Raw genomic sequence first — 55,451 nt, 5'->3', positions numbered from 1 at the left:
GTGAACAAGAACAACAACAGTTGTGGTGCAGGAGGTGTAAGGTGAAAGAAGGATAATTTATACATTTAAAAAGAAAGAAAACTTAGAGGTGTAAGAAGAAAGCATCTTTTTTACTTCATATTTACATTGAATAATAACTTAACAAGTATTTTAAAAATACAACTTATTTAGAGGATGTGGGTTTGGACTTGCACAGTATTGATTTATGGCTTTTTCTTTATGCATCCCCATCATTACTAATCGTAGTCATATAATATAAAAAGGCTAAAATATCATCCTTATTACATCATCTTCTTGTCAGTGGAGTTTCATGACCATTATGGAGAGCTTTGGTTTTCCGCAATTTTTTTATATGTATAAAAATTACTATATAAATAAAAGTATTTTTTTAGTTATAGTATATTTGATTCCTCATATTTATATATACTTATGCACATTTATATATACTTATGCACGAGGATTTACATCCATATATTTCTTAAAAATGAGAACCTAGCAGATCAAAATATAGTTATAATTAAAAGGGCGTTATAGTTCAAAGATAAAAAATATAGTAAATCTTATAAATAAAATTTTTGAATCCAAAAACAATTTTTTGAAAATCCAAAAATATAGTAACTTGTTATAGATTGTATTTCATACATGTCAGAGCTTTTTTCATACATTCTATTACAGAAAACTTGTTTTTGGAAATCATGTTCAAAAAAATTAAAAAGAATTGTTCAGAAAAATTTTCAAATAAGGTAATCTGAAAGTCACCTTTAGAAATAATGGGAGTTGAAGAAAGAAAAAGCCTTAATTTATTCACAAATGATTAGGTTAAGATCACTTAAAGTGTTGATTTGTATAATAATAGACTGATTTAGCCTAGATCTGTTTATCCTATTTATTTTCCAGAAAGCATCTACTAAAATATATGAGGAGTGGTTATAAATCTCTTTGGAATCATAATCTCATATCTTTACAAGAGAATAACTAAAGAATATATACATATGTTGATGTAACATGCAAAATGTGAATCCATTCTTCCCACTAACATAGTTGTTATGACTCATTCAAGAGAAATTATACGAAAATATAATAAAGTTTGAATTTTATGAGACGGATTCAAGAGTTAGTTCAAGAAGTTTAAAACATTCCTATTTTCCTTTGTAGACATTATTTTAGTAGTTGGTGGGTGATGTTACGAAGGACATCCAAGATCACCTAACTTCTACCCAAATCACGATATTCCAGCGTTGTTGTAATTCATCATCAATGAACTAAAAAAAAAAAAGAATTTTGATGCCTTGATTACTTGTTTCATACCTGTGGTTTCCTCTGGGTAAATATCTTTTCACAGTTTGAAGTAGAAGATTTGCAAAATCAAAAGGATAATGTCAATTCAATGTTAAAGCAGGCATAATGATGTTGTCCTCCACTTGTCTACCCTTCATCTGTTTCAACCATAGACTTGGTTCTAATTTATATGCCATCTTTTACATCTCAACATCTTTTATGCTGCCACAAAGCCTACACTTTTGACAAAGAAGCCATCACTAATTAATTCAACATCATCCACCTAATTCATCATCAACAGGACCAAAGCCAAGCCTACTCCACATTATTTGGTAATTTTTAAGGTACTACTACGTACATATACGATTCGTGCCCTGTCTCGTCCTACATTAAATCTAACAAAACAAAGGAACATTAGTATTCAACATGTGAAACTTCATTAATTGCTTTGTCCTCTCTGATTTATATGCCAACATAAACAACGGGATTCATGATTAAAATATTACTCCTTCAACAGTTTTCTGATAAAGATCTATGGATTTCAAAAGGACAAAGAACATTGAATTATCATGTATATATTGGCCTCCATTGAAGCCTATGAGTACAATACAAAACAAGGGATCTAACTGGAAAACTTAGTGTAGCAAATAGCTAAATTTGATGAATGGAAAGTGAGTATGATAAGTGCAATACAGAGGGCAAATCGTATATTTGAAAGATATAGTGTATGATTTATTGAGATATTGCTGATTAATAATTGAGAGGAGCATGAGGAAGGGTGAGTGAAATGTCATGCTCCATTAATTAAAGAAAGAAATCCAATAAAAGAATGGATTGGTAAATGAGAAGGTGACAAAGTTCCAACATGAAGCAATAGCTTAGGGTGCACCTTCACGTTCTCATTACAATATAGGAGCTCCCATGTGATTACCGTACGACTAATTCATTTTGTCTTTTTCTCGACACTCTTTCAAAATTACTTTTGTTTGCTTATGTCTCGTCACACGTGTGACCATATGCTTTATCAGTTTATGCTACGCAAATCAAGCGCATTATTTATTATGACATTTTATCAATATCTAATAAATCTCGCTAGCTAGGTTTAAGCAGTTTTCCGACACCATAAAGACCATTTAGATTCATACATATTTATTTACATCTGTGAATGTTGTTTTCCTCTACCACCTTCTTACCATTACAATGGCTATAATCACTAAATGAAGAAATAATGATAAAAAGAGCTTGTCATGGGAGTAACATTACAGAACAGTGTAGTGCACAGAAAAAACAAAAGTAAATCCGCATACAACAGTACAACAACATCATTATAAAACGTTAATAGCAGCAGCAAGGGTGGATCAAACAAACACAGACCAGGTAGCTCTCTCTCTCTCTCTTTTGTAACGAAATGGCAGAGAAACTTGACCTCGACAACCTTAAGGTACTGAAAGTTTTAGGCAAAGGGGCCATGGGCACTGTGTTTCTCGTGCAACACAACTCCGGCCACGTGGCTCTCAAAGTGGTCGACAAATCATCATCCCTCCACGACGGTGCTCGCCGCGCCCACTGGGAAATCACTGTTCTCTCTCGCTTATCCCACCCCTTCCTCCCCACCCTACTGGGTTCCTTTGAGTCCAACAACTTAATGGGCTGGGCCGTCCCCTACTGCCCTGGCGGCGACCTCAACCACCTCCGCTATCGCCAAACGGATCACATATTCTCCCCCGCCGTCGTCCGCTTCTACCTCGCCGAGATTCTCTGCGCTCTCCACCACCTTCACTCCATGCACATCGTGTACCGCGACCTCAAACCCGAAAACGTCCTCATTCAACAATCCGGCCACGTCACTCTCACCGACTTCGACCTCTCCCGAACTCTCTCTCCCACCAAAACCAACACCTCCTCTCCCTCCAACTCCCACATTCCTGACACCGCCCCGCGCAAGCCCCGCCGCAACTTCCGCTGGGCCCCACTCACGAAGACCCCCAAGTCCGCCCGAGTCACCCCCGCAGCTCGCCGCGCCGCGCCAAGCTTCGAGCGCTCGAACTCGTTCGTGGGCACCGAGGAGTACATCGCGCCGGAGGTCCTCCGAGGCGAGGGGCACGGCTTCGCCGTTGACTGGTGGGCCCTCGGCGTCCTCGCCCACGAGATGGTGTACGGAACCACGCCGTTCAAGGGGAGGAATCGCAAGGAAACGTTTCGCAACGTGTTGTTGAAGACGCCCGAGTTTGTCGGGAAGAAAACAGCGTTGACGGACCTAATATCTCGGTTGCTAGAAAAGGACCCTTCCAAGCGTTTGGGTTATGTTCGCGGCGCCACCGAGATCAAGGAGCACGAGTTCTTCAGAGGGGTTAAATGGGACCTACTAACGGAGGTTGTGCGGCCGCCGTTTATTCCTTCAAGAGAAGAGGTTACGAAGCCTTTCGCCGATGGACTTGACGTAAGGGGATACTTTCAGAGTCTGAAATCTCCACCGTCTTTGCCCCCCTCGCCGTTACGGTCACCGTCGTGTGAGTTTCAGAAAAACGTTTCTTTACCGGAATTCTGACGCATGTGTGGGAGGTGGTAGACCTAGCTACCTATTCTTTTTAACTCTTTAAATTTCTGTCTATATTGGGGAATGAATAACGGTGTAGAACGCAAAGTAACGGAGTTACTCAGAATTTACTGCTATCATATGCTTTTGTATAGTTGGATACTACATATACAATTGTAAGATATTGTTGTTTATATGTCAAATATTTTTTGTTTCAGATGCATGAACATCCGTTCCCATCTACTATGTTATTCTTCTAAAAGTGTAAGAGTAAGATTTTAAATATTCTTCTATCCTATTTAATTAAAATATATAATAAAATCTATTTATTATATTTCTAATATATTTCTCATTACAACAATAACATATTTAATATAATTATTTTATTATACAAGATGAGATTACAACACTATATAAAAATATTTGTGCGCCACAAAAGAACTCCCTCTTTTAGTACTAATATTTAATTTGCTTATAACATTTCATTTTCTTAGTTTTGAGTCTCAAATATGGGTGAAGATGTATACATGTCCATGTTAAGTCTAAATTTTTGCAAATAAACTTAGTCTCAACATCAAATAAACTAAATTTTTGCAAACAATAAATCAATAATAGAAAACTATACCAAAATAATATACAAAATTTTTAAATACATTAAAATAGGTGAAAAAAAGAATGCATAACTTAAGAATATGCTTTAAGGAATGTGAATAATACCATAGATAACATTGAAATTATGGGTAGCAACGATATGAGTAGTTAATGTAACATAAATAATCAAACATAAACAAATATTTAAGGTTTAAGTGAGACGAAAAGAGAAAAACAAACGGAGGAGAAAGAAAATGAGAATGAAAAAAATTAAAAAAGAAAAAGTTTTTTATTCATGTATAAACTATTATTTTAACTTAACCATAGTATATTCTTTAAAAATAATTTCAAAAATTGTCACCCTATATATAGATTACATTCTTTTTATATTTGTAGTCTATTAATGTAGTAATTTTATATATATTCAGGGAAAATTATACTTTGAGATCCATAATTTTTTTTTCTTTCCATTTTACAACTCCTTTCAATAATAAAATATTATATCTAACTAATATAAATAAATATAAATAAAATTATGAAAGAGAACTATTAGAATTGTTAAATAGGAGTGTGAAAAAAAGGAAAGTGTTGGTCCATATTTAATTCTTTGAAAAGTGCAGCATCATATTCCTTTTTCTTTTGTAAAGAAAAATGCTCCCAAGAACTATGCTCTATAAACAATACTTTAATATTTATTCCTCAAATATTCGATAAGTTTGTGTTATTGATATCTCACATGTGATTAAGATGAAATTGGCATCTAGTTTCTAATTTGCAGATATTGATATATTTGTTTTCACTGGATACTTCTATTATATATATATATATATATATATATATATATATATATATATATATATATATATATATATATATATATATACACATATAAACACACACACGTGTTAAATTTACTTTACACTAGCTGAGAATCACTAAAATAATAAAATTTTAGGAAAACATATAATTTTAAAAAGAATGATTAAAAATTATAAAAAAACATGTGGTACTTACATTTAATTCAAAATAATTATGCAATTATCTTTAAACAGATAGGTTGTTAACTATGTATTCTATTAAGTTGGAAAAAAATTATTTAGTAAAGGATAAAATTATCTAATTAAAAAATGTATAATTATAATAGTATATAGATTATTTTAAAAAAAAGGTATGATTATGTAATAAAAAATAATAATTTGTTAAAAAAAAGCGTATACGATAATATTGAAAAATCCAAATAAGTTTTTCAACATGCACATTACACATTACATTGGGTTGGATCGATCTTACTGAAATATTCAATGATAATCACGTCATAAGGGAAAGAAATTGACATAAAAGTAAAAAGAATTTCTTACACAATAACCTTCGAGTTGCATCGAGTACGAATGATTGAAAATCGCATGTGTTGTTAAAAAATGTATCGTTTTTTGTTATTTTAGGTCGTGTTTGCTGAGTTTAAGTGTTGTGACAATCCTCCAATTTTAGTATTTAGTTTATATTGTATTGAGTAGAATCTTTAAGGTACATTGTGGCATTATGGCTTATTGATATAAACATTGTTGGAGTAGGGAAAGTACTAAAGGCATCTCTCTTTTGTGAAGAAAAGGTGTTGTAGGACCAATTGCTATTCTAAGTGGGAAAAACCATCTTATTCAAAGACAAATTATGAGGATAATTAATAACACTGTTTATCTCGTGAAGAGTGGCCATTTTCTTATCAAGTAAAGTCTTTACACGTAATCAATTTCTCAAGTTATTATTCTTCACCTTGTTCTCTTCTCATCATGCAATTCTCTTATTTTACGGTTTTCTGTCTTAAAACTATGCAGAAATAGATGTGCAAGCTGGTATTCTCATATTATATAATAATTTATAAATGTGTGATCAGCATAACTGCCTTACCCCTAAAAAACCTTTTTCATATATCTTTCAAGTATTTCTTAGCAGTTTTATTTAATGTAAAAAGTCAATAGAAGCATGCATATGGAACAGAAAGCTAAGAAAATATTAAACAAAGAACAAGAATAACTAATGTGATGACAAATTTGCACATGCATGTCAATGTGCCGATTTTCACCTTGACTTGTGAGGGTAAAGATGAGAGTTATTTCTAGTAGTTTCATATAGTCTATGAGTTGAGTTGAAGTTTAAGCGTATTTAAGTTGAAGTTTAAGACATTTTAAATATTTTAGAGTGATTTTTTCTACCCTTTTCAAATTTTGTTTTGTATCTCCAAAATTTTAATATTATCTTTTTTATTAACAATTAATAACTTTTTGAAAATCGTTAAGAGTTTCATGAATTTTGAAAACAGTTAAAACTTTAATTAGTTTTCGAAAGCCGACAAAGTTTTAACCGGTCTATTAAGACTTCATCAACTTTCGAAAATCGATTAAAATATTCATAATTTTTAAAATTTGTAAAATTTTTAATTAGTTTTTTAAGACAATTAGTTGTTAATCAAATAAATAATAAAATTTTTGAAGTATAGGACAAAAATTGAGAAGTACAAGAAGAATCACTTAATATTTTATCCTCTTTCTATCTTTTGGTACATTTTTTAAACACATAACGATAAGAAAGTTTCAATTTTTAAAATACACAGTACCTTTTATGTATGGTAATCCTAAGTATGTATTGATGAACTTAAAATTAGACTCATCCTTTCGTCATAGAACTGGAAGAGTGAAAGGATAAAATGGTATTTAAAATGTGATAGAAAGATAGGTAAAATAAAGAAATTCATGGACATTGTTATATTTTGGGGAGAAAAAAATTGTGGAATCATTTGAATGAGAACCGTTAAATCATGGTTTAAAAAATGAGATTTTTACGAGATTCTCTCCGATCTGCACACCAAATGAAAAAAGGGATGGTGAGTAATTGGTATATGAGAGAGAAAATGGTAATGTTACTTCACTCAACTCAACTGTGGAGTGTGCTGAGAATGTAGTGGTGTGTGTTGAAAACAGAGTAAGATTAGGAATAGGTTCCCTAATAGAATAGCACTGACACGAAGTAGAGTTTCTTGTGTCGGTCAATTTTGGCTTCATGTAAGGTAGAAAGTTGGTTAGAATTAGAAAACAAAACACTTTCTTTCTTCTTTAACCTATGTACCTATTTGTCTTGTACCTCTGTCTCACTGAAATTTAAGGTAGTTTTTTGCACTTTGGTCACTGCAATACTTTCATCACCATAGCAAGTAGCAACTGTAACAAATGGTGACTTATGAATAATGCTTGAGGTGACTTGGTTTGCATCTCACAGCTTTCAAGTCTTCTCTCTTGTATTGTATTGTCCTTAGTTGACATGACTCCTTATTATGTCTTCTTTTGTGCTTGTACCTTAATATAATATTACATAATTGAAGGGATGAGTTGCCGAAAGCTCTTTGTATAATTATAACTAGCAAGAATTTGGTCCAAGCTTTTCTAGAGGAAACGTTACCTTTAACTTTAAGTAATATATTAACATGTTGTTTTCACAATTTGTGCTTTTGTGGTCAAAACAAAAATAAAGGATCACAAATTAATTTTTCCATTATATTATTTCATTTGGCTCAATTTTTATTAAAAATCTTTCCATTGATTCAATTTGTCTTAATAGATATCTTAAAAGCTTGTTTTTCTCTCATGTTCTTGTTTCATTTTATTTTGGAAAAATCAGATATTCTTTTTTTTTTACACATTTTTGTATTATTTTTCGGTTATTATATTCAATATTAACAAAGTTTATTAAAGTATATTTTCTCTTATATAAACTTTCATTACATATTTTTCTTTTGTGCGCTTTCTCAAATGATATATTGTATTTCATAAAATAAAAACATCAATTTCATTAAATAAATGGTTTATGAGGTACAAATTTAATTATTTATACACCTTTAATAATTTTATATATTACTTATTTTTTCACACCAAAGTATCTTATTTTTATAATTTTAATTGTTGAACTATGTAAATCCTTAAAATGAGTGTTCTTTTGATATTCGATCCTTAATAATATCACGTTTATTTCTTCTTTTTTGTAAAAATAATTATTTAATTGATAATTAAAGCAGTAAGGTGTAAATAAAAATACGAGTATAGTTATATTCTTTATTCAATAAAGATGAAGACATAACAGAAATTACATTTCTAAGATATATCACGTAAACGAAAGTAACTTTTTATTTCAAATATAACGTTACAAGAAAATAATTAAAATAATTAATGATTATATTAACTAAAACTTATCTGTATCTAAAATAATTTCTATTTAATGAAATTTTATAATTAGTTTTTAATATTAGTTAACAAACTTTTAGCTATTTACAATTATAGATTTTAAATTAATAATATTAAAAACGAATTTAACTAAAACTAATTTAGATTCTGATTCAAAAATCAATTATAAATTTGTATTAATAATAAAAATTATTTTAGATACTAATAATTTTAGTTTAAAAAATTGTATATAATATTATTTGCATTCTGGATTTATAATTATTTCAAATTATATAATCTAAAATATAAAATTATATATTTTTTGGTTTCAGACTATGAATATGGTTATACATTCAGAATTTAAAATGTAAAACGAAAAATTAAGGATATAATTGGTATTTTAAAAATTATGGAGGTACATTGAAGAAAATATAAAAGTGCAGAAGCAATGACCAACATTTAAGTGGTCCAAAAAGCCTTCTTCTGGGTCAATGAATTTAGGCTTCAGAGTCGCTGGTGAGTCTAGCTAGTAAAAATTAGCAATATTATAATATTTTAAATGTTCATTCTAACCAATCTCGGTGTATTTCCCTTGGTTAATTAATCAATAATATAATAATAATAATAATAATAATTTCATAATTGACTATATTATTTGAGATGCATTTCACTTAATCAAACATGATACTTATATTTTAATTAACTATATTATTCGACCCAATTTGAGATTCAAACATTACATTACACCAATAATATTTCATAACTTAAAAAAAATATTATACCTTTTAAAAGTTTATGAGTAGTAATTATGAATCTTCTTTAAAGTCCAAATAAAAATAAATAAATAAACAAAAAATATTTTTATTATAATCATCTGATTAACTTAAATTATCCATTATCTTTAACACTGATCAATTAAACTATTAGTGACTTATATGATAGTAGACCGTTAATTTTCATCCACACCTAAAACACTATTTTAAATAACAATAATAATAATATAAAAATTTCTTATAACAATATAAATAAATTCTTGAACATTTTCATGCATGTCATCATTCGAAGTTCACATCTCAGTCTAGTATTTTTTTTTAGATGGTAGATTTGGTATCTATGTTTTTCTTGCACTCTACTCACTCTTTTTTAATTACTATTTTTTAAATAAATTTTCCTTCTCCGTCAACCATTCTCTTCTCCCTACCAACACATCATTTTCTTATTTATTAAGTACCCACCAAAGAATAATATCCCAACCCATATAAAAGGGTTTTAAACATCTAATGATACGATTCATTCAAATTCATAACCATAAAAATATAACTTTTAGGATGATATCTGTCTATCTATATCTAATACAACCGATATAAAATTCACGATTTTTAATAATATTTTAGGTTAAAACATTATCTGTGTCTCAAAATTTATAACATTATTAGTTTCTTAAATAAGAAAATCCTAGTGAAGCTATCAAGGGTGCAATTTGCAATCACCTCAAAATTTAAAAAAAGAAAAAAAAACGTAAAACCTAAGTTATAATACTGACATATGTGTGTATAAGCTAACATGTCAAAAACACAAATAGGGTTAGGAATTTATTTGAAACCGTACATATTTATTATGATTTTTTATTTTATTTTTTTACATTCTAGAGATTAATAAAATAGCAATTCGCTTACCAAAATTATATTGTATATGCTAAATTTAAACAGATAAAATAGCATAAGATCAACATATATAATGAAGTGTGTTTTTAATGTATTTGAGCCTATTCTCCTCCAAAAATTCAATAAATTGTGTATTTAAATGATTGCTCATTTTTGTTATTCAAAAACTTTTATTATGGATTTGCATGTCGAGAAACCTGTTTTGAGCAGATTCTTTCTGCGTTTCCATAAATTTTTTTCTCATAACCCTCATAATTTTTTGTATTTTAAAATCTAGAATGAAAGTTTTATATTTTAAAGTATATAATTTGAAATATATTTTTTATTTTATATTTTGAAATATACAATCAAAAATACTATTTTTGATATTTTGAAATATAAAAATTGTATTTCAAATAATATAATTCAGAATACTACAAAAATTATATTTTAAATTATACAATTTAAATATATTTATATTTTGAATACTAAAATATAAAATATATTTATTATTTTTTTATTCTGAAATAGAAAAATCATATTCCATATTATATATTTTAGAATGCAAAAAAATAAGATTACAGTTCGATATTATGAAGATGCTACAAGAAATAGCCTATCTTTTGATGATCTACTTTTCAAATATTCTATTGAACTTATTGGATTGAACTTGCTTCAGAGTTCAATTCTAAACAGGGTGTTTCACGCACCTCCAACCTTTTCATCCTGCACTCCAAATTTCCATAAATACCCTCTAATTAATAGAAGTAGTTATGCATTAAAATTGATTTGTTGAGAATTTCTATGTGTATTAAATGCTTAAAAAGTTGAATATAATGTTTCAAAGACTTATATCCTATTTCATCCATGTTGAGTGTTTGCACCCATGCATCCCATTTCCTTTGGAGTTCTTGTGTTGAGTGTTCTCCTCGTTCTTTCGTTGAGTTTTGAAAGATTCTTTGAAGTAGGTTGGCAGTTTGGAAGTGTTGGAGACAGTTTAGACATGGAGGTTCGAGGTAACGGGAGGCGGTGGGAGCTTGAATGCCCAAATGTTTACATCGAATGTCCACATTCGAAGAAGAGTAAAATTTTAAAAATATAAATTGAATCTGGAAATTCGAAAATCATAACATTATCCTATGTAAAACAGATCAGATATCAACATCCGATGTTATAATTTTTGGATGTCAAAATCCGATAAAAAGAGAATTAGATGTTGAGATCCGATATTCTCTTTCAATTTCTCACGCGTTCAATGAAATTTGCACATGGATTAATTAAGGGTTAAATATGTTTTTAGTCTCTAATCTATCAATCGAATTTGTTTTTAGTCTCTCTTTCAAAGTAAGGTACATTTTAGTCCTGCTCCTTCAGGAAACCTTAATTTTTCGTCCTTCAAAACTAACGCCGTTAAAAAGAAGCTGAGCTGACTAACGGTGAAGTGCCACGTCATTTTTTTTTCTGACACTGAGTTAATATGTCCCCCACCGTTCGGTCACCATCACCATTCAGTCCTATAATCGTTCGGCCATTACCAATATCGTTCGGTCACCATCATCATTCAGTCATCATAATCATTTGGCCATTAACAATATCGTTCGGTCATTACTGTACGGTGAGGAACAAATTGACTCTGTTAGAAAAAAAATGAAATGACACTCCACCGTCAGTCAACTCAACTTTTTTTTAATGTTGTTGGTTTTTGAGCACGAAAAATTATGGTTTCCTGAAGGAGAAGAACTAAAATGTACCTTAATTTGAAAGAATGATTAAAAACAAATTTGATAGACTAGAGACTAAAAGAATATTTAACCCATTAATTAACTTTGCTTTTTTGTATTACTTGCTTCTTCTTTTTTATGATCCCAATTGATATTCTTAAAATAACATTAATTATGTTTATTATTATTCATTTATAAGTAGGATTCATAAATTAACATTAATTTTTATTTTTTATTTTGATTTGTGGTTTTGCTGGGAATGTGTAACATTAAAAGAGTTAAATTTATAATAAATGAAATGAAACCAGCATTTATGTTAATTTAATTTTTATAATTATTTAATTTTGCTAATATAAAAATGTATTTTAAATGTTTATTTTTTATACTAAAAAATGCATTTTTATAATTATTTAATTTATTTTTAAGTTTTTTAGATTGTTTATAAATGTTGTATTTATTGTATTAGTTTATGATTTTTTAATTTTATTATAAATGTTTAATTTATTCTATTAGTTTTTTATTTTGTTAAAATTTTTGTATAAAATAAATGGTATGACTTTTTTTAAAAAAATTGGTATTTAAAATTCACATGAAAATTTGAAATAATTTTTTTATGTAGTTTTAAGTCATTATGTTGGTTGTTTTTAAGTTTATTAAATTATTTATAAATGTATAAATAATTATATTAGTTGATGATTTGATAATTTAATTATAATTATTGAATTTATTGTATTAGTTTTTTATTTTGTTTTTTTAATGATGTAAAAAACTATTTTGGTGTTTTAATTTTTCAAGTTTATTACATTATTTTATTGATTTTAAAATTTAATATAAATGTTTAATTTATTCTATTAGTTTTTCATTTTCTTAAAAAAATTATGAAAAAATGATATGACTTTTTTTAATTTATTAAAATAAAATTGGTTTGTGAAATTGATATGAAAATTTTAAATGATTTTTTTGGTTGTTTTAAATAAATACTAAATATTAAACAAATCAAACATTAAATTCTATTAAATTATAAAAAATTTAAATAAATATTAAATAATTAGAAACAATTAATTTTAATTAAAAATAAATTTAATTAATTAAAATATTTATATAATTATAAAATAATAATATTTCAATAAAAAAAGTAACAAAATATATCAAAATTAGAAAAAATTAAAAAACTATAAATCAATGTAATTAAAATAAAAATGAAAAAACTAGAAAACAAAAAAAAATTAAAACAAAAAAATTTAATCAAAATATAAATTATTAATTAATTAAAATAAATATATGTGTATCAATTCACATAAAATCTAAAAAAAGCGAACTTTGGATGTGGTGAAGAACCAAAACTGTATTTGGAGAAATCAAAGAAAGTAAAAAAAAAAAAGAGAAATTGAGATTGGAAAAAAAAACAACAGTTTTTAGAGAAAGAGAAAGTTGTTAAAAGGTGAAAGTTGTAAAAAAAATATGGTAAAAAATTCTTCTCTTTTCTATTAAAAATTAATAACATTTTAATTGCTTTTAATTAGGGGTAAAATCGTGTTTTTTTTTTAAATATTTAGAAGTGCAAGATGAAGTGCTTGGGCTTCTAAACAATATTAAAAATTTATAAGTCTTTTGCCTTATTCATAGTTCTTTAAAAATAAATGTCCATATTGATTTAAATACATTTTATTATTCAAAAATTTCGTAACTTAACTCACAAATAATTGATTTAAATATATATTTTTATTATAATTTATTTTATATATTTATTATTTACTCGTCTATTATTTTATAACAATATCATAAAAAAATTTACTATTTCACAAATAAAATATTATTATAAAAATACAAATTAAAAATCATAAAATTTACATGACAAAAAAATAAATTAAATATTTAAATTATTCAAATATTATTTAACAATACTTTAGTCTTTAAAAATATCTATTTGTCACTCCACTTGATTATATGCAATAAAAAATTACAAAAAGTAGTAAAAAAGAAGAAGAATGAATTGTTATTAGGAAGTTATGAGTTAACTCAATATGACTAGCCCATAATTTAAGGGAATTAAATTCACTTTACCCACATTAAAAAAAGTATATTTTTCTAACCTATAGGGGTTGACTTTTGAATTTAAATCCCTTACCCTTCTATTTAAAATTAGTTACTTTTTTATTTAAGAAATATTTAATTTTTAGATATTATTATTACCTTTCCTCAAAGGGATAGAACGGCTTCAGTTGGCTTTTGTTACCACTTTGCAGTGCGGTTTTGCTGCGGATTTCCGTGATTACTAGCTTTATCATCCAACTCTGACACTTGCAAGCCAAAGGTAACGGTCACTTCATCACTTCACGTCAAAGGTTTATCAGAAGCCTTCTAATATTTTTCATAATAAACAGTTTTGATCAAAATTCTGCAACCTTTTGCTTTAACTTACAAGTTTTCGAATGAATCCACTTTGACACAGATGGCCATGCTTAACGCTTCAATTAAGACTGCTGTTACGAAAATTATACGGGCAAAACAAAAAAAGAAAGAAATTTTGAATTTTGACCACAAACTATTATGCCCTTTGTGCTTTTATTTACCAGATGGTGATTTCTAGCGATACTATTACTATACAAGTGTTTGAAATTTTATCTGAAAAACCAGTTTCTTAAACACGGTTCATGGAGATTATTTAGCTTGCTTTTATTTGTGTAGACCCACTGATATGTCTCTCTGCTGCTTTAAGCGGTTGATGTTTGACACTCCGTTACTCAGCTCACCCAAGTTCTTAATTCACGTGTTCCACCGAAACTGATGTCTGTTGGGTAATGCTAACTCTTCCATGCTTCATGTTTTTAATTTGTTCCCGTATTTTTGCCGAGTTTAAGGTTCATGTTGATTTGGATTTTCCAGGAGGATGATGGCTTTTGTGTTTGCTTTTATTGCAATTGTGCTGTGGGGTTGCGCTGAGTGTAAAGAGTGCACAAACAATAATGCTCAATCACATACTTACCGTTACCAGATATTGACATCCACGAATGAATCTTGGAACATAATCTCGCATTATAAATTGGCTCCAAAGGATGACCATGACCATGACCATGACCACGTTTTGGCTGATTTGCTACCAAGGAAGTTGTTGAAAGAGGAACACCAACATGATTGGGATGTGATCTTGAGAAAAACTGAGAAAGTGAGTGTCTTGAAGCCACCACATCAACGCCAAGATTTTCTGAGAGAAGCGTCTCTGCATGATGTGAGATTGCATGAGGGTTCAATCCATGGTCGGGCTCAACAGACAAACTTAGAGTATCTGTTGATGTTGGATGTGGACAGGTTACTCTGGAGCTTTAGGAAGACTGCTGGTCTTCCAACTCCTGGAACACCATATGGAGGATGGGAAGATCCAAAAATAGAGCTTCGAGGTCATTTTGTTGGTTAGTTTAATTTCATTCATCATCTGGTTTTTTATCATCACAATTACAATTTTTCACATCTAGTGAAATTATTAGGTAGTCTGAGATAATCATATTAATATCTGCATAATATATGGTTAAGTTTGATTATTTGTTAGTCATAAATTGAAAAATTCAAGTATCCATCAAGTGGAAATTGGTCAGGACCACGGTTATGTGGTGGTCTTGCATTTAAGTTATGGAATTAATCTTTGGTTTTAAGTCACTAAGTCTAAGAATCAAACTCAAATATTCCTTCACAAACACGTATGTTTCTCAACCAAGTCACACTCATTGAATTTGATCGTCTGCTTACTAATTCTAACTTGTAGTAAGGTTCATTTTTCATTCCTAGCTCCTTGCGTTTCTTCATCAAGAGTTCTTAACTGCTAGGAATGAGAAGAAAGGGCTATGAAAAACGATTGAAAGCTTAATAACACAGCATAAGACTGTTATTGATGTAATCACAACTGCTTGAACTTAACTCTAATCGATTTTTTTTTCACTCACAGATTAAAAAATGTATGAAAGTGTTTACTTGTAAATAGCTGACATATGACTGCAACTTTCAGCCTTTGCAATTAATTTTTCATGGTTAACTATAATTCCTTTCTTGTAATATTTTCAAGGGCACTACTTGAGTGCATCAGCTTTAATGTGGGCCAGCACACATAATGATATCTTGAAGAAGAAAATGACAGCCATTGTTGCCAATCTCTCAATCTGTCAAGAGAAAATTGGTACAGGGTATCTCTCTGCATTTCCATCTGAATTTTTTGACCGATTTGAAGCTACTGAGCATGTTTGGGCTCCCTATTACACCATTCACAAGGTACCCTCAAAAGGTGACTGATAATTTGATTGTGCAACTACATTCAGCCTTAAAATTATGGCATTTCAACTCAGACATATTTGGATAGATTTCTGTATTTACAAGAACAGAAAAGAAGAAGAAAAATGAAGGAAAATTTCCTATAAATTAGCATTACTTCATATATATATATATAGGTATTCTTTTGTTTAACATATCCAGAAACTAATTTTAATTCAGTTTTTTTTTTCTCAAAAATGTATTTCGGCAGATATTGGCTGGCCTTCTGGATCAACATTCTATAGCTAAAAATCCTCAAGCTCTAAATATGGTGAAATGGATGGTAGATTACTTTTTCAACAGAGTACAGAATGTTATAACAAAATTTAGTATAAGTAGACACTATCAATCACTGAATGAGGAAACTGGAGGCATGAATGATGTCCTGTACAAACTATACAGCATAACGGTACGTTAATTTGGTCCATTTCGTTTCTTTAACATTACTTTTGTTGACTCCTAGGCATATTTGATGTAAGTATGCCCTTTACCTAACGGATAAATTTCTCATCCAAAATAGAGAGATCATTCTGATATCATACTCTATTTTCAGTTCTTACTTTGTTTCAGTTTTTTTTACTAAGTGTTAGCTTCTTGTTCATGCTACCTAGTTATGCTGTAAACTTACATGCCTTGTCAATGCAGGGAGATCAAAGGCATCTACTGTTAGCTCACCTGTTTGACAAGCCATGCTTTTTAGGTTTGCTTGCAGTGAAGGTAGTAATAATATTTTTTTTTCATTATGATATAATTACCACCAAGTTCATACTGTAAAAAATTTCGTTATGTAGCTTCTGCTGGTTGAAAAAAAGTGATTTTTATAAATTCAAAAACCCCTTTATGATTGGTTTCGTGTATCAAACAAATTCTTTAAAACGATTTTGTTTGTTTTTTTAAAAAACTGAACCATATATAAGAATGGAACGGATAATCGAACTGCACTAGACAAACAAACTGAACTGAATCACTTTAAACTTAGGGGCCTTTATTTCTAGTTTAAATGTTGTATTTAATCTTTTTCAAGGCATGTGAATTCTGAAGTTCTATGATGTAGGCTAATGATATAGCTAATTTTCATGCTAACACGCATATCCCAGTGGTTGTTGGATCTCAAATGCGGTATGAAGTCACTGGTGATCCACTCTATAAGGTAAATATGTGTGCTGTAGATTACTGATACTGAAATTTGTTATTATTATTTTGAATTCTAATTCAGATTCTTGGTTTTTGGTGTTAGGAAATAGGAACATTCTTTATGGATATTGTTAACTCTTCTCATACTTATGCGACTGGAGGGACATCAGTCGATGAATTCTGGTATCAAGATTTCAGCATTTTAGTTTTAGTTGTTTTTCATATGCACTTCAGTTATCCATTAAACAACTGTATCTATAAAAGCAATAATTCTGGTTCTTCTTGCTAATATGTATTCACAGATTTTATTGTTACTACTATTTCTAAAAATTTGCTTTGCTTCGATTTTTCTTCATAGGAGTGATCCAAAGAGAATTGGAGACACCCTAGAATCAACCGACAATGAGGAATCATGCACAACTTACAATATGTTGAAGGTACAGCCAATCTTCATCAATCATCATGTGGGAAGCTGAAAATGAATATAAAAAATGGTAGATTTATTATCACATGATGTGTTACATTAGTATGTATTTGTGGATTTATGTGCTTATATGAGTGTACGTAAACAATTTCCTAGGAAGTTTTTATGTTGTCCTCTCTAAGTACAAGGGAAACAAACAATTTTTCAGGTTTCACGACACCTGTTCAGATGGACCAAAAAGGTATCATATGCAGATTATTATGAGCGTGCCTTAACAAATGGTGTATTAAGCATTCAAAGAGGAACAGAACCTGGAGTGATGATATACATGCTTCCTCAAGGTCGCGGGGTTTCCAAGGCTAAAACTAGCCTTGGTTGGGGAACGAAGTTTGACAGTTTCTGGTGCTGCTATGGAACAGGTGAGCCTGTGTTCATCATATACTTCTCAAGTTGCATCATCAAAGTTTCAAACTAAACTACACCATATCATTTCTATACTTCTCGATACACTTTTTGTTTAAATTTGTTTCCCTGTTTATTAGGAATTGAATCATTCTCAAAGCTGGGAGATTCCATCTATTTTGAAGAGGGAGGGAAAAATCCTACTCTTTACATTATCCAGTACATATCAAGCTTCTTCAATTGGAAGTTTGGGCAAATTATTGTTAATCAGACAGTTGTTCCAGCTGTTTCATGGGATCCTTTCCTACGAGTGACATTTACATTTTCTCTAGCTAAGGTGCTTGTTACATTTGTTCTGCATCTCATGTAGCAAACATTCACCTTAGATGCATTAGAGTAAACACTGTAATAGTTAACCTGAATTTATTTGGTATGTAATTAATCAGGAGAAAGGAATACTTGTCACTTTTTCACATGTTTGAGCCTTCTTCAAAAGAAACCAACGAGTTACCAGGTGTATAACCCCTGTCTTAGTCTTCTAAAACGTATCTACTTATGCAGAAAACTGGTGCTTTGTCTACACTTAACTTCAGACTACCAACTTGGACACATAAGGATGGTGCAAAGGGTGTTTTGAATAATGAGTCTTTATCTCTGCCAACCCCAGGTGTGAATGTCTGTTTAGAACCAAAAGTTAAGATTTCACTGTAGTTACATACATTGATACATAGTAAGAAAAAAAAATTAACACTTGTAACTTCCTGGAAATGTAGGAAAATTTTTGTCCATTACCAGAAAATGGAATGCTGGTGACAAGCTAAGCCTTCAATTTCCCATTACCCTAAGAACCGAGGCCATAAAAGGTAGCTTGAGTAGATATTGATTCCATTTGTGGTAAATGTTAATTACCATTGCTCTTCTGTCAAAGTGTGCATAATATATCTGATGGAAAAAAATAATCATGTGTTTCACATTACTGATATAGTGTTTTGAATCAAATACAGATGACAGGTCTCAATATGCCTCTATTCAAGCAATTCTATATGGTCCTTATCTTCTTGCTGGTCACACCACTGGTGATTGGGACATCAAAGCTGCACCAAATGCATCTATAGAAGACTGGATCACTCCAATTCCAGCCAGCTACAACAGTCACTTATTCTATTTTTCCCAAGCCTTTGCCAACTCAACTTATGTTTTCACAAACTCCAAGCATCCATTAGCAATGCAAAAATTACCTGTGCCTGGAACTGATTTGGCTCTTCATGCAACTTTTAGAGTTATCCAAGGAAAATCTTCCACAAATTTCACCACATTGACAGATGCTATTGGTAAAACAATAATGCTAGAACCGTTTGATCATCCAGGAATGCGAGTGATTCACCAAGGAAGGGAACATCCTCTTACAGTAGTAGGCTCTTCCTCTGGTGGCTCCTCTTGTGTTTTTGTTGTGGTTCCAGGATTGGATGGACAAAAGGAAACCATATCTTTGGAATCCAAAAGCCATGATGGTTGCTTTGTGCATAGTGGTTTGCATTCTGGTAGAGGAGTGAAACTCAGTTGCAATTCTTCTTCTGATGCTACATTTAAACAATCAGCAAGTTTTATTGCCAAAAGAGGAATAAGCAAATATGATCCTATCAGCTTTGTGGCCAAAGGAGTAAACAAGAATTTTCTTCTGGAGCCGTTATTGGCCTTCAGAGATGAGTCTTATACGGCCTATTTCAACATTAAAGGTTGACGTAAGGTTTTAGGCCATATAGGAGTTGAAATAAGGCAGTGTAATTTTCATCTGTTAAGTTTACCGAATAGTTATGGACATATATGGTTATGGCACTCATAAAATGGGAGAATGGTATAAGGTTATTATTATTTAACAACATCAGAATAAGACATTTGTAAAATATAGTAGTCTCGATAAATAAATAGAATAATCAAAGTGTTTTTAATGTAGTCACTGGTATTTGTTAATTTACATAGCATATATACGTTCTTTTGAAAAGTGTGCATATTTTGCAATTCTGCAATCTGTCAAAGGTTGTTTTGATAAGTATCACTAGGTGTTGTTGCCACATGTCATCGACAGTGATTTTTAGTTCTATAATTCTACCATAACTTTTAACAAAATTTACATTTACTAAATATTTAACTAGTGGTTTCGGGTGTGAGGTCAAAGTCAACGGTCCAGTATCTTATAAGTTATTTAGTTGTTTGAATACCTGTTCTCACTTTCTACACTTTATGTCAAAGTGAATAAAAATTCAGTAGATAAATAATTAATGTATATTAAATACAATCACTAATCTTTTAAACTCAAACTATTATTTATAAATTTGGGAATGATTTTTTATTAGTCACATGACCCAATTGATAGTAATTATATTTTGTCTTAAATTGATCAATATTAAAATTAATATTTTTTACAAGTTTACAGTCCAATTTTTTAATTATAATTAGACAGTCACGAAGATGACTCACAATTGTGTTTATCCCATGATCAATCGTTTAGTTAAGTTAATCGAATGGTCATATAGTACACTAATATTTTCAAATACTCGTATAAAATATCAACATTTTATATCTTATAAATGTAGTATTTTTTTATAGAATGTCAATAAACATCAGCAATTAGTTACTGTTGAATTTGTACCCTCAGAATTTTCACTTTTGTAGAGCCTAACCCAATAGTTTTTAACGCTTTCACGAGTCATCTGAATTGAATTGGGTTTTTTTGTATAATTTTGACTTCTATATATGACATGGTTCAGGTTGCAGCAAGTGGCGTAATATGAAACAAAAACAAGTTTCAGAGAGTACAAAATAGTCTTGACCCGAAGGAATTGTACTTACAAGTCCAATAAAAAACAAAAAGGCTGTCACTGAGAAACGTGGATCATTAATTTTATGTTCAAAATTTTCGAATTCAAGCCTTTATGAACATAATTACATTATTATTTTCTCCAGTACGATTTAGGTTCGATCAAATTAAGGTATTGTGCTTCAGAAAAAAAAAAGCCTGTCTAAATTTCAGGACCTGAGATTTCAAATTAGGTTTTGAAAATTTTTCTTCTGCTATTTTTTATTTACATTATTAGAATTAAGATACCTCGGTGTTTGGGAATTCTGATATAAACTGTTCTAAGAAAATGTTTAATGAATTAAAAGAGTTAAGGAATCAGTACAATAATGTAAAATTTGGAATATTTAATTTAAAAGAAACAATTAAAATTAATAATATTTTGTTAAATATCATATTGGAGCTGCATTGAAAATTGGGATCATCCTAAAATAGAAAAAAGAAATTTTGGGTTTTTAACCACTACCCTAAACTTAAAGACATGTGAAGTGATTTTTAAAAACTTATTATTTAAAGTTATTTCCTTTTCATGTCTCACCATTTTAACATGGAAAGAAGTTTAAGAAGTGATACCACTACTCTCTCTTTTCAACTTATTATTAATTTCAAAGTAAATAATAAAATGAGCTATAGCATATTATTTATCAAATTTAGTTAAATAAACTTACTGTTTTAAAAGTTAAAATAAAATAATTTTATTAATAAACTAAAATTAGTCAAATATATCCGTTAATATGTAAAAAGTCTTGTCTTAGTGTTTTAAAAACAATATTATCATTTATATAAAAATAATTTTAACTTACAAATTTCTTTTATTTTATTTTGTTTTCTAAAACCCCATATAAGTATATTTACTCAAAATAATTTATGGTGACGTGTTTGTTGCACATTAGAAACTAAATGAAAATAGTAACAGTAATAAGGTTATGAACAACACGATTGATCACTTTTAATGTTATTGTGATTAAGCTTACCACTCTTTTCTTCTTGTTTAGCTTCATCAAATAATTGGATCTTAAGATAAGTGAAAATCAACAATGTTTTTCTTTCATGGTAATTTATAAAAAGAAAAATCTATATGAAGCTGATCTCTTTACTACTAAAAATTAGAGGTAGCCAGAAATCCTTCAAACACAAATACACTTTGGATTTTTTGCAAAAGATTAGAATGTTAGATTATACTCTTATGCTAACATGTTCACTATTTTATTTCTATTAATATTAAAAAAGATTCTAATTAAGTTAACACATTTGTTTAATTGATGTTCTAAGTTAATTATATCTATTAGTTACGCATTTATGAATCAAAATTATAGTAATATATATTTTTTTATAAATTTATGTGTAGTTTTATGGAGTATCATTATATCGCCTTCACAAAATGAATCACAAAGTAATTATTTGATATTTATTTTACTTTTTATAATCCTAAATATACAAAATATAAGTTATTCCCCAGCAGCTTTCAGTGTCAGATTCAGCTCCTTGAAATTGAATGCTGCATCCAGCTATTATCCCTACGTGTGGTGTTTTACGTCTCTCACTCTCAGCCATTCGTTTGGTCCCTACATTCAGTCCAACATTAATGATTTCTTAATTGCATTTCAGATCCCTTCCTCACCAATTTTATATTCTTTTCAGTTCATAAATAACCTTAGATTAACAAAACTTTCAACAATTATTCTTCCCAACAACTACTAACCTTGTACTAATCAAATCTTCACCAAACTATTCTTCTTAATTAATACTTCCAGATTAATAAAACTCACTCTCACATTAAATTCTAGTCTTCACAATCAATGTTTCAAGATATCTAGCAGTACTAATTTTCATAAAAAAGAAAGATATGGTATACCAATATTACTTTCACTTTCCTTTTGTTTTTTTTTCCTTTTTTTTTAACAGTTGTATCTGAGATTTTCTTTTTATGGAAAATGTTGTTTATATATCAATTCATACAATAATACTCCTTTTTTTTATAATTTATATTACATGTCCTGCCGGTGGAGATTTAAACACAAAAATAATGTTTCAAGAACAATTCTGTATAATTTTTATCTTACGTTTAAAATTTAAAATAAAATTAATTATTTTTAATTGTATTTGTTCGTAAGAAAATGGGGAGCTGTGAAGTTTTAAGGAGTATCAACATAAAGAGTAGTAACAGTGAAATATAATTTAAAAAAAAATATTCAATGATTGAAGCTGTAAGGGTGTTAACTAATAAGGCAACAAGCAAATGATTGAAGCCAATTTCTCCATTGCAACCTCAAAGCCACGTTGCGTTTCAATGCATGTATCCGACATAGCTTTTCATCGGTGGGATCTCCCCCATAAAAGATGGTCATAAATTTTGTATTAAAAGCTATCGTAACATAAAAGGTAAATAAATCATTTAATACAAAATATATTAATCTTAATTCATTAAAATACTATAAATAAGATATTATTTATAAGATACACATTATTTATTATTTATTAATTATTGTATATATTATGCATATATATAATGTGTTATATAATGTGTTGGAAGTCCACATCAATTAGAAATAAGGTCAAATTATAATATATATATAAGTGAGGTGTAAACCTCATCTTAAAAGCTGATTTTGTGAGTTTAAATTAAGTTTAAAAATCACAACATATATAATATATGGTTGACTTGAATGTTGAAATATCATTTCGGACAAGTAAAGATTAAGTCTCTATGTGTATATAATAATGTATTGTTCATTAGGAAAGAAAAGAAAGTGTCTTGATTGTTTGTTTCAAACGAAATGCACTCAAATTATATAATATTTTTAATTATATTAATTATATTTTTATTGAATAGAACATAATTTTGTTGAATCTTTTAAATTTGTTAGCATGAAAGAGGATCTTTCGCTGTTAGTCCCTTCCATATTACCTTTTCATCAAATCAAATCAACCCAATCCAATGATAACAACAATGAAGAAATGATTGCAACGAAAGCGAAGAATAGAACGAACGACGTAAAACATTGTTTATTATATCATCACAAGTTGATACAAAATTCATGCAATAAGGACGTGCGCGGAGGGAAGAAAACTCGCATTTTATTTAGCGTAGCGCCAAACATAAATATATTACTCAAAAACAGAACAAATACACGATCATTCTGAGTTAAGTAATGCACGTACACACAAATCTAATTTCCTATTGCAAATTACAGATATATAGTTTGGGAGAGTGAGTTTGTAATAAGTAATAAAAACAGTAGTTATTGATTGATTAATTAATTAATTAATTGTACAATATTGTTGGAGGAAGATTAGCAAGGTTTGAGTGGCTTCCCGCAGAGGCAATCGTTGTAGACAAACGACGACGCTTCGAGATGATCGAAGGGAGATCCAAGGGGAATCTTGCCACAGAGATGGTTATGACTCAAATCCAAATGTCCAATGTACGAAGCAGAGGAAATGGATTTGGGTATGGCCCCTTTAAGATTATTGTAGGACAGATCGAGAGCAGTGAAATAAGACCTTGGCCCAAACGCGTCGGGTATGTTACCTTGCAAAGCGTTTCGGCTCAAGTTTAGGTCACTGATCCCGGAACTAAACAGGCTCAAGGGAATGGGCCCAGAAAGTTTATTGAAGTCCAAATTCAGCGTCGATAGCACCGCCATTTTACCCAGTACCTGTGGAATCAGCCCAGAAAGTTGGTTCCGAGACAGATCCAGATCTGCCAGACGGTAAATGAGTGAAACCGAGCCCGGGATGGGCCCACTAAGGCGGTTTCCACTGAGCAAGGCCCTGCTCAGCATTCGAAGAGAACCGAAGTTCCTGGGAATGGGCCCGGAGAGGAGGTTGTTACGAAGATCCAAGTGCATGAGACTCGTGAGGTTCGCGAGCGACGCGGGGATCGTGCCGGAGATTTGGTTGTCGGCGAAGTTAAGCACCGTGAGGCGCTGGAGCCTGCCGATGTCTGCGGGGATGCTGCCGGATATGCGGTTTCCGATGAAGTCGACGATGCGGAGGAACGGTAGGGTTGTGATGCAGCGGGGGATCTCGCCGGAGATTCCCTTCCAGTCTGCGATGATGATGCTGGAGAGACGCGGGAGCTTGCAGATCGCCGGCGAGATGTATCCGGTCATGTAGCCAGTCCGGTGAGCTCGCTCGAAGATCGGCTCCTCCGACTCGCCGCGGAGGGTGATGTCGGCGACGCGGTGGGTCTCCTGGTCGCAGCTCACGCCGTACCAGTTGTGGCAGCAGTCGGCGCCAGTCCACGAGTTGAAGATTCCGAGGTAGGGTTCGTGGAGCGCCGCCCTGAAGGCCAGCAGCGCAGCCCTGTCGGATGGCGGACACGAGCGCACGCCGGAGCTGAGTGCCATGAATAACAGCAGCATCCCCGTCATAAACCTAGCCCCACCCATTTTGATTGCGGTGGAAGTTGGTTACGTAATACTTACTTCCGGTGTTTGCAGCCTACTATATGGTGTGATGTCGTGAAAACAATGTACTATCTGTGAGTGAAGTTAATAAAACGGTGAGAAGGTGTGTTTGTGTGGCTACTTGCATGGGAGTTTTGGATTCTGACAATCATATTTATATTGTCGATTCAAGTTTTGTTCGAATGACGAATTTGCCCCTTACAGAGTTTGTAACTGGTGAAGTGATCTGGATAAAAGTTCTTCTCTCTCTTTCTAAATAATTTGAAGAAATATTAAGAGGAACACGTGAACATGGGAGGGATGGGATAAGCTTGTGGGTAGAAGGAAATGGTGTGACAGATGGAGATTATGCACATGGTGGAGACGAGAAAGGTCAAGGAACTAAATTATCACACTTTCAGGCTTCTATTCTATTCTATATACTCCTATCTTTTACACTTCTATTGGGACCTCCTAAATTCAAACTCCTTGTCTTCTCATTTATTGTCAAATTATAAGTACTAATTATTACCGTGCTTTTCTTTTTCTCAGCATCACAGGCGACAATGACGTTTTTCCATTGTTTTATATTTATCTTTGTAGTATTTTTTATGGTGTTGTATATGTTTTTTTTTTCTGTTACGGAAAGTTCATTTAAGTGAAGTCCTTTAATTAGAGTGCACATCTATAAATGTAATGTTCGTTTCAAGTTCTGAGAGCTGTCAAATGGAAGAATGTTCATGTGAAGCTTGGATTTTAATAGAATTGGATTTATATATGTGATTAATGCGGCCAAAACATTATAAACTCTCAAATTTTATATTACATTACTAGAAATTATTTCATTTAGTTTGTCAAATCAACAGGAAATTTAACTTGTAAAAGGAGAGGTTCATGAACTTGGGAGGGTTTTTCTCCTAGGTAAATAGACTTAGGATGCTGTCATGTTCCACCAATGGAGGAGTGTTACTGATACTATTAGTACATTGCAATGTGCCCCCACAGGTACCTAAATCTTTGTCTCCCTACTTATTTTGGACTTAGGGGAAGGAGGTTTACTTCCACGATGAATGCACTTGGTTTAACCTAATATGCCGCAAAAATAACTATTGTTGTCGGTATCAGAATCTGTGTACATGAACCTGATTAAAAGGTGTATCATGCTAGCTAATTAATCCAGTAAGCTTTGTGGTCACACACTGAAAATGACCCACTTGCATATGGGTCCTTACCGCTTGTCGATAAGGACAGCCCCATCATATAATTTTTTTTCCTTTGTTAAACGATCTCTTCACACCAAATAATAATTGCAATATAATTTGTACTGCTGTTCTGTTTTCTATACACATACTTTGTTTTTCATGTGTATCAGATTTGGAGAACGGAAATTGTATATTTTTATCTGTCAAATCAAGAAATCCAAAAGTGAATGCAATAACTCTTTTAAAATATAGTTTGTCCATGTGCGAGTTTCTCAATTATTTTAGCTCACTGGCTTTGCATTGAGAAGGAAGAATCCGACCAGCCAGTAATGTCCAGAAAACATTATCCGCAAGATTTTGTGCCAAGTTATAGGAATCAGGAACAAAAGCATAAAAAAATAAAGAAACATTGTCAAATAAACAAGTTTTCTTTATCTTGTTTGTTTCTACTAAGATTTCGCACAAAACCTGACAGTCAGGTGGCACACAAACTCTTCCCTCAATTAAATTTGATATAAATAAATAAATATAATACAAAAGATGCACGAAGTTCTTGCCTAATTTGAATTTAGTTTGAATAAACGATTTATAACCCATGATCCTGCCATTTCTTACGGTAAGATGATTGTCAACAGGCTGCATGTGTCTCCATGTGGAAAATGATCTTCATTCAGATGATTGGTCATACATAGATTCCTGGGAAACGGTAAGATATTTGACGTACATCTACCTTCTCTCTTCCACCCAACTTCCATTTCCTTATAATCTCAATCTTTCTATTCATTCATTATATCATCTTTATAGTATTTATCATAAAAGCATTTACATGAATTTCAACCACAATGCATCCATGAAATAGAGTTTTTCTGTAGCTTCGGAACACTACGACTACGAGTTTGATCTATGTAGTTTTAATTTTACAACGGCATCACTTAACTTCCTAAGTATTAAATTTACAGTTATCTTAATTTGTAAGATTGTCAAATTATTGTTTTTATTTTTTAAATAAAAAAATGAAGACTAAAACGGTCAACATTTATAATTTTAATAGTTGAATAATATTTTCACAAATTCAATAATTAAATCGATCAGTGTTTGTAATTCTAAAGATTAATTTGATATATTACTCTTTTCATCAGAAATGATTCAACAATAGTGGAGGAAGTGCATTTGTTTACTGGATTTTAACTTTTAAGATAATCTTGAGTTAACTCCATTGCGTCAAAGTTCAACCTAACAACCAAAAAGAAAAAAGAAAAGAAAGAAAAACCAACTAGATTGACCATTGATGTTGAGCCTACCTTTATTTAGAATATAAGGATACTCAAGTTAGCACTAACTCTCTTACATTCAACTGCCACCTGGCCTCTCTGCAACACATAGCATAAAGTGAGAAGTATAGTGCCTTTGAATAGTGCCAGTTCTTATGTACAGCCCTGTGCACGGTTTCCAGATCCATTTAAAAGCAAATTATCATCACGCTAACGATTATCGTGCATATGAGGTGAAGGTGTAGTGTGAAATGGGGCCGAAACATTATGGAACAGAGAAGGTACCACGTTGTGAAACTGCATTGGCATGACACCCTGTGATCTCGGATCAGTAAGCTCCTGTAACATGCAAATAAAGAAATTAAAATCTTTAGACCATGTTAGACCCCGTTCAATCAGTAATATTTGAATGACATTTATGAAATTGTTTCATTAAGAATACAGACATTGAATGTTGGTAGGCATTGACACAACATAAATGAATACGCAGATGCAAGATAACATATATCGATCAGTTCTTTCTGTACATGATATGCAAAGGTTAAAATCTGCATAATTTATCATCCAATAAAAAATCTAAACTCGGCCTGCTCTCATTTACTTTCCCCTTCTGAACACAAAGTCTCAACATGCATTTGTCATTGATTATCAGATCAGCCTGAATTATCCCACAGGTAAAGACGGACAGTCAGATAGTCCCCAAATCACATAACAAACTAGCATGATAAAATATTCGGTGAAAACAGCCTGTAGGACAGCCTTATTCTCCATCAACGGTCTATTGAAAAGTTAAAATATCTTAAACAGTCAAAATCATCAAAACAGGACAAAACAGACCAAGGCTTCAAAGATTCTCTCTCAGAGAGACAGTGACGGATAAATCTAGCTTGAAAACAGCACACTGGTTGCAACAAAACAGCACACATTCCTCCCTTGCCCCTATGTTTTCGATTTTGGATAGATTTTTTTTTTAACTTATGTTCTTCCCAGGGCGTGGCTAATGGTGTGTTTTTAGGGGATGTTGCTGTTTTATTAAATATGCAAAAGGGTCTCCGCGGCTCCACTGCGCTCCTAGCATCCTTTTTTCTTTAGTTTTCATTTTATTTAATTTATTTTAAATTTTTCAATGCTTGAGGATATCATATTCTGTTCTATACATATACCAAAATAAAATGTTGTAAAAGAGCTCTGTCCCAAAAAACAAGTTTTTCATGGAATTTCATGAATTGGCAAAATACATTCATTAAAAATACAAGAAAATATAACGATGGCAATCATAAGAGTCACGGAATAGCATACCATATGTTGAAAACCATCTTTCCCACTACCTGCTTCAACGAGAGATACCTATAGCATAAAAGGGAACAAACTTGGTTACATTTAATAAAAAGTACTAGGAGGTCAATCATTAAAGAACAGATAATCTGACCTTTCCTTTATCGCCTCCACTGTTTTCAATACTTCCTTGATTCCTACAAGGTACACCAGTTCTCACAGCTTTCTTTCCCATATTCAGTTTCGGACCAGGGGCCTTATTGTTAGATGTAATAATAGATTGATATTCTTCTTCAACATTACAAACATGGGTACCTGAGGAATCAGGTCTCATACCATTCTCAACAGGGTTGCTAAAATTTACACATTGTTTTAGTGCCTCACTGATGGCACCTAAGGCCATGTAGTAACTTTCCTGTGATAAAGAACCTTCTTCGCCTAATATAATGGCCCGCCTACACAAATCATTGAATCGCCGCACCTTTGATTGAACCTCTTCCAACTTTTCACCAATAGGATGCCTGCTCATAGCAGCATTTGTCCATCTTTTCAATATATACTTTGGTGGAATGCTGAAAACACCAGACATTTGTAGAACAACAATAGCATGTCTGCAGAGATAACCTTTATATTCAAACAAACGACATGAACAGCATATATCTGAGCTGGACGTGTTCCATTCTACCAAATAGTTTTGATTATTTTCAAAATCTTTCACAGTATAAGCAGTAGTCACGCCGTCACTTTCTTTCTTAAGATGGCAAGCAGCTGCACCCAACACCTCAACCTGGAACTTTCTAAAAATTTCATGTGTGTAGACCAACAGCATTTGTTTTTCAAAAGGGGAAGGAGACTTCAGGTCAGGTGTTTCATGCCAGGCATCAAAATTTGCTTTGGCTTCCTCTTCATGCCTATCTTCAAGAATCACTCTATATTGTTCTATAAATTCTCTCAAAGAAGAATCAACATGGATATACTTGTCAACCAATGAATTTAAACATTCAGAACGAGAACTAGTAGACAAGCCAGCAAAGGAAATATCTTTCATAAATGTTGGCACCCAATATGTGCGGTCATCATATAAGGATCGAACCCACTCAACATCTCCAAGGCTAAAGCTGTCAACCAACTTCCACCATCTCTTTTCAAATTGCTCCTCATTCCATGATTTGTATATACATTTGTTAAATTTTTCCATAAAGCTATCATGCCATGCGCCTAAAATTTGTAGTTGCTTTGGTATCTTTTCCAAAATATGCCACAAACAAAAACAATGGCGTGTTCCTGGAAGAAAAGTGGCAACAGCTGCTTTAATAGCGTCATTTTGGTCAGTCAGAAGCACTTGTGGTGCTCGCTCCCCCATTGCTATCAGCCATGTTTGCAGTAACCAAGCATAGGTAAATATTGTCTCATCAGCAATCAATGCACAACCAAGCAATGTTGGTTGAATGTGATGGTTTACTCCAAGGAAAAGTACCAATGGTATTTTATATTTGCTAGTAAAATATGTTGTGTCAAAAGAGACAACATCAGAAAAGTATGTAAAATCTTCCAAGCCTTTAGCATCAACCCAGAACACATTTCTTAGTCGATGTTCTTCATTCAAATCAACTGCATAGAAGAATTTTGGGTTCTCTTCTTGCATGTGCATAAAGAGCTCAAGAAGTAATTGAGCATGTCCTGCTTCCAGAATCAAACTCCGTCCTTTATCATGTTGATGTTTCACAAAGTTCTCTAAGCAATCAACATTCTGATATGCACTAAATAATTTAGAAACTGCATTTGAGGTTTTTCGCCTACGCACTCGAACATCATTACCTAGTGGATCAGAACTCCTGTGACTCCGAAAAAAATGAGCTTGAGCTGGTAAAAGTTCATGATTATGCTCCTTCACGAAGCTGTAGACATACCATTTACCGTCTTGCCTTCTCTTTACATGCATACTAGCTTTACAACCAATTTTTGGAGAAGGGCGTGGATTAATTGCATCATCAGATTGCTGCTTATTACCATATCTTATACATGAAAATTTGGCATCAATAAATTCTTTGGATGCCCTAGATCGCCGGCTGCTCAGCTTAGCAGTGCCAAACCCTGCAGACTTAGCATATTCTTTGTAAAATGCATATGCAGCTTCATGAGATTCAAATTCCATCTCATGATGAGGCTCGGAAATTGAGCTACCCACAACTATAGAAGAATCCATAACTATTGCAGCGATATTCAGAGTTCAGCCCCAGTTCACTTCCGAAAATGTTGTTTCACATGTCCAAAAATATCACACAGATAAAAGATGCAAAGGTTTGTCTCAATGATCCCGCAAAGGTGGTACCTGATTGGAAGGGCAATGCTTCGTTGAGAAATTGTGCCAGGAGTAAAACAACGTTATTTTAGATATAATTATACAATCTCCATTAAAGAAATGAAGGGCGCTAGATTTCAATAAAACAATCAAAATAAACAATACAAAACAACTAAAGACATTTCCACACAGCTATTTAAGTACACAAGTATGCATAATTCTCTATTATCAGTACACTTTAGCAGAATCTAACTTTATGATATCAAAGAAATAATGGAAACAGATATCCACTTTTCCTCCACTCTACGCTTCAAATATATTGTTCATTAATTTAGATAAGCGGAATGGCTCTCGCGCAATTCACACCACATTCATGATTAAGCAGCCAAGTGCATTGTAGGTGTTAAATGGGACGCTGAACACACTCGTATGCTAAAAAACACTCGTATGCTAAAAAGTTAATGCATACTCAATTAAATTTATCTATCTGAAATCTCAACATGTATCTAATGACGCTAAAACCATACAGAGCTTAAGCAGAACATCAATTAATTTACCATTTATAGAAACTGAAGCGGTTTGCCAATTATTTAGCATCGGCTTGTAAGACTATGAAGCATAAAAAGTAAACTGGAGCCAAAAACTTCTAGAGATTAAGCGAAATTTAAAGAAAGCATAGATAACCTTACTCCCAGTCGAACCCTTTTCCATGTATACTCAATTAAATTTATCTATCTGAAATCTCAACATGTATCTAATGACGCTAAAACCATACAGAGCTTAAGCAGAACATCAATTAATTTATCATTTATAGAAACTGAAGCGGTTTGCCAATTATTTAGCATCGGCTTGTAAGACTATGAAGCATAAAAAGTAAATTGGAGCCAAAAACTTCTAGAGATTAAGCGAAATTTAAAGAAAGCATAGATAACCTTACTCCCAGTCGAACCCTTTTCCAGCTGCTTTGCGTTTGATGCGAGAAACCTGCTTCCATACGCGCAGATCCAAGCCCTGACCAGATGCTTGAGTAAACTGATAGTTTTCTTCTGAATTTGGCTTTGAAAAACAAATTAGGGTTTATCTGTGTGGATGATTACAGAGTTCTACTTTCAGGAAAAGAGAACATAAACAAGAAGCATTATACAAAGAGATACACACCATTTGACCATTATCCTTGGTCTCCTATTTTAATGAAATAATTTTACTCTCTAAAAAGAATTAAGCAATTTTTCTTTTAAAAAAATAATAGTTTCATAGTTTTTTTAATATCTTTTTACATTATTATACATATTTTAAATTATATTATTTTTCATTTTCTTAGTTAATTACTCATAGATTATTTATATCTTAATATGATAAAAATATAAATATACCTACATGGAACGTATATGTATCAGTAGAATACAGGATCAATTACTGTTATTAGTTATATAATGTAAATTAGTGATGGGTGTGCAAAATATATTTAAAAATAATAATAAATAATAAAATTACTATAGTGTGAGTTTACATATTTAACAGTGGGGTAAGTATATAAATTTTGAAAGTATACAAATTAAAAATTTAATATATTTCTTTGCAAATTCGAAAAATAAAAAATTAAAGAATACCATATTCAAATATAAAAAACTTCACGGCCATGTTAGTGAAAAATAAAATAATTTAGTGCATAACATTCTTTATAAATAATATAATATCTTGATTAAATTGTTTTTTTAATATCTTATAAATATGTTTTAAGTGCAAATTTAATATGTCTTTATATTTTGTTATTTAAGTGGACTACATATATTACTTTTTTTTTTTTCCGATATGAATCCAATTTTATATGTTTTTATTAACTATGTTAAAGTAAAGTAATTCTACAAAGACTCTTCAAACAATATTTTTATATTCAAATCTTATCTTGAATGGAATGAACGTGGTTTTTGTAAAAGACATTCAAACACTCAAGTGAGTTCGGTACATTAGATAATAATGAATGTGTAAATCATTTACCTGGTAAGTTGTACTATTTATACAATGTTTATGGATTTTTATTTAATTTGACTTGAACCATACAAATAGTTATTATCATTTATACACTTAATGATCTTCCTGATACACTTTAGTTCTTAATTATTTGTGCAACAAAATTAAGTAGAGATGACGAATGTGAGAATAAGCTAAGGAGATCCCTCAAAGTTATTAAAATAATTATAGATTAAGATAATTCAAGTTATTACACGAAAAGATGATTTCATATACATATAATACAGACATTAAAATTGATAATTGTGGTTTCATAATAAACTCCACATGCCATATATATATATATATATATATATATATATATATATATATATATATATATATATATATATTACTATATATTACTATAAAAGACACCACCACAAAATAAACAAGGTCTTTATCTTTCAATATTTTTATTAAACAATCATGAAACTTTTTTTTTAAGTAAGAGACATGTTGTCTCTCCAAGAATATAGTATGATTTATAAACTTTTTGTCTAAAAACATACAAAAATTTACATAATATTGATCAATATAATTCGAAATACATTTTTTTTTTCATTTTATAAACAACATTTGTCATTATTTAATATAAAAATCACTCTTTGAGTGTGCATCTAAAATTCACATTGGATAAACATGAAAAAATTTAAGAATACTAAACTTATAGTTTTCTTTGAGTTAGAAATAATGTAATTTTTTAAGTTTCACTTATATCACATTAGTGTTATATCACTTATGAATTCTTATTCGAAAGACTTATCAATAATATGAAAATTAATAATTCATTGACGATCCATTCAAACAAGTACAATATGAACGAAGATGATTATAATTGAGTAATTCGGAATTTTTTTTTCTCGTTATCTCTAACCACATTAATCTATATCATATTTACAGCACGCTTATGCAATCAAGTACTTTTCTCTATATTGTTAATGCAACTGACATTTGAATTGAATTATCTGATAAAATCCAATACGAAACCACAAAAAAAATACAGTTAATTATATTGATGTTTTAAACTTCAGGATTATTGTTTTTCAGGCAATCTAATTAACAATTTCATGAAACCTCTAAAGTAATACAACCAAGATCTAATCCAGATCGTTTAATTTTTTTATTAATGTATGTTAAATTCTTCAAGAAATTTGTGAAAGAGTTTTATGTTAAAAAAATAAATTAGATTAAATTCACATATACCTCTTGCATTTAAAAAAAAAGTGAGGACAAACATTGACTATTCAAGAGTGGGGAGTTTAGAACTTTAATTATTCAAGGGCTTACTAAATTCGTCCATTAAATAATAACATTTTAAAAGTCAATATATTTTAATTATGTCTATATTAAAATCATTTTAAACATTGATTTTGTTAACAAATTAAAGAGAAAAAAATTGTTTGCACTGTCATTTAACTGCCTGTGTAATGACCCCACCTTCTATAGTTTGTTCATTCAACTCCTATTTATTTATTTATTTAGAATACACATTTTGGTCATTGGGAACCCTTTTATTCTGTTTAAAATATTTAAAATCATTAATTATTTTTAATTACATTACCTTAATAATTCATCTAAATTATTTTCTTACAACACTTATTTTGAGAAAATTTTGTGTCAATCATTGCACAGTTGAACTTTCTTACAACTTTATCATTATTTTTACAATTATTACACAATTATTTTCATTAACTTCTTTCCTTAATTTTACAATTATTATACAAAATAACATAAATATAATCTTTATTATTAGTTGTGAGGGTAAGCTAAATTTGTAATTTTTAATACAAAACGCTTAGCTGCTCTATCTTATATATGACGCGTCATTTAAAAAATAAAATTCTATAATTTAATCAACACTTGAATATATATATATATATATATATATATATATATATATATATATATATATATATATATATATATATATATATTATCACATCATATAAATTATAAATTTATTATTTTGTTATCTCTAAATTTATATTATTAGATGTTAATACACATTTTTAGGTTCCGTGAATAATTTTTTTTATGTATACAATAACTTTTAAACTGTATTTTTAGTTTACCAATAAAAATTATTTGTGCAAGGCGTAATACAATCATTAGCCATTTTTATTTATTTATTTTAATACTATTAATAATAACATACAGATGAATTTCTTGATAAAGTTTGATCATCAATATTTTAATATCTAAAAAATATTATCCTCCTATTTTGAATTTTGAATAAAATAGGAAAATACGGTAAAGAAAGGTGTGACCAATCGCGTGAAAGGGACTTTGGGATTATAGTTTATTTGTAAGGTTTGTCTTGTCCTGATTCACCATTTCACCGTTTCAATACTTTGTCTTGTACCATCACCATGGCTTATTCTATTCTTTCCCTCTCAATTTCAAAAGTTTGAATGCACACAAACGCTGCGTCTCACTTCAATCACGCTTCCATGGACGCAGCTGCTAACGGTGGCGGAGCTCCGTCTCATCCGTTGTTCTTGTCCGTGACCGGATTCTCCGCCTCTCGCCGCCGCCTCTCCGCAAGCTTCGTGGAGCGGAGCCGGCCTGTCTCGTCGGAGAAGCCGATGGCGTGGTTATCGCTCCAGGGAAGGATCCTTAACGCCGACGAAGCCAGCTCGGCGAGAACCATCGGCGGCGGCTTGAGCGCCGAACAAGCCCTTGCTTGGAACCTCTTCTCTCCAATCCATAGGTTCCTCATAGTCGCCGTCATTGGCGCCGCTGTTGCACGCTCCCGGAAAGACCTTCGCATATGCCACCTGGAGAAATCCGTTGAACTAAGGGTACAATTCGTAACGTGCTTTTCTCTATATCACCTGTTCAAATCCGTAACTGTTATCGCTTCCAAAATTAATATTCAAATCTATTGTATGTGATGTGCAAATGAGTAATGTGTTATGCTCTCTCTTTTAATGTGTTTGTTGACATAAATTCCTTACTTCTCTGCTTGTTTATTTATGAATGGGTGTGGTTTTCTTTTATGATTTTTTTGTTACGATTTTGTTTTGTGATTTTATTGCACTTTGCCAGGACCAGGTCCTGTCGAGCATGCAGCAGAAGCTTGACACTCTTTGCGAGTTAGTTAACAATTCTAAGGAATACTCAACTACAAAAAAGTCGTGTGACAAGGATGGGGAATTGCAATTGAATGAGACTTTTGGAACTGAGAAAATTAAGCTTGTTGATTGCGGTTGTTGGCACTGTGAACAGCACTCTGCTTTCTTTAATGAAGTAATGGTCACAATTTTGATTGTTTCTTTTTGTCGCTGTTGTGCAATTAAAATTATGCGTCTTCATAATGTGTCTAATTGCCTTTGATCACTCATTGACTTGGCCTTCAGAGTGCCTCACTTGCTAGAAACTCCGGTGCAAATGAGGTGCTGCAATACAAGACTCCCTTCCCTAATGAGGATCAAGAAGAACGAAGAATGTCTGACATGTCAGATTGGGCGTCAAGTGTTACATCTTCTGCTGATATCCAGGTACTTTTTTGGGACTCATCTTTGTTAGGGTCCTGAGAGAGTAAATGGACCAATGTTTAATTTAACCACAATTTGGTTGCGGGTGTGTTGGTTGTTTGATTTGGTTTCAGATAAAAAAATCATACGAACGAAATATAAGATAATATACCTTTGGTTTGAGTGAAATGTTAAATTTGAATAAAATCAATTGATCTTTAGTGATTTGTTTAGTGTTTTTTTTTTTTAAATTTAAATTTATTTTGTGGCAGTGAAGATTGCTTTTTAATTTGACAACTAATTAAAAACAAAACTTAATTCAAAACGAGTGACAATCATGGCTTGAAAATTATATTTACATAACTATTACAAATAATAAATGAAAGACCACACGTGAGACATGTGATAATAATTGTATTACAACCTCTTATTATATTTTGCTTGTGACTATGACATAACAAAATATCCAAAACACCTAGAATCACATCCTGTTGGGATCAAATGTTCAAAATGCTACACAATGCTACATATTAGTATAAATATAGTAATTATTAGTTCGGTTCGGTTCAATTTTGATAATAAGCATTGATAATCAAACAAAACAACAATTAGAAATGTGTTTTTCAATGGATGTTGAATGGTGTTTGCATAAGATATGTAATTTTATAAATGTTTACCTTTTCATATTCGATTAAACAAATTATTGGAATGATTTTACAAGGCTACGCAATTTTGATCCTGATTTTTCTATCACAAGTGGGTCATAAATCTTAGCATCTGTTACTTTGACACAAGATCTGTAACTCAGTAAATGGTGGCTCATAAGACATTTTGGTTCTTTGCGTTCCTCGACCTTGCTTTTCACTGAAACCAAGATAATTAATAGAAATCGTTTAATTATATGTTATTGGAAGTGGTTAATTATAATTGAAGAATTGTAATTGTTATGTTTTTCTACCTTCTGGCTACGTTGTTTTCCATTTCTTTCCTTCCATTATCTTTTGAATATTAATTGCAAATATACCTTTTCTTTCGTATTGTTTTGGATAACTTTTCACGCCTTTTGTCATCCTCAGTTAAACAATTTGGCTGTAGAACAAGATATCTATAATCTTAGGAAAGATTGTGAAGAGAAGGATACCACAATAAAGGAGCTTACAACCCTGTTAAACTCTAACGAGGTTGCTAATTGCAAGGTAACATTGACATTTTTAGATTAGAATTTGTGACTTTTTTTCTTTGTTCTAATTCACTCATTACTTATTATAATGCCATTTAAAACAGAGGATTGCTGAATTAGAGGACATTATACGGAGGAAGAATACAACAATTTCAAAATTAAAGAAAGACATGTCCGTTCTTGAACAAAAGGTAACAAGATAACATATAGTAGTAAGGTATATTTAAAAAACCGGAATGTTCCACTTTGGTTTTTTTATATGATAAGAAGCCAAACCCAGGAATTTAAATTAACATGGAACAAAAATGCATTACAATACTGTAAGCTCTCATAGCACTGCAAAACAAGAAGGATTCCGTATCTATGAATTTCAATTGCTTTTGTATATAAAGGACTCTTTCACAAATACGTGCAGGTTGTGCAGCTTACTAGACTTCGACGACCCTCTTTTTCTCCCAGTGGCTCAAATAACAGTCCTCTCCCGCGAATTATGATAGATAACCTTCTTTATGATATGGAAAGCACTTCTAGCTCCTCGTCTTCTGATTCAGATAGTTCCTCTGTCGTCAAAGAATCGAATCTTCCGGCTGATATTGTCTTGAAACAGGATTCTGCCTCCAAAATTGATCAGAAACATACACCGAGAAAAGTATCCAGTTCATCAGGTAGAGTTTTTGAACGCCACTCGAAGTCTCGATCCATTAGTCCTTGTAAAGAAGTCTCAAGTAGCCGAAAATCTAATGCAGCTTCTTCTTCAGTTCAAAAGCAATTATCAGCTCGTGGAGACTTGAAAAAGACAAGAAGACGATCTCTTAATGGAGACAAGAGTACGACTGCACACAAGAGATGGGTATAGTAAGTATCTAAAATCATATCAATGTTATGGTAAAAGTTCACGAGTTATATTTACTTGTGCTACAACTAGTGTTTTATTGTTTGAGTTTGATTCTCAACCGGGCAGTTGAGAGTCAGAATCTTGCATGAAAGTTTTAGACACATTTTTAAACATCGGCAAATTTCTTAACATGATTAAAACACAAAATTATATGGGCACCAGTTATTGCCATGAATCTTCCTTCTTTGTTTCTGATTACATTTTGTATTCGTCTTATTTAAGCGGTGATATTCACCAATGTTTATTCGCTTTCGTTTCTCCTTGTAGGCTCTTCTGGAATGTATGTTTGTGGTATAGTGTGTCCTATACCATGCAATTATCTTATCCAACGGGTATGAAGTGGCAAACAGAAGATGGTAAATTCTTTATGGGCCTACATATCAGTTAAATACTTTAGCAGTGGCACATTATGGTTTAGACTGGTAGACCACAACACAGGCAAGGGTTTTCTTCAAATCTGTTAGTGCTTTCTAGCAGTTAGTTTATCCTTCACTTGATGGATTTTTACTCATTAAATCCAATTGATCGATGAGTATCTTTCTCAGGTGATTAATGAAGCAGAAACGAAAGAAACCACAATTTCTTTTTCTATCATTTCTGTTCAAAAGGTTACGTAATTTAAAATTCTTAAAAAAAATATATATTTTTCAGCACCTCCATATTTTCTCACTGCACCCCCTTCTTAGGCAAGTTGATAAGGCGGTTTTGCCCTTGTTTTCGTGCTCCATCTGCTTTCTCCTCTGTATGCATCCTTCTCCCCTTTCTTCTTCATCACCGCAGCACTGCTAACGCCAATCTTGCTGCACTGCGATCCCACCGCACCTGACCCATGTCCTCCATCAAGAGACCCTCCATTGTTTTATCCAAATCGCATTTCGTATATAAAATTCTAATGAGACTCTCCTTCCTTTTCCCATCTCTCGTTCCATTCAACCCTTTCACAAACTGCTCCCTTACACCACTCTCAACAACAACACTGACAACACTCTCCTGTTTTCCCGACTCTATTCTTGCATCTGCTACGTCCATTTTCTTTATAAAAATATTTATTTTATTCTATGTGATTTATTTGAAATACATTTTTTATTTTTGTATTTTAAATTATACTGTCTGAAATACAAAAATTATATTTTAAATTATGTATTTCAAAATAAAAAATAAAAAATTATTTCAAGTTATACAGTTTGTAAATACAAAATTTATATATTGAAATATAAATTTAAAAAACAAATTTTATATTTTAAATTGTGTAATTTAAAATGTATTTTTTATTTTATATTAATAAAAATATGTTTAAAATATATTTATATTTATATTTCAAATTGTACATTTTAAAATACTTTTTAGAATATGTATTTTTAAACGAAGAAAGAATAAAATTGAAATTTTTAAGTTTGTAAAAGTGTGTGAAGAAATTACGAATGTAAAGGAAGAAACAACTAGCCTACTTGGATTTGATCGAAAATTAATCTATATGAATTATTTATGTTGTCCTTAACTTCTTTAGTATCAATATTTTTAAATTTATCTCGGTCCCATTTTCTAATATCATTTAGATTAAGCAAAATAGAAAAAAAAAACTAAAGAAACAGGAAAATTGAAAATGAAAACAAATTATTTTCTTTTAAAAATATATCGCATTGTTATGGATAAGTAGAAGAGTGAAGGAAATTAAAAAATAAATTATATGATGTGGAAAATGTTTGGAGAATTCCACGCCGTGGCTGCGCTTTTGCGAGCTTTTCAGAAGTTTGTATTCTGTCACTCTCACTCACCTTCAGTCCACCTATGCATGCGCCTTTTCTTTTTCTCCATTCATTCCCCCACTTTCAAAATTCAACTCTCATCATTTCCAACACCAAGATTATAAGTAATCAAATATTTCTCATAATTTAAATCATGTTTAACCAATTTTAATTATAGATTTTTTTTTACGTTGAAAGGTAATTTTTATGTGTATATAAATGTTTATAACTAGCGTTTAATGTCTGTTTCCGTTTTGGTACATGAGGTGGATCGTTTCTTTTTACAACGGATAATTATTCACTTTCTATTTTCAAATTCAATTTTTCATTTTTATCAATCTGGTACATTTCAAAGTTTCTTTAATGTCAAAGTAGTTTTGTTTCGAAATCAAAGATAATGCGTAATTAATAAATCATTTACTTCTTCTCTATTTATATTGTTTTGTAGACTTTTCTTTAAAATTGATTTAATTACAGTCTAAACATAATTAATCGTGATTAATCTGTTAATCATAAAGATTTTATAAGTTAATATATTTTACTTTGACAGTTCGATCGTTATACATCAATGCACTTTGACAATTCAATCTAGTGTAAAGATTTCTACCCGTTTTATAGATTGAAGAATTGACTGTTTAATTATTAGTTGATCTTGATTGAAGAATTGACTATTTAATTACTAGTTGATCAAATAAGATATACTATATGATTTATAATTTATTATTCTTTACTTCTAAGAGTAACTTTTATGCGTAATAATTTTATAAAATATAGAAAGAACTTTGATATCAATTAAAAAAATGAATTTTAAGTTTATTTTAATATTATAAAATTTATGACATCAAACTTATCCTATATACTGTAATTGCTAGTATTTGCATGAGATTTCTAATATTTTAATAATCAAGAATAAACTCTTTGGGCATTCTTATAACAATAAAATAAAATATACTTTGAATAATTATTAATCAATTCAACTTTAAAAGTTTTTCCATTGAAAAAATGGGAACAAACATCCTTGAAAGTTATTTTCCCAGTCAATCTTTTGAACTATTTTTCAAAAACTCAGTAGTAAAAGATACATTTTTTTGAAAATAGAAAAAACAACCCACTAAATAGTTGCAATTTACTTATCCTTCGGCAAACGTAATAATGATAAAAGAATGTTAATTAACTGATGAGGGAATACAACATTGTTCCATTTCCTTTTTGACATAACAACATTATTCTGAATAAGAATAAGCCAAACGTTAATTCAGTTCTTGGCTGGTTCCGACCAACTGATCCAATTTAGTTCAACAACATAACTTTGACTCTGTGTGAAGAAGAAAAAGAATATGATAGTCAAAGAGTCTGTGTAAAATGGCGTGTGAGAATACAATTTCAAAACAATACCATAAACATTCGACTCCATATTTACACGGTCGGTAGAATATTTGGAGTTACGACTTAAGAAAAAGTATATTTAAATTATTCTTAATATTAAGATCTAAAGTTTTTTAAGTAAGATAATAACATTTAAAAATTTTGTAATGTGTGGAAGAAGATTTGATTGGAGGAAGAAGCTTTGCACAGAAAATGGTCAAAGTCTAGAACTCCATGGCAGAATGGATCATATATACTTTTCCACAAACCATAAATTGTTCACATTATTAACCACCATCAAGCTTTTTTGACTTCCCATTTAAAATTCATTTTAGTTCACATAACAACCACAGTTTTAATTTCAACATCCATTTACAACAAGCATCCCTCAAACTTTCCCTCCTCCCAAACTTTCCTTCAAGTTAGTTACTAATAGTTTTAGTTAAGGCGCGTTTGGATTACGGATTCACTCGTCGTATCTTTTTATTGTTTAGTTGTGTTGGATAGTGTGAAGGCGGTGTAATTGAAGCGACAATCCAAACGGCGACACAAGGGTTGCGTTAGGTTAACATGATCATGGATAGAACATCGCAGAGCAGCTCCGATTCCCCGACGCGAGATCCGAAAGTGCTTTCCATCGAATGTCTGAGAGGAAGCTCGAAAGCCGATGAGTGGACCGGCGACATGCTCCAAAGCGGCGACATCGTGGAGGAGCTCCGAATCGGTTCGACGGCGAAATCGCAGATCCGGTACCAGTCGCCGTTCAAGGGCGGGAGGAGCGGCGTGCAGAAGATCCTTCAGGAGGCGTTCAAGAAGAAGGAGACGTCGATTGTGGTTCGGGTGCGACGAGGGTCGGAGGAGTTGGCGGAGTTGCAGGCGTGCATCGTGCCTAACGAATTCGCGGCGAAGAAGGGTTTGGTTCTTCGCTCGATTGATGACCCGAATTACGTGGTCGGGTTCTTGGATCGGACCGAAGCAGAATGCTATGAGCTTCAAGGTTCGTTTGCCATCTTTGGCCAACTTTCTCTCTTGTTTTTCTGGTTTGCCTTTTGACTTTTGAGTTTCCGCGTTTTATTAATAGTTAATAATTATTAGTTGATAATTAATAAATTAATAAACAATAAATTGTTTTTGAGTTAAGTTTGGGTAGTCGGAAGTTGGAGGGATGTGCTATTTATGTTCATGCTAATTAAAAAAAGTTAGTTAATAGTATTTATTTGCATTACTTTTGTTTAATAGTAGTAAGTAAGAGTTGACAGAACGACAGAATAAAATGAGGAGATGAAATTAACTAAGCTTTAGTATTTTAGCCTGGAATAAAATAATTAAAATTAGATTTATAATAAAAAACTATTTATAATTAGGATTTTAATGATGAATTTAATTGTACTATTTGAAATAATGATAAAGGATGGTGTGCGTTTTAAAGAAGATCACAAGACGTTGTTATATTATAAATTAGAATAAATAATTTGGAGTATCATTATCTGAATTTGACATTTCTAATATTCTATTTAATATTGTAAGTTCTAATTATTTAAAATAACATATTAACCTTTCACAATTCCTTCCTGTGTTAAAATTACTAATTTTTTTAGTTAAAATAGGAAAACGGTAACTTATGATATAGTTGTTTATTTTGTCGTTGTGCCTAATTAGCTTACACGTAACGTGTGTGGGGTTGCCAATGAGATGACACTCCGTCGAGTGCACGTGTATATGGCCCATTCCATCTCTTTCTGTGATTCCATTCCCATTTGCTTGGGTGAACTTCACGTATGAAAGTTGCTTAGATTCATTTTAAACTTGTGTTTCTTCTTGTGAGGTCACCTTTCTGGCTTCTTCTTCTTTTTCCTATAAAACGCCAAACATAATGCTTTTAATTAAAAATGTTTTGTTTTTTCACAAGAGGTGCCAAAACAAAGTCAAATGCTTACCACATCCACCATCCGAAAAAAATAGAGCAAAAAGAAAATACCAATTTCTCCCTGCCAACACATTTTTACATTAGAAGTACAGAAGCTCAGTTTCCTCCTATTTGGTATGCTACTCAAAAGATAACTTGGATATAACCTCTGCGGCTTGGTTAGCCTCTTTAGCTACAGGAAACATTATTTTATACACGTTATTACATTTAAAATGTAAGGAGTAAATTAAATTAAACTTGGGCACTACAACATAAGCAGTAGTGTTATTGACCCAACGGTGTATGCCGGAAAGCCTTAATGTTTCCTGATATTATCTGTTTACCCTGAACCTAGTCTTCTGTCTTCTTTTAGAATCCAGATGCAGACTATTACTTTATTTGTTCTAATAAAAGCTCAATACCTATTTCACTACAAATACTGAAACTTAGCTTGGATAGATATGTCTTATATTGTTTGTTTTCTAGTTGGAGGGTTCTCTCTAGGCTTTATTCAAAGTGTTGGACGACAATTAAGTTGGTCTAGCAATTTTTTAACTGCCGTTCTATTGCAAGAATGCGAATATGAACATATGATAAAGCAACCGATGTCTCTTTTTTGTCAAATATACAAGTTAAAAGTTTATCTCTTAATAACGAATTTTTTATAACATGGATGAATTGCAACCAAGTAAATTTCTGCCGATGGCTTGTCCTGTTATTTGTGAGGTTATACCCACTTAAAGCCCTGTATATAAAAAAACCAGAAAAATCAATGCATCTTACAATGACCTTATATTATTCAGGGAAAGTTATTCCGCGTCTTTTTTTAAACCTCTACGTCTGGATTGGCTGATCGGTAGCACTTATTTGGTCATCGATGCCAATGGCATTGCAATTTTCTCCACTCTTTTACTTTCGATTATCATATCTAATATTTGTTGCAATAACTGCTCTTTACAGCTTCAAGGGGCACTAGGATGGTCAATGCACTGACCAGGACCAAGTTACAGGATGGATATGTTTCGTATTCGTGGGAGAGGAGGATGCAAGAAATGCTACCGATTCCTAATTCTAGCAACTTTCTTTCTATATTATTCCTTCCCAAAGCTTCAGATCGTGTAGCTTCTCGCTACAATGATTTGGAGGATACCCTGGCCAGGGCAAATGCATGGCTCAATGCTGGTCAAGCTTCAGGGGTCCCTATTGTCTTCATGAACATCCAAACTGAGTCCCTACTTACTAAGGTAAATGGTCACTCATTATTGTGACTTTCTTGAACTTTTAACTTGAGATCTTAACCTTCTAAAAGAATTGGTTCATGGTATGATATTTTGCTTCCTCTTCACAATATATATCGCATTTGGTCATAAGAAACTGTACGACACAATTTAAGATTTTATCATGTCTTGTACACACTAGAACGCAACGAAACTTTTACCATCTTCCTTTTTTTTACTTTTATTTTTTTAGTGCTATATTGTTTTGTTCCGTGTGACAAAGGAGTTTGTCTTTTATTTGTGTGACAGATATCAGGAGAGACCGCTTCTTCCACTGTGAATGCGGGGTCTTTATCTGACTTAGCTAACTTGGCAAATGAAAGCCTTTACGGGTTTGAGGATTACCATGGAGTAGACATTGGCGTTGTACGAGCAGTTCGCCTGTGGTATGCTCCGGTTGCTGGAGAGTTCTCTATTGAAATCAAACTGAAAGAGGAAGACTCAAAGCTTGGCTTTGCCATTAGTCGTACTGAAGAGGTTTATATCTTGATCATGAACATGCATATACACTAGCGTAAATAAAATTAGAGACCGTTGTTTAGATGTTTTTTGTAGCATTCTCTAGAGCAAATGTGAAAACTTTTGTTTCTTAAATTATTGAGGAGAAACTCAGATTTGATTAAAAATAGTGCAAGCATTACCTAATAAACTATATATAGAAGATCTGGTTCAATGTTATATATATAACTCTCACGTGAGACTAGTGTATCAGATCTATAGATTATATGGTAATAATATCTTATTATCCATTATTTGTTAGTAATGACAGTTTGGATCCGCTACCGAGTATTGTTGCATTAAAAACACATTGTATTGTTTAAAGTTTCAGCCAATTAATATTTTTCTTTTGCAATCTACAGGGATTTATTTTCATCTCATCAGTGATTAATCAAGAAAATGTACCAGCAACACGATCAGGCCTGAGCAATCTGTATAAGCTGGCAACAGATACTTGTAGGATGTTGGTGGTTTCAAGAGTGTCAAATCAAAAAGTCCTTCCATGGATGGTTTCTTCAACAGGAGCTATTCGGTGTTATGACACTGTTTCACTCAGCCAGAAGCTGTCCTTGCACCGACACACCAGAGTTCCCATTCTCCTGCACGTCTTCCTTTGGGACAGGGCTTTGGCTTCAAGTGTAGGAAGCACGAGATTTAGGGCTCTGTCTTCTGTGTTGCCATCACATGCATCTGAAGTTCCGTTAGCACCCATTCCCAACGAAACTCATGTACTGCCATTGCCCCCTCCTCCACCTTCTGAACCAACTCATACTGCATCAGATATTTCCCACTCAAGGCTTCAGAGAGACACGGCTGGAGAATTCTCTTTTAGATTCCACGATTTTGCTTTGTCTAGTAACTGGGTATGATGTGGTTGCATATTAAATCATTCATTGCTCATGTCATGATATTGCAGTTTATTATTGTATATATAGTATGCATTGCTTTTAGACTTCACAGGCCTTGTAGATTTTTCTTTTTTCCTTCATTAACTTGTTCACGGAAAAGTATAATAATATATCATGACTATTTTGCTTAGCAGTTTACTGCATATGGTGTCATTGAAATATAAGGTTGGACTATGTGTTCTTCATTGTAATTAGACTGAAGAATAATATATAGTTTATTTTCTCATCTTATGTTATTAAAATAGTTTATAGGTCTAATCAATCTCTCAAAGATGAATTTGATTGTTAAATCTAAATAATTAAACGCTAAAGTTATAACTTTTATACATTATTTTTAAGGCCATCAAGACAATCACAAAAATAACAGTTAAAATTATTACAATACATTAATATTTACTCATATTAGATCGATTCATATTTTTTTGTTTAAACTTTACGTTAATAAACAATAGGATTAAATATGGTTTGGTAGTTAACAAAATAACAAAATAAATATATCATAATAACTCTGTTTTAAACTATCTTTTCGTAATGAAATATATTATATTGACTTAACTTTTGACATTTTTTATCAAATTATTTTAATCTACATCTCAATACATTTAACTAAACTAGTTTGTTTATCTAGTTTGCGTTTAGCTTGCAGATCGAAAAATAAACAAATTCAAAACTGTATAATATCTTCAAAAAATTTATTGAAAAAGCTGCATTTCTTTTTTTTAAAAAGTGGTAATTATGTAAAAAACACATCTAATACAATAATAAAATATGAAATAAAACTTTATTAAAGTACATCACACAAGGTATACAAAAATTAATATCACTAAACTTTTACACAATTGCTTATTAACTATTCACCTAAAATGTTTATGGGATGCGAACAATCCAACGAAACAAATCTATGTCTAAGTGGACTACCTCTTTACAGTTTCTTTTTTAAATTCGCTTCCAGGTTAACCCTATATTTTCTTTTATCTATTGCTTTAAAATGTAATTTAGTAGTTTTTAAACAAATGAGCAATAGTTAAAACAATTGTATTTTAATTAAAATCCAAAATACAATTTTACTTAATCTAGATTGTTCAAATATAGTAAAATTTAACAAGAATATAATATTTATATTAAAACATTCGATTGTTGTAAATTTCATATGTATTAAAACAAACGTATGTATTCTCTACTACAATACTAGTAATATTAATAACAGGAATGGTAAGAGGGAAGAAATAAAAATAAGAAAGAACATGAACAATAATGTAATTTACATTCTTTGGTTATGCAGACAATAAATTGAAAATTATTAAAATATAATAAAAAGAATTGTGGCGAGGAGAATAGAAAACACATAAACCATTGATCCATATATGCTCATCAACGGTTCTGATTTTAGGTTTTAAAGATTCTCTCAATTCTCCCAAACGCAAAATATTTCAAAATTCGCGCCCTACCTATTTTCATTACCGATATACCCCAAACCTAACCCCAATTTCGTACACCAACATCGAATTCCTCAGCCTTCGTTCAGAATTTCGATTCAAAGATAGTTTCTGCAGAAAGAAACAAAGGTCTACAATCTTCCAAGATATAAATGTATGAATTATGGCAAACTATGTTCACCTTGTAATTTAATAAATAAAATATAACAGTTCTGCATAAAAATGAAAGATAAATAAGAAATAATAGAGATAATTTCAACTAGAAAACACTTCATTTTTTTCTCATCTACATTGGACCGATACACAACAGTTCAAACAACTGAACCAGTGAATTAGAATGAGAAATTAAAGGCCGTCTAAAGAATCCTAGCTGGAATAGAGAATTATGAAAGCTCAAGCTCTCTCGCCCCTGATTCTGCGAGCGAGTTGGATGTCCTTGGGCATAATAGTGACGCGCTTGGCGTGAATGGCGCAAAGGTTTGTGTCTTCGAAGAGTCCAACAAGATAAGCCTCTGCGGCTTCCTGCAAAGCAGAAACCGCGCTGCTCTGGAAACGGAGATCCGTTTTGAAGTCCTGAGCGATTTCACGCACTAAACGCTGGAACGGAAGCTTTCTGATCAACAATTCGGTACTCTTTTGGTACTTTCTGATTTCTCTGAGCGCCACGGTTCCCGGCCTGAAGCGGTGAGGCTTCTTCACGCCGCCCGTTGCCGGAGCGGATTTTCTGGCTGCCTTGGTGGCCAGTTGCTTCCTCGGAGCCTTGCCTCCGGTGGATTTGCGTGCAGTTTGCTTGGTTCGTGCCATCGGTGAGAAGTTAGAACTTGTTTGGCTGCAAAATCACTTCTAGATCGAGAATTGTTTGTTGACAGCGTAAGAGAATTATATTCCAATGAAGATTTATACACAAGATATAGATGATACGATGTATCTGAGCCGTCTAGTTTTAATTAATCTACGGTTACAGTTGCGATCCGTGTATTCGTGAATGAACCAATGAGATTCGATTGTTGAAGCGGCAACTTTAATTTTGTAGCTTTTGTTGTTTCGTTTCATCGGCGAGCGCGGGCTACTTCAAGTTTTTTTCAAGTTTAGTTATTATTGATGGGGCCCACTAAAATCTATTTGTTTTTTCTGGTGTTTGTTAGCATACAATTTCTTTCTGCACCCCGTACTTTCTTCTTCTAACTTCATAATTGTGTTTAAAATCTATAATCTCATAATTAATTATATATTATGAAATTTTAAATATAAAAATAATTAATTATACACATTTTCAACAGCTATAAAGATGTATGTTGAAGGGAAAAAGAGAATATATATATATATATATATATATATATATATATATATATATATATATATATATATATATATATATATATATATATATATATATATCATTGTGAAACAACTACATAAACTATATTTGAATATTTGTTATTGAAAATTTAACGAGCCCAATCTATGATGCATGGGCTCTTCAAACATTACTTTGCTGGCTGATTCTCTTTGCATCTTCATAATTTCATTTCATTATGCACCCTATACACTTGAAAATTCTAATTTTAATCTACTTTAGAATTTTCATTTTTATTCTTGATCTGTACATTCTGAAATATAAAATAAAAAATAAAATACGGAAAATAAAAAATTTTAACACGAAGGAGAAGGTGAAAAGTGGAAAAATTAAAAAGGAAGAAGAAGAGCGTCGGCGGAGAAAGAAAAAGGAGAAAAATTAAAAAGTCATTTCACAATTCTGTAGGAGTGCAGGTTGAAATGTATAGAGGTGAAGAAAGAAAATGCCTACTTTCCTTATTAGCTTACCACACCAAATAAAATACCTTCAATTATTTATTTTGTTTATTTTACAAAAGATATTTGAATTTCAGTTAACTTTATATAAGACTGAATTAATACAAACTAATAAAAATATACTTAGAGAATAAAAAAATTAATTATATTTAGCACTTAACTAATCTTGATTAAAAAAATTACTTTAATTTTGACAAATCTTCCGAAATTCAAACCAAATTACTTAAAAGTTTTCGAGTTGTCCCATCTTGTTCCTAGTTGAGGAGACTCTACTTCAACTAACCCATGTGGTTCGAAGAACTTCACGAATTAAGCCACACGTATTTTGTTTTTTCATATTTGTTACATTCGATCATTCATCCAGAATCATACAATAACTTGTACACAAACCTAAGACCACTATTACGAGTAAAAGAAACAGAAAAATGCAGTGTGTTTGAAGACAAGACGATTGAGTGGAAACTAAGCAACACATGTACATATAGAGAAAGAATGCAACAAATAAGGCGAAACAGTGGTATTAATCGAAACATGGAAAAACAAGATCAAACTATTCAAGGGTAGTATTAGTATTAGTATTATAATATATACAACGTAACTTGGTAAGAACTGCTAAAAGGATAAACTTGAAACGTTGTCATTTTATAATGGACAAAAAGAAGCATGCAACGGTGGCTGATAGCAGTGGTTAGGTGATGTTTACTATTGATTCCTTCAATTTTTACCCATAAAGAGACAAGGTAATAGGAATGATGTGTTTCTTTCAAGCTAGCTAGGATGCTTGAAAAGAAAGAGCATGGAAGAAAGAATAATTTGGAAATGGTAAGGTTTGAAGTGCTACGTAAGCATTAGAAATTTGTAGTGAAGTTAATATTAATGTATGAGTGGGTCTGTGACAGAGAGACAGAGTTCCGTGGTGTTTTGTCTGAAAGTCGATAGAGGTTTCCTTTTTGTGTGCAGGTTTGGGTTCTTGCCAGCCATTGTCACACTCTTTATAATAAAATTCCTATGGTTGCTCATGAATCTAATTATTGAAGAATAGACTGAAAGCTACGTGCTATTGTGTGTGTGTTGCATGAGTAAACCTTACGCCATTCTTCATCCATATTTGGTCCCATTTTTTATGTACCATGTGTTCAGAACGAAATTGTTGGGATTTTTCGTTAGGGGAGAAATTAACCATAGATATTTCACATAGATAACTTAAGAAAATTACTTTTAACTCAAAATATTGAAATAATAAGTTGTCAGTATTCTTTTGTCAGAAAGAATTTAAATGTGTTTTGGTTAACCACTCACAGTATATTTAAAAAAAAAAAAAAAACTCCATAAACATAATACTTTAGAGTTTTGGTTAAAAGTAAATATAAATTTTTTATCTTGATCGAATTTTTTTACTTTTATTTAATTTCTCTAGTGATTATGAAAAAAAAACTCAGTCTTTTTTACTACTCAATATATTTTTTTTCAATATAACACTAAATTCACTCTTAGTATCCTAACAAAAATAAATCAATTTTATCTATAATCTACTCAAGTATAAGATAACTCGTATACAACGGTTCCAGCAACACATACTTTTATTCATTACTTTTTGCAGTTTGTTTGTTTAGATCTTTCTTTAGTCAAATATAACTAGGATGTCGGAATCCTAGTAGGGTTTATTCATCCTTTTTCTCTAATTTATAATGTTAACCATTTTACTATATCTTAAAAGTTATTAAAATACATTTTGTCACTGTATCTTTACATTTTTACAAATTCTACATCAATTGTATTCTTCAATTATTAAAAATGTGATTTATGTTAGGTGAATTTCCAATAGAATATATTTCATATTAAATTATACATTTACAAGTTTGTGAAAAAAGATTTTTAAAAATCTATGGATAGAACGATAACTTTCCCAAAAGTGAACTTTTGAATAATTGAATGTTATTACAGATAAAATATCAATCCTGACTTAAAATTAGATGGTTATTTTTTGTGTGATTCAAAAAAAACGTATTTTTCATCTCTTGTGTACTCAAGAAACGTTCTTCAAATCTTAATTATTTTTTTATTATTGTAAATTTGGTTTATTTTAGTATTTGAGTTAAACTACTATATTTCGTTCTTCAAATCTTAATTATTTTTTTATTATTGTAAATTTGGTTTATTTTAGTATTTGAGTTAAACTACTATATTTTTATAATGTTATTTGGTAAATTTTATCATTTGAAATTTAATATATATATATATATATATACATATATATATATATATATATATATATATATACATATATATATATATATATATATATATATATATATATATATAATTTCGTACGAAATGACGTTATAAAAATATAATAGTAAAATATGTCATAAAGAGTTTGAACATACATTTGTCATCAGAATGTTAGATTGGAGAAGCCACTAAAATAGCTCCTTTGTTGTTTATTCCAAGCATGGTAAATTATTAAACTGTCAATTTCAAACACCAAATATGTAAAATATTTGGAATATGATCTTTGTTGCACCAATCAACTCAAATTGTGACATCATATATCTTTCTCTTACCATTAAACAACTGAAACAAAGGTACCATTTTTTAACTCCAAAGTAAAAACTGCTCCTTCCAATCAAATAACTCACCAATAATTACTGTCTAGGTGAGACTCTCTCAGTAGCCATGAAAAAAAAAACAGTATCAAGAACAGACAAAGTAACATTTTGAAAAGGAAACAATGTATGTGTAAAACTTTTTGTCATTAAATCCTTACTACGCAGGAAACATGCTAAATTAGTCAGAGAATCATTATAAACAGACCAATGAATCCAATGGTCCATAATCTACCAACTATCAATTAGATTGTGGTTGAAAAATAATCCCTCGGCTTCACTTCTATCACTAAAAGCAAACCAAATTCCTAGAGTGTTATAATTGAACACTAAAAGTGACCAACATCACCTATAAAAATATTGAACAGTAACACTAAAAAATACTTTTTAAATTTAATTCAATTTTATAAAATTTGTTTGTAAGGTGAATTTTTTTTTTCTAGTTACATAATGTAAAAATATTTATTTCTAGTTAATTTGGTATTTTCAACTCAGTATCTTTAGTAATATGATAATACAATAAAAAATAAATCTTATCAGCGTATGTTTTTTATGGTTGTGAAACTTTTTTCAAAAATGAATTTTAAATCTAATTTAATTCTATAAAATTAATTTATAAGATATAGTTTATAATTACTTATATATTATATATCTTATCTAGTTGATGTAAGATTTTCAATAGACAAAATTAATGGTTTGTGACTAAAATTGCTTGTGCTATATGATCTTTCTCAAATTTTGTAACATCCTTTTTAAAATTCATATATTATGGTATGCTAGCAAAAAGAAAGTATTTGATCAAGGCCCTTGAAGTGCTGTCTTATGGACTAGCTCAGTCTGCTAAACAACCTTAAACCAATTAGCATTTATTCAGCCAATCCAATTTGAAGCATAAAAACACCGTTTTGATTGAATGTTGTAAGAGAATCCTATATATGATTCGTTCGGTGGGAACAAAAATTATATTTGGTGGTTAGGAGAAGAGCGAACTTAGTCAAAACCAAATACACCTGTCTTCCAAAGGATAGATAAACCACCTGCTATGTTTTCTTTAGTGGTTGTGAAATGCTTGTGTCGTATTCCTCGATCAAAGAAAATACAAGAATTTAATGAGGCATCTACGCTAATGCTATGAAATAAGCAAGAAAAGACACTTTTTGCATGTGTTTGTTTAACAAATCTCACTAACTTCCCTGGCTGCTTAGGCTTAGGGATCATAATTGTCATAAAATAATGCCATTGAAAGAAAAAGGGCTGATCACTGTCTCAACGAACTCTTCCTTATTAAACAATTCCATTGTCCTACATGGAATTCCATTTCCAATTATGTAAAAGGATTCCATAATCCAAGCAAGAAAACCTTCTCCAATTTCAAAACTACCCTATGAGGACTTGTACTTATATATGGCCTCAGCAGGGCATTATGTAATTTTCATTTTTAAAAGATGCTAACCACTTGGTCCCCACTCTGCCTTTCTGTCTTGTAGGATTCCTTGTCTGCAAGTTTTTTGGATTCTTTTCAACCTTTTCGTTATTTTCCTTCTTTTGCCCCAAAAATCTGAACCCTTGCACGGCTCAATATCACTTCCTTTTTACATCCACTACTTGGACATTATTAACCTCACCCACTTCAACTCTCTAACTGCTCTTCAAATCTCAAATAAAATATGCAAGATAATATAACATTACTTTTCGTATTCTAAGTCTCACGTCGACTAAATATCAATTTATAACATATAAGTAGATGTAAATCTCACTTTATATTTTGTAGATTGAACTAAACTTAAAGTTCACTCTATACAGAATTAGTTCAGAGTCTAGACTAATTTATAATATATAAGTAGATGTAAACCTCAGTTTAATACTTTCTCAGTCTCTTTGTCATCAACCCTTTTAATTTAACCACTCAAAAACAACACATGAATTAGCTGATTGATTGGTTTTCCATTTCTGAAAATTCTGTGACCTTTCGCTCCATGGACAGGTTACGGGTTCGTCTTAATTTTCATGAAGGGTCACCAAGATGTATGGAATAAATGAATAGATAAATAAAAAGTTAAATATGTTATACTAAGCATTTAATATACAACAATACTCTTCTGGGGTTAAGACATTTAGCTGAATTTTCCATTCACCTACTCCTTATCACTACCATATCAGGCGCAAGTGAAGTGTTTGATGGCTTTTTGAACAGTTCTGGCAGGCAACATATTCATGATTACACTCGAAAGGTAAATCAGTGTTAAAGCAACATTTGGTTGACAATGTCTCCAAATTGAAAGCTGAATATTACTTCAGCTTAGGTATGATGAGGGAGCATACATAGTGGAAGAAATGGAACTTCCCATTACCGCCTAATTCTGCTTTCTGGTAATTTCCTAAGTGGGCATTTTGGTAAACTGGGTTCAGAGTGCTGCGATGCACCCAGAGTCAAAAAGGTATAATCTTTGGTGTAGACCAATGCCAAGTAAATCACTTTCAAAGTGATAACTCAATGACTGAAATCAAAAAATGAAATTTATCACTGAGTTTAGATTGACTTTTTCAAGAGATGTATTCTCATATTTTGACTGCAAACTAAGCAAGAATGCAAAAACTAAAAATGGTAACTTTTGGCTTAACATTGAACCAATATTTCAAGATGCTTAACCAAACAAACACACACCATTTACCCTTAGAATTAGAAAAAGGAATCAGGATTATGTGGTTAAAAGTTACTTATCTCAAACTCTTGTACCAAAAAGGAAAATTACTCCTGTCTCTCTCCTCTTCACATGTGCTCACCGTTAGTTTTCTTATG

The 55,451-nt window shown here is 31.3% G+C and overlaps 8 protein-coding genes across 14 annotated transcripts in view; 5 read left to right on the top strand and 3 right to left on the bottom strand.

Annotated features, from left to right (window-relative positions):
* The first annotated feature begins 2,499 nt into the window (after nt 1-2,499).
* LOC108333509 (serine/threonine-protein kinase UCNL) lies at nt 2,500-4,031 on the top strand. The gene has a single exon (XM_017568975.2). The coding sequence runs from the start codon at nt 2,687-2,689 to the stop codon at nt 3,824-3,826; it is 1,140 nt and encodes a 379-aa protein (XP_017424464.1). The 5' UTR covers nt 2,500-2,686; the 3' UTR covers nt 3,827-4,031.
* Nucleotides 4,032-14,163: 10,132 nt separating this feature from the next.
* Nucleotides 14,164-20,189, top strand: LOC108332283 (uncharacterized). 2 transcript variants are annotated; one of them, XM_017567451.2, is made up of 14 exons: nt 14,164-14,291; nt 14,666-14,775; nt 14,864-15,387; nt 16,035-16,237; nt 16,488-16,685; nt 16,922-16,993; nt 17,331-17,426; nt 17,514-17,593; nt 17,769-17,847; nt 18,043-18,253; nt 18,377-18,573; nt 18,798-18,903; nt 19,010-19,099; nt 19,241-20,189. In XM_017567451.2, the coding sequence occupies exons 2-14, from the start codon at nt 14,765-14,767 to the stop codon at nt 19,975-19,977; spliced, it is 2,604 nt and encodes an 867-aa protein (XP_017422940.1). In that variant the 5' UTR covers nt 14,164-14,291; nt 14,666-14,764; the 3' UTR covers nt 19,978-20,189. The 2 variants fall into 2 exon arrangements, with proteins under 2 accessions (XP_017422940.1, XP_017422941.1); XM_017567452.2 differs by having other exon boundaries at nt 14,185-14,291; nt 14,697-14,775.
* A 3,964-nt stretch (nt 20,190-24,153) lies between these two features.
* LOC108333104 (DNA damage-repair/toleration protein DRT100) lies at nt 24,154-25,851 on the bottom strand. The gene has a single exon (XM_017568439.2). The coding sequence runs from the start codon at nt 25,485-25,487 to the stop codon at nt 24,387-24,389; it is 1,101 nt and encodes a 366-aa protein (XP_017423928.1). The 5' UTR covers nt 25,488-25,851; the 3' UTR covers nt 24,154-24,386.
* Nucleotides 25,852-27,875: 2,024 nt separating this feature from the next.
* LOC108334247 (protein FAR1-RELATED SEQUENCE 4) lies at nt 27,876-32,707 on the bottom strand. Of its 5 annotated transcripts, none has more exons than XM_017569985.2 (4): nt 32,467-32,707; nt 29,387-31,582; nt 29,257-29,304; nt 27,876-28,296 (listed from the first exon to the last, which is right to left on the bottom strand). In XM_017569985.2, exons 2-4 carry the CDS (start codon nt 31,436-31,438, stop codon nt 28,168-28,170), a joined length of 2,229 nt encoding a protein of 742 aa, XP_017425474.1. In that variant the 5' UTR covers nt 31,439-31,582; nt 32,467-32,707; the 3' UTR covers nt 27,876-28,167. The 5 variants fall into 5 exon arrangements, with proteins under 5 accessions (XP_017425474.1, XP_017425473.1, XP_017425477.1 ...); XM_017569984.2 differs by having other exon boundaries at nt 29,387-31,564; XM_017569988.2 differs by having other exon boundaries at nt 29,387-31,564; nt 32,472-32,707.
* Nucleotides 32,708-35,889: 3,182 nt separating this feature from the next.
* On the top strand, nt 35,890-39,692 carry LOC108333473 (uncharacterized). 2 transcript variants are annotated; one of them, XM_017568929.2, is made up of 8 exons: nt 35,890-36,348; nt 36,596-36,796; nt 36,907-37,047; nt 38,100-38,219; nt 38,308-38,394; nt 38,619-38,868; nt 38,962-39,058; nt 39,366-39,692. In XM_017568929.2, coding segments are annotated over exons 1-8 (1,287 nt in total). In that variant the 5' UTR covers nt 35,890-35,958; the 3' UTR covers nt 39,367-39,692. The 2 variants fall into 2 exon arrangements, with proteins under 2 accessions (XP_017424418.1, XP_017424417.1); XM_017568928.2 differs by having other exon boundaries at nt 38,950-39,058.
* Nucleotides 39,693-42,457: 2,765 nt separating this feature from the next.
* LOC108333257 (uncharacterized) lies at nt 42,458-47,021 on the top strand. The gene is made up of 4 exons (XM_017568650.2): nt 42,458-43,205; nt 45,075-45,358; nt 45,641-45,868; nt 46,252-47,021. Exons 1-4 carry the CDS (start codon nt 42,779-42,781, stop codon nt 46,756-46,758), a joined length of 1,446 nt encoding a protein of 481 aa, XP_017424139.1. The 5' UTR covers nt 42,458-42,778; the 3' UTR covers nt 46,759-47,021.
* A 1,435-nt stretch (nt 47,022-48,456) lies between these two features.
* Nucleotides 48,457-49,130, bottom strand: LOC108334411 (histone H3.2). The gene has a single exon (XM_017570247.2). The coding sequence runs from the start codon at nt 49,035-49,037 to the stop codon at nt 48,627-48,629; it is 411 nt and encodes a 136-aa protein (XP_017425736.1). The 5' UTR covers nt 49,038-49,130; the 3' UTR covers nt 48,457-48,626.
* A 6,221-nt stretch (nt 49,131-55,351) lies between these two features.
* The window catches only part of LOC108333036 (IRK-interacting protein), a 2,508-nt gene continuing 2,408 nt past the window's right edge, over nt 55,352-55,451 (top strand). Inside the window, exon 1 of the mRNA XM_017568354.2 lies at nt 55,352-55,451. This exon is cut by the window's right edge and continues 513 nt beyond it. The gene's annotated coding sequence lies outside the window, so the exon portion shown is untranslated.

The sequence above is a fragment of the Vigna angularis genome, chromosome 11 (genome assembly GCF_016808095.1).
Source record: "Vigna angularis cultivar LongXiaoDou No.4 chromosome 11, ASM1680809v1, whole genome shotgun sequence".
Classification (NCBI taxonomy): domain Eukaryota; kingdom Viridiplantae; phylum Streptophyta; class Magnoliopsida; order Fabales; family Fabaceae; genus Vigna; species Vigna angularis.
Note: the sequence above shows the minus strand (reverse complement) of the source record. Positions and strands in the feature narration are given on the sequence as shown.

Excerpts from the sequence above, each read along its gene's own strand:
- LOC108333509 (XM_017568975.2), top strand. The coding sequence starts at position 2,687 with ATGGCAGAGAAACTTGACCTCGACAACCTTAAGGTACTGAAAGTTTTA.
- LOC108332283 (XM_017567451.2), top strand. Across the intron at positions 17,848-18,042 it reads CAACTTACAATATGTTGAAG|GTTTCACGACACCTGTTCAG; the intron begins GTACAGCCAATC and ends ACAATTTTTCAG. Across the intron at positions 18,254-18,376 it reads CTGGTGCTGCTATGGAACAG|GAATTGAATCATTCTCAAAG; the intron begins GTGAGCCTGTGT and ends CCTGTTTATTAG.
- LOC108333104 (XM_017568439.2), bottom strand. The coding sequence starts at position 25,487 with ATGGGTGGGGCTAGGTTTATGACGGGGATGCTGCTGTTATTCATGGCA.
- LOC108334247 (XM_017569985.2), bottom strand. The coding sequence starts at position 31,438 with ATGGATTCTTCTATAGTTGTGGGTAGCTCAATTTCCGAGCCTCATCAT. Across the intron at positions 29,305-29,386 it reads GTGGAGGCGATAAAGGAAAG|GTATCTCTCGTTGAAGCAGG; the intron begins GTCAGATTATCT and ends TTTATGCTATAG. Across the intron at positions 28,297-29,256 it reads AAGATGGTTTTCAACATATG|GAGCTTACTGATCCGAGATC; the intron begins GTATGCTATTCC and ends TGCATGTTACAG.
- LOC108333473 (XM_017568928.2), top strand. The coding sequence starts at position 35,959 with ATGCACACAAACGCTGCGTCTCACTTCAATCACGCTTCCATGGACGCA. Across the intron at positions 37,048-38,099 it reads CATCTTCTGCTGATATCCAG|TTAAACAATTTGGCTGTAGA; the intron begins GTACTTTTTTGG and ends TGTCATCCTCAG. Across the intron at positions 38,220-38,307 it reads ACGAGGTTGCTAATTGCAAG|AGGATTGCTGAATTAGAGGA; the intron begins GTAACATTGACA and ends CATTTAAAACAG.
- LOC108333257 (XM_017568650.2), top strand. The coding sequence starts at position 42,779 with ATGATCATGGATAGAACATCGCAGAGCAGCTCCGATTCCCCGACGCGA. Across the intron at positions 45,359-45,640 it reads CTGAGTCCCTACTTACTAAG|ATATCAGGAGAGACCGCTTC; the intron begins GTAAATGGTCAC and ends TTTGTGTGACAG. Across the intron at positions 45,869-46,251 it reads CCATTAGTCGTACTGAAGAG|GGATTTATTTTCATCTCATC; the intron begins GTTTATATCTTG and ends TGCAATCTACAG.
- LOC108334411 (XM_017570247.2), bottom strand. The coding sequence starts at position 49,037 with ATGGCACGAACCAAGCAAACTGCACGCAAATCCACCGGAGGCAAGGCT.